The sequence below is a fragment of the Benincasa hispida genome, chromosome 11, assembly GCF_009727055.1.
Source record: "Benincasa hispida cultivar B227 chromosome 11, ASM972705v1, whole genome shotgun sequence".
NCBI classification, from domain to species: Eukaryota; Viridiplantae; Streptophyta; class Magnoliopsida; order Cucurbitales; family Cucurbitaceae; genus Benincasa; species Benincasa hispida.
Window position 1 is genome coordinate 69,390,878 of NC_052359.1, and position 53,563 is coordinate 69,444,440.

The following is a 53,563-nucleotide window of genomic DNA, read 5'->3' on the forward strand; positions in this document are numbered from 1 at the left end:
ACGCTGGGGGTACATGGAAGGAACAATGCTTAGCAGTTTCCTTGATAAGCGACAAAATGACTGCGAAAGTAGGGGAGGAACCCATCACGACCAACTTGAATGCGGTAACAGCCAAGGACCCATTAACTTATAATTCGGAAAAGCCCGAGAAAATGAACCCCAAAGTTGCGTCCACCCTCAAGCCTTCAAACATGAGACAGAAGAAGTCCAGCTACCATCGGTCTCGCAAAGATTGAAAGAAAAACAAAATGATGAAGAAAAGATCGCAATAGTGGCAGCAACGCAAAATGCTATGATCCCACCAAAACTGTGCGACCCCATAATCTTCACGATACCATGCTCCATTGGAGGGGTCTACAGTGGCCAAGCAATATGCGATCTTGGGGTAAGTATAAACGTAATGCAGCTATCAATCTTCAAACGATTGAATATTGGCAAACTCACGCCCACGACAGAGATTCTCCTGCTTACGGACAGATCCCGAATACATCCTGAAGGATAGTTGAAAGATGCCACAATATCAATTGATAAATTCATCTTGCCGGCAGACTTCATCATTTTGGATTGTAAAACGGACAAAGTTGCGCCCATCATATTAGGACGACCATTCCTCTCAACTGGTTGCGCTCAAATTGATGTACGAAAAGGGGAAATTGCAATGAACATTAACGGAGAAAAGCTCCGGATTAAGGTAGTCAAAATTCCAGAGGACAAAGAAAAGAAGAAAAAGTCGTCGTGGACATAAAAAGTCCAACTTCCACTGCAAAATAAGTAGTCTCTGAGTACCTCATCAGGGACGCAATCCTTTGGTATATCCTTTCTCTACATCAATACTTCATGAACTTTCATCACAATGTTGTTATCTGTTATCACATTTTTACTTCATTTTTTTTTTAAAAAAAAAAAACGATCTTGCTGAATGATTGTGGTGAAAGATTTTGTTAACTCTATTTTTTTAAATATCATTTGACCCTCTCAATGCTTTCTTTACAAACGATCAAGGTACACGATTGCGAAGGCTACACAAAGACGCAACTACCTTATTCAGTCACCGCAATCTAAAGACAAAACATCGCTGCAAAACAAGATGCGTCAACAAACAATGCGGGCGATAGCGCAAATTTGGGGGTTGTGTTCTTGCTTGACTTTATTCCAAATTCTGCACTATCGTATCACATTTTAATTTTGAAAGGTTTATCACCACACCCTCTTTGATTACCGTGATCATTTAACATTGATAAATTTAGTAAGTCACCACATGCTTTCTTTTTGCCAATTATGATTTCAATGATGAAACACATGCTTTTATTTTTTTCGTATATACTAGAGTCAAATTAATTGTAGGACAGTCACCTCATGAAATATTTCTAGAAGTTAGTGGTCTTCTAGCTTTCTTTCAAACCGACTCTTTACGTAGCTTTCTAAGAACATCGCATGACTTCTTTCACTTTATTGGCAATGAGGACATTCCTGCATTTTAAATTTGGGGGTGAGGTATTTATTTTCGACCTTGCTATTTTTAGCTTTATAAAAAAAAAAGGACAATTTTGAGAATAACAACTCCACTATCAACACAATGGGGAAACCCATGTTGATAAGAGTTAAGTTATGAATGGCACTTACCCATAGTTGGACGTCCACATGACACACGTGCGGGCAAGCCAAAACGAAAGTAAGTCGCCAGGATCAACGCATAAATAAATGACCACAACTCTACTGCCAAGTAGGTATGAGTCTAGTCTGAGAAAGAGCGCCTTGTTCATAGTTGGATGTCTACATGACACACGTGGGGGCAAGCCAAAACGAAGGCGAGGCACTTGGATCAGCGCAAGGTCAGAGAAAAATAATAATGTCAAAAATATGCAAGGATTAAAATCAATTAACACCCCAATGGAAAAGTGTTTTTTGACATAAATCATGCGATGTCATGGAATCCAGTAAAGTCCTTTTGAAGGTTAAACTTGCAGTCCCTAGGTCTTAGAAATATTTTAAAAAGAGACTTGAATAAGAATTAAGGAAATTTTGGTGTATAGGATTTGAATGAAGTATCATTGAGAAATCTAGGAAAAGATATTGCGGTCAACTTTCTAAAGGAAATCTTTAGATTATGCTTGAGGACAAGCATTGTTTAAATTTGGGGGTGTAATAACGGGCAGAAATGCACGTTATTACAGTGCTAAGTTATCAAACAATGAAGGTTTGCCTTGATTAAATATGTTAGATTGCGTCCAAAAAGCATTACGTTTGTAACATTGCGGTCGCATGCATTCATCGCATAAAAACAGTTAACTTTGGTATTTTTATGCAGAATATGCGCTGATGGAAGGCAGAAAGCGCGATCACAAGAAATCAATGGTCGAGCGCAGCATTACCGCAAGGCTTGTGGTGATTTGTGCTCGCACACATCTACTAAAAAAGGATTGCCACATAGAGCCGCCGCAACTTGGTGGGCGCATCTAGGTGAAAAGCATAATTAATCACGATGGGATAGAAAGTTGATGACGGTCGAGTCCGAATTAAGTTGAAAAGCCACTAATGGTCTACTGTAGCAAGTACACTAAGCTTTTCAGTGACAAATATTCGCCGCATCAATCAGAGAATTAAAGCCATCCCATCTGTGCAATCATAAGAAAGAAGCCGCCTTTCACCCCGAAGCTTTATAAATACTGAAGGTAACCTTTAACAAAGGAGTTCGGACAGTTGCGGATAGTTCGGATAGTTAGATAATTTTATCCATAGTTAGAATAGCCTTGTTCTTAGATTTTCTTTTATTTTAAGGTGAAAGCGAGAGAAGCGAGATTGTGCCGATAGATCGTTCCGGTGAACTTGGAAGAGTGTTGGACGTGTCGAGATTGGAGAGACGGGCCAACTCCTGCGGAAGCAGGAATATCTTTTGAACATAATAGAGTTGACAGTGTAAAAGCCTTGGGAAGCAAGGGATTGCTACCAGGCTCTCTATCCTTATCTTCCATTGTCATTTTGTATTCAAACTTATCTATGGAAATGGAATTTACTTCTTTATATCTGTTCACTTTCTGTTTATTACGCATGAGTAACTAAATATATCGAATGGGTTGATAAGCACTTAGCTAGTTTAACTGGGGATCTTCATTCTATGCGATTATCTTGTATTATGTATGCATCATTCGTCCATTAGAGATACTCGGGAGGGTAATCTAAGGACAGGATCTAGGCTTGGAAAAGTCAGTTAGAATCTAGGCTCAGGAGAGTCAGATTAGAACGCATAATCAAGAGATAGGAGCTTAGGAATAAGCACTTTTGCTATTAACGCATCGCATGCATCCTAGAGATAGGATATGATTGTGTGCAGTCACCTTGTCTTTGTGTGCATCTTGCATCATCGCATAGAAAAAGAGTAGAGACTTAGGAATAAGCTCTATGGACATTGTTGCATTAATCGCATGCGCCTTAGAAATAGGAGTACCGCATTTGCATTGGAAAATGATCTGTTGTCGCATCAGTGTAGCATGATCGCATAGTTTGACGCATTCCCGGGAAACGCTAGTGAAAGACCTTCTCAACCCGTTCCTTCGCATACTCAGTGTATGTACCGCATAATTGATTTTTTCTCAAATCCGCCACATACATTTATTTTACACCACAAACAACACCAAACAACTATTTGATTTATTTGGTTACCGTAAAGTCTTCTTAGAAATTATCACTGCATACTGTTTTCCCTAGTCCCTGAGTTTGACCCTGGACTTACCAGGAAACTCAGTGGGGTTTATACTTGGATTCTGCTGAGAAAATTTTTGCTCAACGCATTTCCATCACCACATTTCATTCAATTATTTCACCTCATAAAATAACGCATCATTTAGTCAGTCATTCACATACCATTGGAGCTTCAAACTATAGGTCCATAAGGTCCCCTTGTAGTTCAATGGATTCATGTTGAGAATAAATTCTTGGAGTTGATTTGCAGTGTTCAAATTAACATGTGGAAATTCAATTATATATGATATAATTTGTGTGATGTATCAGATACATCAAGTGGAGGATTAATGAAAATATGATTTACATTAAGTACCGTAAAATAGAAAGTGAACTATGGTTTATATGTTTCATGAGATGAAATATTAAAACTGTAGGTTATAAATATAATATGGTAAATTGGTTATCATATTTATTTATAATAATATTAATTATTTGATATTTATATCTTTTTCTCTAATAACCGATTGAGTGGGAGGTTATTGGTGGTTTCTCTAATAATCGATTGAGTGGGAGGTTATTTATAATAATATTAATTATTTGATAATTATATCTTTTTCTTAGATTTTGAATCCAACTTTTTCAATCATTGATGTCAATGTTTGATAATTAATTTAAAAAATTATGAAATAAAATTTTAATTTAATTAGAATCAACCTCAAAATTTAATTTGTAACATTTTAAAACTTAAAAACCAAATAGAAATTAGATCAAAATCTTGAAAGCAAAAATGTATTTTCCCCTATCTCTCTTCTCTCTCATTCTCTCCCTTTTTAGAAACTTCTTCTCTCTTTTCCATCTTTGTTTTTAATTTTTATCTCTTCGTCTCCTTTCTTTTTAGGTTCAATATTCTCTCTTCTTCATTCCTTCGTCTTTTCTCGTCTCTTCTTCCTTTTTTTTATTTTTTATTTTTTCTTTTTTAAGTTTGACGGTTTTATGAAAAACGGAAAAAACCATTGTTGACCGTGTCTTCGACTGCCGATGTTTGTGCCATGCCCGTAGTAGATGTAAACCCACCGATAAAATTCGAGTCATTGGCGGTCGACGGTGATTTTTATCCAAAATTGACTCCGCCAGAACAATGATCACTCATACTATTTTCACATCTTTAGCTTGCTCTACATCAAATTTAACCTTTTTTAGGATTATTTCTTTTATAAGCTCCACTTCAATTAGTCCGTTGTTAGCTCGGATTTGTTATTGCCTACAAACCCTCCTTAAGAAAATAATATTTATAATTTCACTGAATCTATAACATATACTACAACGTAGCACAAGTGGTAACCAGCACAAATGGTATGTACGGAGTCGAATCTTAGGGAAAATCGATAATTAGCGTATTTTGAATCTAAATGGTAACCAAGGGGAGCTTTTGTTGATTAATTTTTTTGCAATGAAATTTAAAAGCAAAATTGAAAAGTGGAATTTAACTCGATTTAACAGAATCTAGTCTAGGGATTAGGAATTCTGCCAATTTCTTGGTTATTCATTGACCCTTATTAAATGAAATGCTTGCTAATTATTATCTTAGCTCATAAACACTAAAAGCCTAGAAATGCATGCCCTAGTTCCATGATTAATTCATTAATCAACCTAGATGCTTCAATTAATTAGGTTCGATAGCGTCCATATCAATCATGCATCCGCATTACGAAAAGTTAATCTAGCTATGTTGATTTAAAAAGTCAGAAAACCTAGGTTATTAATTCAATTATTCTTGAAGTTGACTAATCATGCAATGTTATGTTATGAAAAGATTATCTTAATTAACATAAATCAGACACAAGCATGCTTTAGCCTTACTCTTTTGAGATTAAAAACACCTAACATATTAACAATCCCTAGCAATCAAAGAATTAGAGAAAATGGGCCAAAAACTCATAAATTCAAAGCATAGAAGTTTATTATTATTCAAGAACGAAAGTTATAGCAAACATTCATCAAATAATTGAAAATTAAAATCTCATAACCAAGAAATTAGGATACAATCCAAACCTAGACTGGAAGGACTTACCTTAGCCTTGCATTCTTACAAAAATCTTCAAGAATATTATAAGAAAATTGAATGAAAGAGGGTAAAAGATGAAGAACTAAGCCAGAGATCTGGAAATTTGGTGACAATCGAGCGAATACTTCCTCTTCTCCTTTTAGCTGAAAATTGGATTATTTTTGCTGAAAGATGAAAACTGCTATCAAAGCATAGACCTCAGACACTGTGTTGAACTGGGTAGGTGCGTGTAGAGCTTCATTTTTCTGTCAATGTTTGTAGTTTAGGTACAATGTTGTGTGGCAATGTGACGTTTCATGGAATTGCAACTATTTCCTTCATTGTAAGAGGATAGTTGCAACGCTCCAATACACAGCTACTAGTGTCCTCCAGCATAGAGATACGCTTTCTACAGGGTTGCAACGCTTGATTAGAGGGCATTTTGGTAATTTCTTCTCTTTGTTGGGATCGATGTCCTAATTCTCCCGGAGTCTCGTAGTTTGTAAGCATTGTACAAATTGTTATGAATAAAATAAGAGTTATTTTATTTGCATTTACTCATATCCAATAAAAAAAGATCCATGGTGATTGTATGTAAACTTAAACATGTATATGAGATATACAAGTGGATCATGCCTTAAGTATTAATCTAAACGGTTTGTAGTATAAGGATATAAGAGGGATACCTTATCCTGGTGACACTACGAATACGGCCCGCATTATAGAGGTTTGCAAGTTTTGTAAACTACTACAGATGGTCTGATTCTGACCATTCATCTGAAGACATGTGAGCGGAGGTGTCATATACAAAGATTTCGTATAAGACCGAACCACGAGATGATTAGTCTCTTTATAACGCCGTTGATACTTGAAACTTACATCTCCCTAAACGACCATAGGTGACATGAACTTAATCCTGAGAGTTTTGGGAACTCTTGTCTTTGAGGGCGGTCCTTTGATTAGTATGGGTGAGAGTGGCTAGATTTCCAACTCAACAAGTCTACCTTTTTGGGGATTTGGCTGATTTGGGAGCTGAAAACTCAGTTACACAAGACCGAATTCACTTCTTCCTCGAAGCAAAGGTAAGTAGATAGATTTCTCCCTCAAGGGCTAATTCTGGGTCTTGAACATAGTGGCCACATCCTCTCTTTGGAAGAGGGGATCTAGTCATAGTAGGACTATGACTTATTGTTCATTAGAGGAATCAATGGTACATAAGGAGTTAGATGTAACTACAGGGAAAAAATGATAAATTGGCCCAAATAGTGGATCCCGTGACTAAAGAGCTTAGCCAGTGAGAAGAGTGAGAAGAGTGCAATTGTTGGTCTTTAGTGGAGTATCCGGAAGTTAACGAATAGTGGATCCCGTGACTAAAGAACTTAGTCAGCTATTCAAGTACCGTTGAAGCTTCAAGCTACAGGTTCATATGGTCCCGTTGGTAGCTCAATGGATTCAAGTTGAAAATCAGTTCTTGGGGTTGATTTGCAGTGTTTAAATTAACATGTGGAAATTCAATTATATATGATATAATTGGTGTGATATATGCAATACATCAAGTAGAGGATTAATGTTAATATGATTTACATTAAATACCATAAAATAGAAAGTAAACTATGGTTTATATGTTTCATGAGATGAAATATTAAAACTATAGGTTATAAATATAATATGGTAAATTGGTTATCATATTTATTTATAATAATATTAATTATTTGATAATAATATTTTTTCCCTCTAATAACTGATTGAGTGGGAGGTTATTGGTGGTTTTGTGGTAACTATGAGATAAAAGGAAAAATATTTTCGTAAATTTAAGAGAGTTACTTGATTCGGAAATTCTCTCACGGAAAAGGCTATTAAGTGAAAGTGTTTCACTAAGCAGTAGCTTTAGAGAGACTAAACAATGGTGGATCTTGACTATTGATGACATGCTGAAATGCAAGACATCTTAGGTCTTTTACTTAGAATTATGAAGGTTGTTAGGCAGAATATGCATCGATCATGATAGGAATTCACAAGAATATGAGCTTGCGTCGATCAACATGTCAAATCTCAGCTAACCCATTATTTTGCGTTAATTATGCGTTCAATGTTCTATTTTTGTAGCCAATGCAGGAAATGAACGCAAATGCGAGAACCGGACCATCGCATAGATGACCGCATGCAGAGAAACACTCCATCACAAGGTAAACATATCGATCAATACATGGATGTTGCGGTAATCAGCCGTATGCGTCCATCGCATGGGAGTTGCGCTCGTCAAGCAATTGCGGTCATCATGTAGAGTTGCGGTGTTAAGCGAATACGGCCATTGAATAATTGCGGCTACATGACAACTCATTCTAATGGGATTAACGCAAGGTAAGTGGAATGAATGCATCAACGCATTTACCTCGAGAAAATCCAAAGCTGATGTTGACATTTCACCTACCACGCCATTAGCGGCAGAGCTTCAGAAAAGGACTAATGCATCGAACGTCAGACTCAGAGCAGTCCAATTAATGTTGTCGGCGATCTAAGCTCTATAAATAGAGGCCGAAGAGCTGAAATTTGATCATCTGGAGATTATCCATCAACCGGGGATTTTCCCTGCGATCCAGACAAATGTGTGAGAAGATGGCTGAGAGTTCTTCAACTCCTTCAGCCATTCTGAGTGACAACCGGAGCCTTCGACCGAAGTTAGATCTCGAGAGAGTTAGCTTCTCCACCCATTCATGGAACCACCAGCAACCTTGACGAGCATCCACTGGAAGCAATGTTTTGCTTCCAGCCGGTCATTCCTTTTTCCTTTCTTTTCCTATATTTTATTGTATGACATTTTGAATTAAGAAATTAATACAATGTGTTTTTCAATGCATTTCTCTATTCCTTCGACTTCATCTCCATCTTCTTGCTTAGCATCTTTACTTTCATTGCAACACTTAGTGGGATTGCTTGGGTATTGCATACTTAGTCATGTGGATTAGGGATATGAAACATGTAGCAACCCACCAAGAGGTGTGCGTTGTGCGAGTATGTGAGTAATCTTATGAGTAAAGTCAGAAACAATCAACTGCCCGAGAGGGTAAGTGGTTGGACGCATTAAGTAAGGTATGCATTGTTCACTAGGGATAGTAACAATCTTAGGTCAACAAAGTTTGTGCGATTGTCTTGTATTATGTATGCTTCATTCGTCCATTAGGGATACTCGGGAGGGTAGTCTAAGGACAGGATCTAGGCTTGGGAAGGTCAGGTCAGAATCTAGGCTTGAGAGAGCCAGATTAGAACACATAATGCAAGAGATAGGCACTTAGGAATGAACACTATTTGTTACTAACGCATCACATGCATCCTAGAGATAGGATACGATTAAATCCGATCACCTTGCTTTCATTCATTTTGCATCATCACATAGGACAAAAGTAGAGACTTAGGAATAAGCTCTATGGACACTTTTGCATTCAACACATGTGTCCTAGAATTAGGAGCACTGCATTTCCATTGAAAAATGACTTGTCGTGTATGGTTGTAGCCTGATTGCATTGATTGCGTTGACTAGGGTTGCCCTTGCGATCACTCTTAAGTTTTGCAATGAAAACATCTCCGCATTTTATCTATTTTTCCACACATTAATTTCATGTCAAGGTTTGTCGCATCTCTACCTTCCATGCATATTCTCATTGCATTGTCTGATAGATAGAAGTAGGAGTAGGATTAACTTAGCAACATCCCCTCCATTCTTTTATTTAAACCGTCGCATGCACATCACCATAAACATATAGTTACAAGTCCCTGTGTTCGACCTCAGATTACCTGAGAAACTTGCGTTCATGTTATACTTGGCATGAACGTAAGAAAACTTGTGGCAGAACGCATGGTCATCGCATACATTTATTAATGCATATTCATTCCAACGCATGACCATCGAAGCATGACTATCAACGCATATCTCAGGAACATACATCACATAACGCATCCAAAGGAAGTTGGCCGTCGAGTAAAATTGGTTTCCAATTTCCCATCATCAACTATATGATAGTTCATCAGCTGGTTATAGCTAAATGATCGTGTGGCATTTTCTATATGATAGGCTTTCATTTACAACACGATCGAGCATATCGTCTATACGATAGATAACTTCCTATCTCCCACTTGCTTGATCGTCTACACGATTGTTGTCCTCCAGTCTCTTCCTCTGACCAAGTCCATACAGAGCCCACAACTCCTAGATTCTCACATCGAGAATACCAAGGTAACCATTGTGGTGGTGTTCTCACTCAACTCGATTGATTTCGAGGATCTGAAGGTCGTTTGTTGGGTTCATGGTCATTGTGTTCATTATGTTCATGCTTGTGATCTTGTTGCACCGGTCGTTGCGTTCAAGGGCTGTGTTGTTGTGGACACTTGTAAATTGATCGGGGGAGTTTAAAGAATGGTTCTTCAAAGGTATGCATACTCTATCCTTTAATCCTCTTTGTAAGTATGTTGTAATTTCTTGTTATGCATGACCTATTAGTTTTCGTTCTTGGACTGTAATTGTTGTTGTTCAATTTTGAATGAAATTTGGAACAATTCTTCCGCTGCTCATGGAAATCCTCATGTCTGATTTCCTTCAATTGGTATCAGAGCCAGGTTTTTCAGATATTCCAAATCCCATTTCTATTTTGAACATCCTTTACAGTCGTGGTGGGTTTTCTACATTGCATTTAAGTGTTAAATGTGTTTGTGGATGGTTGTTGATGAATGTTTATGGGTTTAATTGCCTCTGTTTAAAGCTTTCTTTTCGATTACAAAGTGTTAATTTGCAAGGGCCCTAGCATTTTTGGGCATAATTAACAAGCAACCGAGTCTGTAATTCAAAGTGTTTGAGTTTGTTGAGTCGTTCGTGATGAAGTTTCGAAGCATGGAGATTTGTAACGGGCAAAAATGCACATTATTACAACGTAAAGATATAAAACAATGTGGGAATGCGACGGTAAAAATATGCAAAATCGTGTCCGATAGTTTTAAGTTGAGAATGTTGGGATCGCATGCACCCATCGCATTAAAGCAGCTAATTTACCTTTTTTGTGCAGAAAAATGCATTGGCGCAAAGAAAATTGCGGTCCAAGGAATTTGGCACCCGAGCACAATAGAAGATTGCAACCGCAAAGCTAAGCGATCGTATGCGCTCACGAAGATTTGTTCAAGAAGGTGGCCAAATAAGGATGATGCATCAAGGTGAAAGCATAATAAATCATGATGGGAGGGAAAGCTGGCGACGGTCGAATCCGAATTAAGTTGACAAGCTGTTAACGACACACTGTAGCAAGTACACTTAACTTTTCAGTGAACATTAATCGACGCATTAGATAGAAGACTTAATGACCTCCCATCATTGCAATCAATAGAGAGAAAAACTTCTTCACCTTGATGTCCATAAATACCAAAGGCCACCATCGATAAACAAGCTTAGCCATATAGAGAGTTCGCCATATAGAAGATAGTTAGCCGTTGTTCATAGTTTTCTTACACTTAGAAGAAGGCGGAGGCGAGTGAAGAGAAGAGGACGCCTAGAGATAACTCTTAGGAAGCTCGAAAGACTGCTGGGAGGCACTGTAAACGAAGAGAGGGTCTACACTTGTGGAAGCAAGAACATTCTTTTGGGCAGAGTAGAGTAAAAGACAGTGTAAAAGCCTCGGGAAGCAAGACATTGCTACCAGGCTTCTTATCCCTACTTTCCATTATTGTTTTGAATTTTGACTTTAGTTATAAAATGGAGTTTTCATCTCAACATCTGTTCAATCTCTTCACATTTCACATGAGTAACTAAATTTCTGAATAGGTTGAGAAATACTTAGCTAGCATGACCAGAGATCTTCACTTTATGTGATCATCTTATAATATGTATGCGTCATTCGTCCTTTAAAGATGCTCAGGAGGGTGGTCTAAGGATAGAATCTAGGCTTAGGAAAGTCATATTAGAATCTAGGTTCGGGAGAGAGATTAGAACCGTATAAGCAAGAGATAGAAACATAGGAATAAGTTTTGTTTGCTATTAACACATCGCATGCACCATAGAGATATGATATGATAGTATGTGGTCACCTTGTGTATGTGTGCATCATTCATCATCACATAGACAAGAATAGAGACTTAGGAATAAGTCATCATCGTATATATCGCATGCGTCCTAGAAATAATAACTATGGAATTTGTATTGGAAGATGATTTACTGTTGTGTGTGTGTAGCATGATCGCATAGCTTGAATGAAATCTTAGGAAGTGTTAGCTAAATCCCTTCTCAACCCGTTTCCTGCATACTTATTGTAACTTTTGCTGTCATCAACTCTTTACTCAATTTCGTTGCATAGAATTTATACTTAAAACAAAATACCAAACAAACTTATTTGATTTTCGCCACCGCAAAGGAATCAAAATTTACTAATGCATAGTGTCTCAGTAGTCTCTGTGTTCGACCCTGGGCTTACTAGGAAATCCAGTAGGATTTATACTTGGATTTTACTAGGAAAACTTGCATGTGCAATTCATAATTCACCACCGCAATTTCATACCATTATTTCATCGCGTTTACAGCCCATCAAGTTTTTGGCGCCGTTGCCGGAGACTACGGCAGTACATATTGTGCTAACGGTAACTTTTTTATTTTCTTTGCAGCTTTCCATCTCTGTGACTGTCTCTTCTTTGGTAAGGGAAGAAGTGGGTGTCATATGAGCAAAGGATAAGTTCCGGAGCCCAACTACGACCTAGAGATTGAGAGAAATTTCTGAAGAAGAAGAAGAGACAACCGCCGACATCAACAACAAGAGAGAAATCCCAACATAGTGGAACAATTAGAAGACAGAGCAGAAAATGCAAATAACATCATGACACACCCCATGCTCTTGGCGAACGACTGCAATAGGCCCATCCAGGATGCACCGGCTGTATGCGGCAACCTTCTTGAGTAGATAATCGCGAGCGTAAATGATCGCATAGCCTTGCGTTAACGCAATCTCTTGATGCGCTCGACCGTTGATTTCTTTAGATCGCATTTTCTTCCTTTCGTCAACGCATATTCTGCACAAAAATACACAAGTTAGTTGTTTTAATGCGATGAACGCATGCAACCGCAATATTATGAATTTAATGCTTTTTTGGACTCAATCTTGTATATTTTTATCATCGTAATCCTGCATTGTTTTATAACTTAGCACTGTAATAACGTGCATTTCTGCCAGTTATCACATACGCAATAGGCTGGTCTGCAATCTGCCTCAAAACGTTGTCTGTGACATTCAAGACAATGGTTCCATATGCGTTTACCTCAATTGTCTCTTTCTCTGCCTCAATGAGTGTTTCTGGGTACTTTGCAGGGTCCGTAATGGCCAGTAGAGCCTTCTGCTATCCCAAGATTGCTTTAATTTTCGCTTTCCATAATTCAAAGTTTGTCTTACCATTGAACTTCTCAATTTCATATATGGTAGTTTCCATTCTTGATCTTCAAGATTGACTATTAGGAAACGAAGTATGCAAGAATTCAAATCTTGGATCTATCTTAAACTATTCACTGAGCTCTGATACTACTTGGTGTCCCAAATGGCTATGATCTTCACGTTCACAATCACAAATTACTCAAAATTAACGGTAAAGAACAATCCAAATGTCAAGGGAGGCTATATGCTCGAGGCTTGAAATTCTTCTATCATTTAACAAATGACAGCTCAATCGTGTAGATGAAGCTCCAAGAACTAAACAATAGTTCAATTATGTAAACGATAGGATGAAGCACAAAATGATCATGTAGACAACAGTTGATTGGAGCTAGACGATTCTGTAGACAACAACTGATGAGCTAAACGATCGTATAGACGATTGGACGCGAAGCTAAACGATCGAGTACACGAAGCGATAGGAATTACATGATCATGTAAATGAGACTTTAGTAAATGCTAAACGATCGTAGAGTTAGAGAGAAAAGACATAGAAGTTTAAGTGGTTCGGCCAAACGCCTACATCCACTGTGCAAATCAGGAGGGTCCCTTTTATTACTTCTTCTTCAAAGTCATTATAGGACGAATGTCTTACTCTCTCGTTTTCTTATTCTCTCCTTTTCATTCATCTCACATTCGTTTTCTTTTTATATGCAGGCGTATAGTCAACGATGAAGCTCTGGTGATTACAACACATAACAGAAAGATGTCGACAACAGTTCAACTGCCTGCAACGATGTTCTTATTTTCGAGTCTTTCTGTAACAGCTTGTAATGTGTGTGACTAGATTGCCTCTCCTTAAAAATTAATAGTAAAAAAGGGAGTTTGTTAGAGATTTTATTTGATATTGGCTATATTTGTTTAAGAGTGTGGTGGTTGGTATTCTCTGTGACATTTGTCATTTTGTATATTGGTTTGTCCTTCAGGATGTCGTTACAATTGTTGTTCTAGGTAGTATGTTCTCCCTTAGATTATTGGTTCTCCCTAATATTTTTTTCATTGTCTAAAAAATCCTAGCTATTTATTCTTTCAATTTTCTTTCCTTTTTCTGAACATTGTCAAATCTATTTTAAGGTTCTCTCTTTGCATTTTTTTCATTGTGCATATGTAAGAAGGTATTGCTTCAGTTTTTAGTTGGTCGTTCAAAAGAATATTATAGTTATTATTTTTATGGTCATGTCAAAGGAAATCACAAGTGTGTCAATCTTGCAACTATGAAGGTTTTTCTATTGTAGATCTTGAGTGTCTCTCAAGTTCTTGCCGAGTCGTTCTACTACAACTTGAGAAGGGATCCTCAAACTTAGAAGGAGCCTAAGTTCATCAAATGAAGTGGTATTCATTTGAAGGTAGAAAGATAAAGTTTTGGTGAGAGGGGGTCTCATAGTTAGAGGGAGCTTAAGTAATCATTCACTAATATTCACATACTTAGAGGAGTCTAAATTTCATTGAGAGGGAGTCTCATACTCAGGGGGAGCTTATGAGATCATTAAAAGAGTTAAGCTTTTTCACTCGTTGTTGTAATTTTGATCTATTTACAAACATGTACAACGTCGTAATTGCTTGACATTATATTAGTGAAGTTATCTTTCCTTGGCACCCCTAAATTGTAGGTAAATTTGCACCGAACTGGGTTACCAAACTATGTGTTTTTGTTCTTATTTTATTCCTTCTTTGTTTATCTCTAATGTGTTTTGAATTGCTATAACATCCTGAATAAAAATTATCCACTACAAGAATTCTAGGCTTTAATGTCGGTTGAAGAGGGTGTACAATGTTGGTTTAAAACCGATATTAAAGGGCTTTAATAACACTATCTTTAATGTCGGTTTTAAACCAACATTAAAGCCCAAAATTAATGTCCATTTTTTTCAATTATTGTTCATTTTTTATAAATACCATGTCCGTTTTTTCAATTATTGTCCAGAATTATTGTCCGTGTATTCGATATAATTATTGTCCAATCCATTTTTAATATCGATCACAAAGTTAAAAATGACACGTCCCTAAAACCAAGGTAATCAACCTGTACATGCACAAAATAAATCCTTAATTGCTTTCACAAATCCATAATAATAAGTTATAAAAGAGGAATTGGAGATGATAATTTAACTCTAAAACCAAGGTAATTAACAAATTATCAAAACTCATAAGCGTTATATAAAAAAATTAAAATTTTGATCCAAACAAGAGCGAGAACTTACTTTTAAACTAGAAAATACAAACTAAAACTTGTAAATATCCCCCCCCCCCCCAAAAAAAAAAAAAAACAAAAACAAAAACAAAAACAAAAACAAAATAAAAAAACAAATGTGCACACACACTTGTTGTCATTATATAGTATTTTCCCAATAGTCTTTCAATTGCTCCTTCGTTATGTTCTCTCCACCATCCACCATAGATTCGGCCCAAATTGAAAGCATGACTTCCTGCAAGTAGAGAAAAATGGGCAAACAACATATAATAAGAACTTAAAAAACATATTAAAGAATGTTGAACATCAGGAAAATATACCATTTGTTCTTCAATGTTGCAGATCTTCACAAACTTAATATACAATTCCAACCTTTCAAAGTTTATATACAGAAGTTGCTCATAACACAAAATATACACTAATTATTTTCCCTTAGCTAGAATTGAGCTGAAACTAATAAGCCAAAAACTACTTAAACTAAGGTTATTTTCCTATTACATTATGTACATAGCCCACCCCAACTAATCCCAAAGTCCTTGAAGGGTATCTCCAAATGTCTCAAACTCTTTCCACCTTTGAAACTCTTGAGGTGCTTAAGATTATACCAAATCCAAGAAAGAACAAATTTTAAACATGGAATTTACAACAATTGAGCTTTCTTACCTTAGAACACCTTCTACTCATTCATCAATGAAAGTGAAAGATCTTGTTTGAAGACCATCTCCCCACATCTCAAACTTGTTTACAGAAGTGAGGGCCTTTCTATAGAATGCAGCAGGAGCATTTTCCCTTCCACCTATATGAATGAATCGATAGCATTTGATCTTACTCTATGAATTGTATAGAGATAACATAACCATTTCTTGCATTTGGATCTACCTTTCCATGTTACAAATGGACCATAAATATTGTGGAACCTCCCAATTCGGCACTCAATGCCGAAATTCTTAGTATAATGTGAAGGAAATCGAACATGAGGATTTCCATGAGCAGCAGAATGATCATTCCAAATTCCATTTTTATTTGAACATATACAATTACAATAATGAAATGGAAACTTACAAGTCATGCACAATACAAAATTACAGCATGCTTTACAATAAGATCAAGGGAAAGAATATCATACCTTTGAAGACTCATCTTTAATCTCCCTCAATCCCGAACGCTCGAACAATCTCCAAGACTGCAACACACGAACACTCTAACGTAGCGACCACAACACAACATGATTAATCAGCAAGCACTACATGAACACTACGAACTCAACGAACGGCCTCCAAAAACCTCGACATAGTCGAGTTGAGTAAGACACCACCACAATGGCTACCTTGGTATTCTCGGTGTGAGAATCCAGAAGTGTGGGCTTTGTGTGGACTCGGTTTAAGGAATAGACTGGAGGAATAACAATCATGTAAATGATTGAGCAAGTGAGAGATGACCGAAGTCTATCGTATAGACGATGCCCAATGTTTAACAAATGCTCCACGATCGTTTAGCTAATGGTTAGTTGAGTGAACTATCATGTAATGTCACTCCACGATCGTTTAATCTTTCTTCAGCTATCGTTTAGTGAATCCTATTCATTTGACATCCTTTCCGTGAGTTTTTTTCGAGAATAGAAACTCTCATAACATCTTCTAAATTTAGGAAAACATTTTTTCTTTTATCTTATGGTTATCATGAAACCAACAATAACCCCCCACTCAATTAGTTATTAGAAAAAAAGACATAATTATCCAATAATTAATATTATTATAAATATATATGATAACCAACCTACCATAATATATTTATAACCTATAATTTTAATATTTCATCTCATGAAACATATAAACCATAGTTCTTTTTCTATTTCATGGTACTTAATGTAAATCTCATTTACTTAATCCTCCACTTGATGTACCTCATACATCATATCGATCATATCATATATAATCGGATTTCCTCTTGTCAATTTGAACATTTCAAATCAACACCAAGAATTGATTCTCAACTTGAATCCATTGAGCTACCAAGGGGACCTTATGGACCTGTAGCTCGAAGCACCAACGGTACGTGAATAACTGACCAAACTCTTTAATCACGGGATCCACCATCCATTAACTGCCAGGCACTCCACTAAAGACCAACAAATGAACTCTCCTTACTACATATATATTATGTGTCCATATCAACCAATCAAAAGTACGATAACCTTTCACAGATCGCTCATAAGTACAGCTGGGCCAATAACCGTTATGCCCCTGTAGTTACATATAAGTCATTAAGTACCACTGATCCCTCTAATGAACATAAGTCATAGTCCTACTATGATTAAGTCTCCTCTTCGAAAGAGAAGCTATGGTCACTATGTTCAAGCCCTGAAATCAGCCCTTAAAAGAGCAATCTATCTACTTACCCCTGCTTCAGGGAAGGAGTGAATTTCATCTTGTGTAACTGAGTTCCCAGCTCCCAAATCAGACAAGTCCCTAAAAAGGTAGACATGTTGAGTTGGGAATTTGGCCACTCTCACCCATACTAATCAAAGGACTGCCCTTAAAGGCGGGAGTTCCCAAAACACTCAGGATTGAGCTCATGTCACCTATGGTCGTTTAGGTAAGATGTAAGTCTCAAGTATCAACGGCGTTATATATAGAGACGAATCATCTCATGGCCTGTTCTTATACAAACTCTTTGTATAGGACACCTCCGCTTGCATGTTTCCACATAAATGGTCAGGATCTACCATCTGTAGTAGTTCACAACACTTGCAAACCTCTACAAAGTAGGCCATATCCGTAGTGTCACCAGGATCAGGTATCCCTCCTTAATCCTTATACTACAGACCTATTTTGATTATCACTTAAGGCATGATCCACTTGTATATCACATATACATGCATAAGTTTACATACAATAACCATGGAGCTTTGTTTATTGGATATGAGTAAATGTCAAATAAAACAACTCTTACTTTATTGATAACAATGTGTACATATTACAAACTTCGAGACTCCGGGAGAATTAGGACACCAATCCTAATATAATGTTTGCACAACTTCCTTATAGCAAGCTTCTCCAAACCATAAGCATCTTGGGGCTACGAAACAAACGTTAACACGGTTTTATAAGCACATATCTAATAGTTATTTTGTTTCAAAATCATTAACACATAAGTATATATGAACCTTAGTAGGCCAAGCATCTGACTCTTTCAAGCTCACATTAGTTTCCAATTGCTTAAATTCAGCGTAGATGCAAGCATTAGAAGCATAGAAAAACCTGCACTCACATTATAGAAGATCAAATTATATGTTGGGTATTTCCTTTCCCATTGGTAGTCACAAAATCAACAACAAAGGAGGGAATAACTCAGATTAAAAATATTTAGAATTACAAAATATTTCTATTTAAAAAATTTCTAGCTCATTTCATAACCCCCCCCCCCCCCCCCCCCCCCGACAAACCATAACTATAATGCATAAAAACATTGACCAACCAACCTTGTACCCTTAAAGATCAAAAGCATGCCTAAACACCATGAATTGAGAAAAGTTTCCTTCAAAACTAACCTCTTAACTCCATTGATTCTTGTAGCTTGCATATTTAAGCTGATCATGGTGTTATTATACATAATAACAGAGTGATTGAATTGGATGAAGCCCATACCACCCATATTAGCAGCCAGATTATAGACATGGTCAACTTTCTCTGAGATCAACAAGATGAAATTCATGGTAGAACATATCCTCTATCATGTGTTCGTTCTTCTTCCAGTCAGAAGTAATGATGTAATGCTCTTTGCTCTTCAAACGCCTAGCAATGTGCAAAACCTTCACAACTTAATATGCAAAATACACACACAATCAGTACAAAGTCATAATGGTCAAAATCCAACGCATAACAAAAAAGAATTCCAAAGTTTATATCATAATTAAATAAGATTGAGCAATGGATCAAATAGGTAGAAACAAGCAAACAAGCTTTCATAATCACAAAGTAACCACGAAACTATAAACATGTCACACCCACAAACTATACATCCAAGTGTCTAAGAAAGAAGCCAAAACAATTAATATAGCCTCAAAACTTACAAATAAGTAACATATCATATTTATCTTAACTAGTAGCACAATTATAAATGTTACATTGTATAAACATGGGGTAGGAACTCATACCTTGTCTTTTATCCAATCTTTCAAATTAAATAATGCTCTTTGACCTATTTACATTACCAAAGTGACTGAGGCTTAAAATATGTCATGTTTAATTCTTAAGTTGATTAAAAAAAAAAAAGGAACAAACTTTCATAATCACAAAGTTACCACAAAACTATAAACTTGTCACACTGACAAACCATATACCCAAGTGCCTACGTGACACTTTAACATCTGGGTTGTAGGGTAAAATTTCCATTCCAAACATTAACCATCATAGGTCGAGCAGTACTTGCGAGAAACGAGAATCGATGCCTAATGGGAAAAAAAACTTCTACACATGGAAGAAAGATTGATATCTTGTTTATGAATAAAACCTCTCAACTTTGAAACTTTCACACTTACATTTGTAAAATCCACCCAACACCAATCATTTCATGATATCATCCAAATTCTTGAAGAGCTTCATTTACCATTTTATTACAAAATTGGACCAGCTACAAGAATTTTCTCAGCCAGTTTACTATCCCTCTCCACTTGGTAAGTATGGATCCCTTCATAATTCTTCTTGAACAGACCCCCCAGCTTCAGCAATGTCTGGTTATAGGCATCTTTGTCTGACCATTGTTGTTCATACAATCACAAACATCAAACGTTTCAGACAAAGGATTGAAAGTGAAAATGTGATTAGAATTTATATTCAACTAACAATGTTTATTGGGAATGTGCATATTGGTACATTCAAGGAAAAATTCTTGTATTGAATGTGTTGGATATAGAGTTCCCCAAGAAAAAGCATAAAGAGGTTGTGATACCAAATCTTTACTCCTTTGTTGCACCTGCAAAACAAGAAAACTCAATAGTTGAATAAATGAGAGAATCTTCTTTTTTAAGATCTTGAAGAAGAGAAGCTTGGTTACCTTGATATGAGCTATGAAGACGATGAAAAATTTTTGGTAGCATAACGATGCTACCACAACAAAACAAAAAAATTACCTTGAACCTGTTCAAAGAAACACACTCCCAATAATATTCCACAACCACTTGTTCTCAACAGAACTATCAGAATTCCCAAAAAATGAATATTCAAGAACACATACATCAATAAGCAAATTTAGCTCACAATGTACTTCAAATCTCAAAAGTTGTCACAAAAACAACAATGATTTACATAAACTCTCTTTGTAGGTTTCTTCAGATATTCAAACATAAACAATAATGATTTACAAAAACTCAGATCTGATTACTCACTTGACTTCAAATCTTAAAAGTTGTCACATGGGCATTCGATCTTATACCTCCAGATTCATGGACTCAGTTCCTATCAATGAAAAGAAAAGCCAAAAAACAAAAACTCAGCAAAGTTCAAAATTTCATCAATCCAAACAAATATCCTAATAAACCATCTACAGAAAGAAGTGATCTCAAAAGCCAACAAACATAAGTAGTTATCATAAGAAAGGAGAACTCTTAACAACCATCTATCAAATAAGAAACGAGAATTCTAAAGATTAATTTCAGATATATTTCGAGACTCGTGTCCTTAGAGTTAGACTCTTTCTATAAATACTTCAAGAAAAGCTAACAATGAATAAAATATCTAATAGATGGAAACATATCACAATTCTAACATGTAGTTCTATGGAATAATAACAAAATCTAAACATCCAACAATCAATCAATAGATCAGGATTTACACATAACTAAGTTAAGAAAATACCTCTCCGTTCTTGCATTTCTCATAAACATCAAAATGATGTTCTTGAAATTTGCTCTTCTCCAAGCGATGTTCTTCAAGACCTATAGTATTTGGAAAAATATATTTTCTCTAATACGAAATTAAATTTTGTTGCTTCTTCAAGTTCATAAATTATTATGAAACAATAATAGAAACAATTACATAACACTTCTATTTCTCAAAAATTGCTAAATGACTCCACAAATCCCTATACTACCCTATGTGAAGAATGTCTGAAGAAACTTAGAAGGAGAGTTTTGAAGTACTAAACTAGAACAAAAATCTTGAAGTAAACAAACCCAAATACCCATTTTACCTATTTCTTCTTCCACTTGTTCAAAGTGGCCACTATAGAAACATACCCATTTTGCCTCTTTCTTGATGTCTTTTCTCCACAATCAAACAACAAAGAAACTAAAAAAAAAATCCACAGACAAGTTTTAGGGATAGAAAACAAGAACAAAGAGACACTCCAATTGAACTCCACCAACTAAAGGAGTTGCACAACTGCACTTGGTACTGTTGGCTTACCTATAATCGTTTGGCTACTTGAGGGAAGCAAGAGAACATTATCCAATATCAACTGGAAAAGATAAATCCATAAAAGAATACTCATTAAAGCTTGCTCAAGATGAAAGACATAGAAGAACTATAGTCAATAACAGTACAGAAACTCACACAGATAATAAAAAACAAGTAGGCAAGGTATTAACAGCAAACATGAAAAATCAGCAAAACAATATTCAATTGTGACAAGACCAAAAGGCAATAGAAACTAACAATAAGAACTTGAATAAAAGCTACCAAATGATGGTATGTTTTACATTTTCTTTAGTTAGTCTGAAGCAATTGTTCTTACTAAATAAAATACATCACTATATATTTTAGCCTCATCTATGACAAGCTGAAAAGTGCTATATGTAAAACAGTTGCTTTTTTTAGGAGCTCTACAATATTTTGTCACACTATCATAAAAGACAAAGGAGCTCTTATATATTTATTCATCTAAAAACTTCTTTACAGCCCATCAAATTAATGTTAAAGTCGAATTAGGAATGAGAGTTTGAAGATTGCATGTAATATTAGAAATTTTGAAGGGGAACAATGGAAATATGCTTGTTGGAGCAAGGGATGAGAGGACCTGGTTTGCCGCTGATGGTGTGAGCGTTGGAGGTTTGGGTGCAAGTCCCAATTTGTTGGCTTGCAACTATCACAAAAATCTTTGATCTCATTTGTTAGAGCTCTATTTTCAAAAGTTAAAAGGTATTTATTAACTTTTTTCTTTCCGATGGATTCCTTTTCGGCCAAATTGAAAAATTGAAAAGTAGAGTAGTGAAAATTACGGGGATTTTTGGCCAAGAACGAACTTGGCGGCGCGTGCGACGGAGATATGCGAATAACGGCACATGGCTATGGCGCTTCGGTGAAACGAGCAGTAGATCCGAGCAGAATGAGCAATAGATCCGACAGAATGAGTAGCATATCCAGGCGATTGGGTGCGGCGGCGCAGGTTGCACGATGAACAGATCTACAAGGAGGCCATATCTGCACCATGACAGACTCTTCACCCACGATCGACGGACGAATGGCAAGGGTTTAGAAGAAAGAAGGGAGAAAAAAGAGGGTTGAGGAGGGAAGTATGAGAATGAGAGGAAAAAGAAAAAAGGGGGAGAGTGAATAGGGAAATGAAAAAAAATTGGGGGAAAATAGAAAGTGAGAGGATAAATTAAGTGGATTTTTAATGTCGGTTTAAAACCGACATTAAGGGTACCCCTACAATGTCCGTTGGTACCCTTACAGTGTCGGTTTAAAATTGACATTAAAGATCCGCTTTAAAAAAAAAAACCAACATTATACATCCGATTTCATTTTTTACGGCCAATATTAAAGTCCAAAATTCTTGTAGTGGTGGCTATGTGTTAGATAACTTTTATTTCAAAATAGATAAAAGAACAAAACTAAAGATATGTTTTTCTAAATATTTATTATCGAACAAATAATAGGCACCGATGAAGGGATGAAAACTGAAAAGTGCAATCAGCTCAAGCAAACCTATATTCTCAAATCATTCCCTTTAGTGAGGTTTGATGAGAATGAGATTGGGTTTCGTGAATAAAGTGAAATGATAGGAACGGAATGACAAAAAATAGTCTATTGTTCAATGTGATTTTATTTTTCTAATCGATGATCACATTTTACTTGTTAATAATATGAGAACAATTTTGACTTGTCTTCTCAATTATTGTCACACTAATGGACAAAATTTACTAAAATATAATTTTCTAAATCAATAATTTTCTCAGCCTAATAAACTAAGAGATAAGGCCTCAATAAAAAGCGAAAATAACATTAAAATAAAATGCACATGCATTGTCATGATCTAAAATTTGATCCGGATGTTACAAGTTTGATATGACAATTTATAACTTCTTGAATGGCCCACGAAGATGTTGATATCAAAAATTTTAGTTTATACATCTCGGTAGATACATTATAAAGATCGAAATTGATAGATGTTTTTGTACATATAACAAAATATTTTGAAAGTGTTTATACATAGCCTATTTTACTCAAATTTCATGAGAAACTCTATCGATATTTATAATAATATTTATTAAGCAAGTTTTTAGTTGCCATCTATTTTGATAAATATGTTTTGTTGTTCTAAGTCTGTCAACAGATTTTATGGTTATATATTGATGACATCCCATATCCTACGTTAGGTATTGTAATCTGTGGTGGGGTATGTCATTTCTAGATTCCTGATTTCCACCATTTTCAATTATGTAAGACAATAATAAAAAAAAAACGGTGTAATGCAATGTGAAGAAAACTTGGTCATAGAGTTTCTTGGTCGCTCTGAAAGTATATATATATATTTTTTTTTCCTTGAACCGCTTAAACGTTTAGGACAATGTTCAATTTTTAAGTTGAGGTGGAAATATTGCTTGAATGTTTTTTATATTTTTTTTATAGAAAAATGAGTCTTACTTAAATTTTTTTGTCCTATAATGATATATAAATGCATGTGCGGAACCCTTGAGCATCTGAGCTCGGGTTAGATTTAAATTTTGATTTTTTTCATTTTGATATTTTGTTATCTTGATGAAATTTTGAGACTCTGAATTGACGTATCCTGATATATTTGAGGCTTAGCTACATTTTGATAGCATAACTTTGATTCTCTGAAAACATAATCATTGGATTCTTAATGCTCCAAAAGACTATTTTGCTTTGAATGAATAAATGCGTGAATGATTGAATGCATGAAAACACACAATAAAAGAATCACATTAATTTTGTTTTACCGTCATTTGATTTATACAATCATTTCTTTTCCATCGATGAAATTTTGATGACGCACTGTTTTTAGTAAAGAAATAAACAAAATTTTAGACCTTTTGAACATTTTTAACAAAATTTTGGAACCATTTTTCAAAAAAAAAAAATTCTTTTCCTTTTAATTTCATAAAAAAACGAATACTTAGCTTTTAGATTTATTTAGAATCCTAGACTTTTAGAAATGTAATGTCTACTTAATTTTTTTGTTGTCATCCCGATAGGACAACTTTTGGTCTTGAGAACAGCCAACTTGTTTTAGAAGCAAGTCTCGACAAAGAGGAATAAAAGTGGCCTAGTGTTAACAAAAAGAAAAGGTTGCTAGTAATAAAAAAATTAAAGCAAGCTTGCAAAATAACATAACTTTCACTAACGCGTGTGTGTATGCATGGATAGAGGTGAAAAGAGCTGTCTCCATCGTGTCTTGTTAGGGCCCACAAGAAAAGAGTGATAGGTTCGCAACGGTGTGAATGTGAAAGCTATTCCTCTAAGTAAAATAAATGCCAATCAAGATTTGTGTTCGTGAGGTTATAAAAGGCACTCTTGTCTTGGAATTGTCTCTCTTTTTTTGCAAGTTTAGGTATATCTTAGACTGATAACTAAGTTAGAATTGAGAGTTATATAGAATCTTTCCACTAGCCTTAGACTATTAAATAAACTAAAACTTTGCACTCCTTTCTTTCATAATTTTGCTAGAAAAAAACTTTTTCTTTTCAAAAACAAGTTTCAACTCTTTGTTAGCAAAAGTTAAATTTCTAATTGCTTATTTGTATCATCACTTTCTTGATTGTTGAGAAAAGATATGAGAATAATATTTTTGTGTAAGTCAATTGAATGTATAGACAATTTGAATGAGTGAATGAAAGTTTGAACAAACAACGAACAAATAAACAAATTCACATTTTGCTTGAATAAATGCATATTTCTAGTTTTTAACTTGCTCGGGACGACCAAGAACTAAGTTGGGGATACTTTGATAAGTTTTAAAAAGAAATATTTTCTTAGTATTAAACTCCTCAATCCTGTGTTAATTGTTTGCTTAAAATATCTATTTTATAGGTAAAAATCCAATCCCAACACCATTGGAGTCATCACGAGAAATTTGGAGCTTAATAGAGTCAACAGGATCACTTAAGAAAATAAATTGGAAAATTACCATTCTACCTCTCAATTGAACCAATTCAACATGCTTCAGCACCACTCGGAGCGTCGCAATGCTCTCTCCATAACTATACCCAATACTAGCTCAACGCTATAAGACAGAATGCACCAACAAATGCTTGAGAACTTTTGTGTATTGTCTTGAATTTTCTAGTCTAGGGTAAAATTCTTGATAACTTTTGCGTATTTTCTTGGATTTTCTGCATCCTTGAATGTTGTTGAGTTGAATTTGAATATAAATTAATGACAAAAGTTGACGCCTTGATTCTATTAGTTTCTTATTAGCAAATCTTGTTTGGCACCGTGCATAATGGTAAGATAGGTTACAAAATTAAGTCTTCTTGATTTATTTCAGACTTCTATTCTGAAATTAATTCTTAAATCTCTTAAGTTGGAGCATTCAAACAATCGTTCTTGAAATTAACTCTGTAGTGTTTCTTGAATGCATAATCATGAGAACCCTAGTTTCCAAAGCAATCTAAGAAATTAACATGAATTTGCTTAATTGAAGTGTTTTTTACTTAGATTGGGGCTAATTGGTATGATACATGTTAATTAGCTAATAGGATCTTTAGAATTTTTACCCTATTCGATTATGGGATGTTGAATTTTCATGTATTTATTCAAGATTAATGATAGAATTAACCTAGCTAATAAAGATTTCCCAAGAATCTCTTTCTATTGAATCTTTACTAAAAAGAAAAAAGAAAGTTTGTGTTATAATTGCTTTTATTTTGATTTTACTTAGTTTTTTTAAAACCAACAATCCCCCCTCCCCCATTTGTTACAATTTGGAATTCAAAAGTCAAATCTTGTTAATTAATAGAAGTTTCTTGTAGATCGACCTCTTAGTTCCGCTATAACTACATGTTAGTTTTAGTTGTTGTTTAAGTATTATAAATTTCATTTGCCTTTGGTTAAATTGAATTAATGATACTGATTTCATCTCGAATATCATGGTGAAATGTAAGTCTCAATTATCAATGACGTTATATAATGAGACTAGTCATTTCGTAGTCTGGTCTTATACAAACTCCTTTGTATAAAATACCCCGGTCACATGTCTCCACATGAATTATCAGGATCAGATCATTTGTAGCACTTTACAACAATTGTAACATCTACAAAGCAGACCATATTCGTAGTGTCACCAAGATAAGGTACCCAACCATATCCATCTACTACGATCATTTAAGTTATCACTTAAACATGATCCACATGTATGTTTAAGCTATAGATGATAACCTTGGAGGTTAATTTATTCGTTTGTGGGTTTAATGCTACTAAATGTCAAATAAAATATCTCATATTTTATTAAGTAAATAAAATGTTTGTACAATACAATTACAAACTACAGGATCCTGTGAGATTTAAAGAAATCGTGAAGAAGTGTTTCTTCACGGGTTAGCATTAGATCTTCTTGTCGCGATTCTGCTTCAGAAATTCAACCCCTTCAATATATATATAATATTATATTACATGTTAGTTAATTTTTTTAAAAAAACGTGCACACATGAGAGGATGGAAAATTGACAATCATGTAAAGATATATCTCATTAATGCTCAACACCATGCACTATTAGTGGTTTTTCAAAAAAAAAAAAAAAAAAAATCACTTTGAATTTATAAAACAATTAATTAATTACATTCTCTCTCTATTTTATCCTCTCCCAACTCCGAAGAAAACCCTCTCAATTTTTTTACACTCTCTGGGTAACCTACCAAATTCTTTCTTTTCTTTTTTCTCTTTTTTTACTACACCATTTCTCTTCTTGTCCTCCCTCTTTTTTCATCTTTTTTTTTTTCTCAATCTCCATTGTTTCTTTTTCTTTCTTCTATCTCTCTTATTTTTCTTTCCATCTCTCAGGATAATCTACCAAATTCTTATTTTTCTTATTTGATTACTACGTGATTGTCACACCTGTAATTACAAAAAGTTGAACTCATGGCTTTGGATTTTAAAAATGTATTTACCATACATTTCCCTTAAATTTATTCTAATTTATTTTTATTTTTTATTTTTAGTAAAATTATTGATAGGTATCAATATATAAAGTACATTATCTTTCTTCTATCTCTCTTATTTTTCTTTCATGTTTTTTCTTTGTCAATTTTTCTCTATCTTCATTATTTTTTATTTTCTTCTCTATTCTCTTTTTTCACTTTTTTTCTCATTTCATCGGAAATATGGAACCGACAAAATCGCCAACGCGGCCGGCCGACGTCTTCAACGTCTCCGTAAACTGTCGGACCTAACCGATAAAAATAGGATTTGTCAGTGGTCGACGACAGTTTTTGTCCAAAACCACTTCGGCCGGATGATCACCCCTAAAATTATTATATGTTATTAAACTTAAATTACTAAGAACCAGAAATAATCTTTTCTGTTTTCCTTTTTCTTTTTCTTTTTTTTTTTTAAGCAAACTAAAAGCAATATTAAAAACCTAACACGTTTTAATTTTTTTAATGAAAGGGTCGAATTGAGAGGATTATTATAAAAAAGAGAATAACTTTCAGATCTCATTTTGTAGATTCAAGAAGCCATTTATTTATATATCCTTCATTGGGTTGCATTTGAAGCAAATAATTCAAAATATTCCGACTTGCAGAAACCAAAAAACAGAGCCAAAGCGAATGGAATCACCTTCCAAAACTGCACTCGGGATGTTAATCAGTTTTCTCTTGTTTCTCTATGCTCTCTTCTGGGTTTTATCTAGAAGATTACTATCCAATTCCCAACAACGGAAGAAACTTCACCCACCGGAAGTCGGTGGCGCCTGGCCGGTGATCGGCCATCTTCATCTCTTAGGTGGCTCTGAACCAACATACAAAATCTTGGAGAAAATGGCGGATGCTTACGGACCAATTTTTACGCTGAAAATGGGAAGCCATAGAGCTGTGGTTGTAAGCAATTGGGAAATAGCGAAAGAGTGTTTTACAACAAACGACAGAGTATTTGCCTCTCGCCCCAAGGTTGTAGCCGCAAAGCATATGGGCTACGATAATACCATGTTTGCATTCTCCCAATATGGTCCATTATGGCGCCATATCCGCAAAATAACCACCCATGAAATTCTCTCTAACCACCGCCTTGACCTTTTACAACACATCCGCAGATCGGAGGTTCAAAGCTCCATTAACAAACTTCATGAGTTATGGGTGGTCAAGGGAGGCGAGAAAGTGTTGGTGGAGATGAAGAATTGGTTTGGAGAATTAACTTTGAACATCATTTTTAGAATGGTGGTTGGAAAGCCATTTTCAACTGCTTATGAAGGGAGCGGCGACGATGGTGCTGAGGGAGTGCAGTTTCAAGTGGCGCTAAGGGATTTTCTCGAATTGTTTATGGCTTTTGTTCCGTCAGATTCGTTTCCGTTTTTGAGTTGGTTGGATTTGGGAGGCTATGAAAAGGCTATGAAAAAGACTGCCAAAGTTTTGGACAAGACACTTGATAAATGGCTTAGAGAACATGAGGAAAGGAGAGATTATAATAATTGTGGCGAAGGAGAGCACAAGGAAGAGGACTTCATGGATGTGATGTTGTCCAGAGTTCGGGATGTTGAAGAACTTGCTGGCTATGATGTTGGTACTCTAACCAAATCTACATGTTTGGTAAGCATTCTTATTTTAAACATTTAAAGTTTTAATTATACTTTTAAGCATGTTGGGATAGGATGATTCTATCAGCGATCATTGAATGTTTTGGAACTTGTTGTGTAGAATTTAATATTGGGTGGAGCAGACACTACACAAGTAACCATGACATGGGCTCTTTCTTTACTTCTCAATAATGAAGATACACTAAAGAAGGCCCAACTTGAACTAGATGAACAAGTAGGTAGAGAGAGGTTGGTAGTAGAGTCGGATGTAAAAAATTTATTGTATCTTCAAGCTATTGTGAAGGAAACAATGCGTTTGTACCCTGCTGCACCACTTGCTGCCTTCCATGAGGCCATGGAAGATTGTAATGTTTCTGGTTACCACATTCCTAGAAGAACACGTCTAATAGTGAATCTCAAAAAGCTTCAAAAAGACCCGCTTGTATGGGAGAATCCTGATAAATTTCAACCAGAGAGATTTCTTACAACACATAAGGATTTCGATGTTACAGGACAAAGTCCCCAGTTGATACCATTTGGGAGAGGCCGAAGGATGTGCCCAGGAGTTTCGTTTTCCAACCAAGTTATTCATCTAACGCTTGCAAATTTGCTTCATGGGTTTGAAATTGGAAGGCCATCTCAGGAGCTAATCAATATGGAAGAGAGTGTTGGAATAACAAGTATGAAAACAACCCCACTTGAAGTTGTTTTAACTCCGCGTCTTTCTGCTCGAGTTTATCTATGATTAAGCTTCAAAAATGATTACAGACAAAATGAAATAGTGCAGTACGAGCTTGTGTTGGGTTTGGGTCGGTCCAATATATTAGACCATTAAAGGTTAATCATTTAATTATTAAAATATATATATCTATATTTTTTTCTTAATCAAATATTATTAATTTTTTTCTATTAAATTTAGGGGCAATTGCAACTTTCATAAAAAAAAATTAAAAATTGGGCGTGCGTCCCTAAGTTTTACTTTTTTGCAAACATGTCAAATAATTTTCGCCTGAAAATTTTATTGTTATCTGATTTTTATATGATTGTTATATGATTGTTATCTGATTTTTATGTAATTGTTATGTGATTGTCACACCTGTAATTACAAAAAAGTTTGAAGTCATGACTTTGGTTTTTAAAAATGTATTTACCCCTTCAATTTATTCTAATTTATTTTTATTTTTTATTTTTAGTATTTCCCTTAAATTTATTCTAATTTATTTTTATTTTTTATTTTTAGTAAAATTAATGATAGGTATCAATATATAAAGTACATTATTTAATTATGCAACTCGTGTATCATGATTTTAATTAATTGTATCAGGGTGAAAGTTGTTTTTGTATTTTGTTTTGTTCTTATATTATGGAGTTGTTTTCATTTGATTAATTTGATTTTGATGGTTTGATTCATGCTCCGACATTAATTTTTTTGTATTTTAAAATTTGTTTATCTAATTTTGATTGTATATCTTAATTGTATTAATTTTGTCAACTAATATGCAATATATAAAGTATATCAATTAATTTGTTTTATTTCCAAAATTTTTATATGATTTTGACAACATGTAAATTTCATTTGATTTAATAAGTAAATTGTAAAATGTATGTATCTAATATTTCGTGTATATTGACCGATTGATATACTATATTTAGAGAAGAAAAAACATATATATTAATGATATTGTTGATATATCAAATAAGAAGTATTATTCAAAATGATATGCTTAAAGAATAACATTTGGTATCAGTACTAGTTCAAAAATGCATCTCAAGTAGATCATTAGTGTACCACTAGCATATCATCATTCGTTAAAAATACAATACTAAGTGTTACATCAGTGCATCAGCAATTTATCGATATTCATTTAAAAATAATTTAGAATTTAATTGTGACGTATCAATAGTATATTAGTAATCATCAATCAATCATCTTAAGTATATCAACAAACGCTCATTCTAAATTCATTTCAAGTTTGATATCGATATATCAATAATATATCAATTACCTTATAAAAATAAAGTAGTATTTCACTTACATTCATTCTCAATTAAATTTCAAGTATAACATTGGGATATTAATTAGTAAATCAACATCAATTCAAAAATCATCTCAAGCATGACATTGTTGTATCATTAATATATCACTGTCTCTTAAAAGTATATTTATTATAGTATATCAATTGTAAATAACCAGTCATTCGAAATTTACTTTCAAGTGTAACATTAGTGTATCAAGAGTTTATCAACATATGTTATTCCAAATAGCATGACAAATTGAACCGTTGTAATTGGATGATGACGTTGTTGAGATTTATGTCCTACAAATATTGTCGTCTGTAAATGTAGACAAATTATTGAATAAATAAAATGTCATTTATCTACTAATAAATAAAGTGTTATTTATTTTCATGCATAATCCAAGTTCAATAAACTAAGATTCAAGGATATTTAATATAACTTGAATGATATGTGGTTAAAATACAAGCGGATCGCATTCAGGAAATAACCTAAAAAGTTTATAGTATATAAAAAAGGTTGGGTGCCTTATCCTGGTAATACAATAGATGTGACCCACTTTGTATGTATTACAAATGTTATAAATGTTACAAACGATTTGATCCAAATCATTCATGTGGAGACATGTAAATAGAAGTATCCTATTCAATGAGTTTGTGTAAGACCGGACTACGAAATATATAATCTCTCTTTGTAATACCGTTAACTAAAGAGATTAATATTTTAAACGATAACCATGTAACTCCATCTCAATCCTGAATAAGTTATGTGAAGGAACTCTAAAACTAGAGCATCTGTGGGCGGAAGCGGATCGTTCCAAACTCCATTGTGAAAGAATTCAAACATTTACAATTAAACAGAAACGATTATGCATTAAAAATAAATTACAGCATACTTCTTAAATTAAATACAAGGGATCGAGGAAACAATACCTTTGAAGAACTCTTTCTTCACGCATTTCCCTCGATCAGTCACGAACGCAACGAACAGCACGAATGCAACGAGCAACTGGAAATTCCTTGATCACAGCGAGTAAAACTCGATCCTCGAACAGATAGACACCACCACAAGATTATTTTGGTATTCTCGGTGTGAGAATCCAAGTGTTGTGGGCTCGGTATGATTTTGGATTGAGGGAAGGAGGAATGGAGGAGGAGGAGACGATCTAGTATTGGACAGAAGGATCGTATGGCAAACGGAAGTCTATCACATAGACTCGCCATTCGATGGTGTAGTAAACGAGTACTATCGTATAGTGAACTCGATTCTATCATTTAGTCTCTCGATTAATTATCTGATAACTCGTTGCGCGTAGAATGAATAGAAAAACTATTTTTCATCTTTATCCCACAATTGCCACAAACCGTTTAAAACCACTCACTAAGGTCGGTTATTGAGAAAAAGAATTATCAATTATCACATAATTAATAAATTATAAATAAATACAATAACTAACTTATCATATTATATTTAGAACCTATAGTTTTAATATTGCACCATATGAAACATATACCCCATAGTTTTTTTCTTTATATAACATTTAATATAAATCATATTTATATTAATTCCTCCAATCAAATAATGTATCAAATATATCATATCAATTATATCATATATAATTGAATCAATTTAATTGTATCATATATAATCAAATTCCCTCTTGTTAATTTGAACATTTCAAATTAACCCAAAAACTGATTCTCAACTTAAATCCATTGAGCTACTAAGGGGACCTTATGGATATGTAGCTTAAAGCTCCAACGGTACGTGAATAACTATCTAAACTCTTTAATCACGATATCCACCATTCGTTAACTGTTGGGCACTCCACTAAAGACTGACAGCTACACTCTTCATACTACAGATATATTTCTGTGTCCATTGGATATAACCGATCAATAGTACGATGACCCTTCACAAATTGCTCGTAAGTATAGTTGGGCCAATATACCATTTTGCCCCTATGGTTACATCTAACTCCTTAAGTACGATTGATTCCTCTAATGAACAATAGATCATAGTCCTACTATGACTAAACCCTTCTCGGGCCAAGAAGAGGTGTGGCACCAAATTGTTCAAGCCCCAAAATCAACCTTTAAGGGAGCAATTTATCTACTTACCCCTGCTTTGGAGAAGGAGTGAATTCCATATTGTGTAGCTGAGTTCCTAGTTCCCCAATCAGACGAATCCCTAAAATGATAGGCTTGTTAACTTGGCGATCTGCCCACTTTCACCCATGCAAATCAAAGGACCGCCCTCATAGGCAGATGTTCACAACTCACTCAGGATTAAGGTCATGTTACCTATGGTTATCCTAGTGAAATGAAAATCTCAATTATGAATGGCGTTGCATAACGAGACTAAACATTCGTGGTCCGATCATATACAAACTCCTTTGTACAGAGTATCCCCGCTTGCATGTCTAATACATAAATGATTAGGATCAGATCATTTGTAGCACTTTACAAATAACACCTACAAAATGGGCCACACTCGTAGTGTCACCAGGATAAGGTATCCCTCCTTTATCCATATACTACAAATCATTTAGGTTATCACTTAAAGCACGATCCACTTATATGTCTCCACATACATGCTTAAGTTACAACGATAACCATGGATCTTAGTTTATTGGTTTATGGTTAATGCAACTAAAATATCACATATTTCATAGACTGAAGTGAATAAATTATCATATATTATAAATCACAAAATGTTTGTTCATACTAGTGTTTACAAACTACAGAACTCTACGAGATTTAGGACATCAACCCCAACAATCTCCCACTTGTCCTAAAGCTAGTGGGATGTACAAGATAATCTAATTACAAGTACACAAAATAATAAACTAGGGCACAAACGCCTAGTACAAGAACTCCCACTTGCCCTCGTCCAACCGTGGTCTGTCCCATAGACCCATACTCTACAGGTGACCTTCAAACACTATAGTCACGAGGGCCTTCATAAACAGATCAACAACGTTGTGCTCTGAAGCTATCTTCGTGATAATCACGTCCCCTCGATGCACAATCTCTCAGATGAGATGGTATTTCAACTTAATGTGTTTGTCGCATTTATGACTCCGAGGCTCAAAGGAATTCACCAAAGTACCATTATTATCACAATAAAGGGTGATAGGCCTAGACATGTCTAGAACATTTCCAAATCAGTCATAAACTTTCTGAGCCAAATGGCCTCCTTAGCAGCTTTACAAGCCATTACATACTCGACCTCCATGGTGAAGTCAGGGATGCACCCCTACTTGGCACTTCGTCATACTACAACCCCTCCGTTAAAAGTGAACAATGATCCAGAGGTGGATTTCCTAGAATCCTTACCAGTATAAAAATCATAATTCGTATATCCTATAAGGATCAAATTCATACAATCATACACAAGCATGTAGTCCCTCGTTCTCCAAAGATACTTGAGGATGTTCTTGAAGCCTGTCTAGTGACCCTGTACTAGATTAGACTGATATCTATTGACTATCCCCATAACATCGCGTACATCAAACTGCCTACAACAGATGCATAAAGGACCCGTCTCATTTTTTCGACCTCTTGAGGTGTCTTCGGACACTGTTCCTTAGACAATGTAACTCCATGCCAAAAAGGCAATAGGCCCATCTTGGAGTCCTGCATCGAGTACTTGATCAACATCTTGTCAATGTACGATGCTTGAGACAGTGCTAGTAATTTGTTTGTTTGATCCCTAAAGATCTTAATCCCAAGAATAAACTGAGCCTCTCCTAATCTATTCATTTCCCATCCAAAAGGATCCCAAATCTATCCTTGTCTAAGAGAATAACATAGAAGACTTTTTTGTGGTCTCCAGGGTTTTGGTACGTGCTATATTTTTTAGAAGATCGGGAGAAGACATTGAATATTTTTCTTCAAAAGTTTATTTGCTATTGTCCCTTATCAATCTCACATAGAAGCATGCTTAATTTACTGTTTTTTCTTAAATTTTATAATTTAATCCCTATAATAAAATTGAGGCAAAACAATCACACGCTTCTGCAAAGAAATTCGATTCCTTCAGACATACTAGAAAATTAATACTCTAGAACAAAGGAATAAAGATTCAAATTACGTCCATGAATTATAAGAAGGCCATGAGCACTTATTGATTGGTAAATTTGGCATATGAATTATATAACTAATACATATACTAAATATAAATACTACTACAAAATTGGGCCTTAATGTCAGTTTAAAACTGATATTATAAGGATACAATGTCGATTGAAAACCGACATTGAAGATCATGTTATAAAAAGTCTTCAATGTCGGTTGTCTTTAATGTCGGTTTAAAACCAACATTATAGATGTCCAAGATTTCAATGTCAATTACCTTCAATATTAGTTTTCAACCGATATTGAATACTATCTTCAATGTCGGTTGAACATCATCTTTAATGTTGGTTTTCACCTACTTTTTATCAATAACTGTCTGTTATTAAATGTCAATCATGGTTTTGTTATTGAAAAAATAAAAGTACATATACACTTTTTTTTTTTTTTTTTTTTTGCTTACCTACATGCAAATCAATAATATTTTTCTTTTATTTGTATATGCACAAAATAAAATCTTAATTGCCATTATATATACAACTCAACTTTAAGCAAATACAAAAATTAACTAATACACAACAAAAAGAGTGAGAAGTTATACAATCAAGTAATCTATCAACAAGTTACGTTGACTAGTATATATATAAAATTCAAAAGCATAAAGATCAGAGAGTTGGTTGTCTACTTTGGAGGGCCATATAAATACATAGAAAAACAAGAAAAAAACTAAAATAATCGTACAATTGAATCTCATCATACCAACAAAATTCTACCAATCTAGAGTTTTACTTGAGACAAAAAAAAAAACATGCCTTAGCTTATAGAAAACTGCAGTTAAAAATTAAACATCAATACAAAAATTTAGATTATTCAACGTGATGTTTTCATTAACTGATATATTGTAAAATTTCATCTTCATGGAAAAGGGAAGTGAGAAACATAAGTTAGCATAAATATTTTTGTACTTATTATAAATGAATAGAACAAAGGTTGATTTTTTTCTTTGATAAGAGACAAAAAAAAAAAAAAAAAAAAAAAAAAAAAAAAAAAAAAAAACTCACTCCTCTATTAGCTAGGGTAATAGCCATTATAGTTGTAGCTTCCATGATTTATGAGAGAGGGTTCAATATAAATCCCAAGAACTTCAAAATCTTACTCTTCTAAACAGAACGAACCACAAAATCAACATAAATGTCATAAGAGCTAAATTTTAAAGGAGAATTCAAATATTGATAGAATTTGTTCCCTCATTCTTTCTCTTTTCAGTTAAAATTATTGCAGTATATCATAAAATTTAAACTAGAATCTTAAGAATGATGATAGAATTCAAAATTGTCTTAGAAATTAACTTGAATACTCCTAATTAGTTTCAAACTACAAATAAGGGATTTTCCAAGGTTTGTAAAGTAATATGCAGTGCCTTAATTGATTTTATAGACAAAGTTTAAAACATAAAACTTACCGAAAATGTTGTGTACTTCATTCCCATAAATATTGGTCAGAACCCTCAAATCTGTCTCGAGTTTTCTCTAAGAACTCAAGATCTATCTCATCATGGTTTTTGGGAAACAAAGCAAAGCAACCGCCATAAATGATTAAAAAAATGAAAGAATATACAAAGACACAGCAAAGCAACCACCTAAATGATTTACAACATAAATTTTTAAAAAATTTGTATTAAGTAAAAGAAATGAAAGAATATACAAGGACATATTAAAGAACCTTACCCACAAAAGAAGGAACCCCAGCTCCAACTCTAAAAAATAGAGGTTAGCAATGGTACCTAGGCTGCCACTGCAAGCACAAGAAAAAGAAACAAGAAGATAGCAAGCTAAGAAAAATGACATTTGTTGTCTGCTTCTAACGATGAACATGAGGAATGAACGTTCTTAAATCCATTCCAGATTCTAGTAGTGTTGGTTCTAAGTATTGCTATTGATATTTCATTGATTCTAGTAGTGTTGGTTCTTACTATTGCTATAATTTATAAACGTAATATAGTACTGTGGTCATCAAACATGCCTACACGATCCAATCTAGCATTTAAATAAATAATCTCTACATATATTTAACATGTGCAACAACAGTCTTTGACTCTTTATTGTTTATTCAAAATGCAGTAAGAATACCATAGATAATCCATTATTTATAGACTACTTTCAGAAGTGATTTATTAGTGCTGTTAGAAAAAGTAAAGGGCACTCAAACGTGTGTTTTGATAAAGTATCAGAAGAGTGTTTTAATAATTCTTATAACATAAAATTAAATATTAAATAGATATATCACTAAGCATTTTCAATATAAGTGCTTAGTAAAGTTTTTTTTCCCTCTAAAATCACTCAATTTGAAGGTCGTCCCTAACAAAATCACGAGTAAGCAACTATTAACAAAATAACAACTAAAAACCAGAAATAAATGCAACACCACAAGATTAATCCTAATTGCATTTCATCACTGCACAACTTGACTTACTGACCTCTTTATGTAAAATACACAATTACCTTCCCTTACCCTCTCATGTCATGTATCTTAGTTTCTGTGGGTTCACTTCTTAATCTAATCACAAGAAGAGAGAACAGAAAAAAGAGGGGAAAAAACATAATGATGGTGACAGAGTTGGAAAGGGGGGTTAAATTCCGCAATCTTCTCTCGAAAGGTATATATTTGATGAGATTGTGATAGCTCTCAACTGCCATTTGTACAAAAATCCACACTAAAGAGGAGTGAACAGGAAAAAAGAACAATGAAATGAAGATAAAAGTCTATTTTGTAATTTCTCAAAAAAAAAAAAATAATAATGTAGGTAAAGTAGAAAAACATTGTTGTTGTTCCAATAAAAATGTCCAGGCAACATCTTCACATCAATCAAAAAACATAAAAGAATGTAAAAGAATCGACACACTAATATACGTAGTTCACTAACGGTGTGTTAGCTACGTCCATAGGATAGAGAGAAAACAATATTATTAGAGATAATGTTTTCTGAATACCATATGGTGCCTCCAAGAAAGATGGTTTTCAAGACTATCGCGCGTAATAAATTCATATACAAGAAGCCTTTGATAATCTTCAATACAGTATCCAATAAGTTTAACAAGATTGGGATGGTAAAAGCTCTCCGAGAAAGCTAACCTCAGCCTGCAATACATTCATGGAGATTTCAGCTATTAAATACCTATCCATTCTACATATTCATTACTAAAATATCTTCTTTTACAATAAAATATATTAAAATCAATCATTTGATCCCAAATTTATAGACCCTTTTGAAAAATCAAGAGTTGAGTTACTATTCATTACTTTAATTAATTTCCCAACTGACCAGTCGTTTCCATTCTTATCTTTGGACTATCTCTAAGTGTCTGCCACCAAATCCTCCATTCTTGATTTTTTCAATGATATTTTCTTCAAATCAAATGACATTAAAGTAATAAAGATAAAGTTAAATGATATAGAATGCCCTCTAACGCCTCTTTATGTGCCTATCATTTTACACAGTTAATTTTTAAATTATCTAAAAATCCCTATGTTGATCATGTTTAGGATTTGAGAGAAGAAAGAAAAAGATGAGCACTAGAGGCAAATGTTTTCTTTAGTTTCTCTCCTCACTGAGCCTTCCTCTCTCAACCAACAAATAAAAGAATTGTATGATTAAAATGCATATAGTTGAGTTCAAACAAATTTTTTTTTATAGAATCGAAAGACGAAACTGAAGAAGAAAACACTAAAATTGAAATGCAAACCTCCCATTCTCTGTGTCCTTGAAGACCATCCGAGCTGGCCTTGGCCATCAATGTTGCACATCAAATGATCATTAACATATGTTTGCCACGACATTTTGGTATAGAAATTAAATGGATGTTAGGGTTTATTCTTCAAACATTATTGAGTTTCTTCTTGTTGTTGTTATTGAGGCAAAGGATGAAGCTGGTTTTGTTCTTCGAAGATCAAATAGATCGTGGATAGATCTGAGCAGTGGTCGAAATTGGAAGAACGATGGAGCTCGGCGGAACCCTTGGCATGATCTGGTGAATGGCGTGTGAAATGAGCTGATAGACCTTGAAGAATGGCAGATCGAGAACAGATTTGAGTGGTGGAGCAAACGGTGGAATGCACGGGGAGCTAGAGTGACGAAACACATGGGGAACGAACAGATCTAAACCCACGACAAATCTGATGAACAGGAACATAGATCGTCTAAACCCACACCTACAATGTCAGTTTAAAACCAATATTAAAGACCCATTTTTTCTTTTCTTTTTTTTTTTTTTTTTGTTAAGAAACCGACATTGTACATCCATATTTAGTTTTTCAACCGACATAAAAACTCAAATTTCTTGTAGTGAAAATAAATCAGTTGATTGATACACCACATATAAAATATATAAACTAATTAATAGACCAAACATAAAGTATATCAAATATATATACTATTGTTATGCAGATGATGCACTAAAAAGGGTAAAAATGGAATAATAAAAAACGTAAATCAAATCTAGTACTTTTTTTCACTATATTTGTAAATTTCAAAAAAATTGTTGCTAAATTTACCATTTTATAGTAACTTTTTGTCATTCTTGCAATTGCCCACATGAAAACCTATACATTTACATATATCCATCATAAGCCTACTAGGTCGATGTGATGATCAATCCAAATACGGACCAAATCTGGGGTTATTTAGATTTGGGGGTGCTTTTGAAATTTAATTAGGAAAAATGGAGTATTTTGAAGTTATTTAGGTGGAAGGGGTTCTTTTTTTGTCCCCATCCGAATGCGGACAAAATATTGGCGATTGCATCTCTTCAAGAGACGCATTCCTAAAAAAAATAATAATAAAATAATCTGAAGACGCATTCCTAAAAAAAATAATAATAAAATAATCTGAAATCCAACTTTTTAATTAATAAAATAATAAAATATTTTTGCTTTTATTTTTATCATTCTTTTAACAACCCAAAACTCAACTCTTTCGTTACTATTTTTTTACAGTTAATAATATCTCATTTGTTTAATTCTAAATCATTGTTACCTAAAATCAACTATCTCACTACTCTCATTTTTTTTTTTTTTGATAGTAGTATTACTAGTTTTTTTAACAATATAAACAATAATGTTATTTTGAGATTAAGAAATTTCTATGATTGATTTGATATACTCAATATTAATTTTTAATTTCATATTATTGTTTTGTTTAAAGTTGTTAGAAATTTATGCAAAAACATAGATATTAACTTTCAACTATTGTAAATAATATTCAAGGTTCTTTAGGATATGTTGTAGACTGCAAGTGCATTTTCGTAATTGAATTTCATTAATAAATTTAATCATATGTACAATGTTCTTTATTCACGACTGGAAGAAGATCTTCTATTATGCTTAGATCGATCATGTTGAGTCACATAGTGTCCATGATTGCCACGCCCTCTTACACTTGATGGTTGACTTTCCTCTATAAAGTGTATCATATACTGGTCATGGACATTTGGATGGACATGTAAAGTTTGTCCTTCTTCCATACTTAGCGTACTGAGGGTTATTGGAAAAAACTCAAATGTTGAGGGAGAGGACTGTTGGGATTGGTGTCCTAATTCTCCCGGAGTCTCGTTGTTTTGTAAAGATATACATTGTTTAATGAATAAAATAAGTGTTATTTAATTTTGGCATTTATTCATATTAAATAAACAAAGCTCCTTGGTTATCTTATGTCAACTTAAGCATGTATATGTGATATACAAGTGGATCATGCCTTAAGTGTGAAAGAAATCGGATTCGAGATTTTCATGAGCAGCAGAAACAAGATTATTCCAAATCACAATCATGAATGAACAATACATTTACAATCGACTTCAAACAAGCGGTTATACAATTAATACAGAAATTACAACATGAAAAACACTACAAATGCACAAAGGGAAAACTGTACGAACAATGGCAGATGCATCTCCACGCTCCTTTGTGCACGACCGCTCAAACAACAGTAACCTCGAATGCTCAATCTACACGACCGCAACACAGTACGAACACTTCGCGCTAGTCCTCAACGATCACCTCGGCCACAAACTCCTTACCAACAGTACGAACGACCTTCAGAAAATCTCGACGGTATCGAGTTGAGTCTGACACCACCAACAGGCTTACCCCTGTATTCTTGGTATGAGAATCTAGAGGGTGGGCTCTGTTCGGACTTGGTATGAGGCAGACGAAGGAGGAAAACACCGATCGTGTACGCGACTGGGCAAGTGGGAGATGACGAAGACCTATCTATAGGTCGATGCCTAATCATTTAGATAAAGCTAAGCGATCGTCTAGCAAAAGCTATGCAATCGTTTAGCTCATCGTTTAGCTCGGTCTGTTGCACTACAGATACAACACGACCGTTTACTTTGAACAAGCGATCGCACTACAAGAAAAAGGAGTTCTCCCGACGCCTAAATAGAGTATCGGAGAGTAAATGCCCGTCGGGAGTTCATGTTGAACTCCCAATGCCATAAAGACTCGTCAGAGTTCCCGGGAAACTCCCGACGGATCTTCCGACTCCCGTCGAGCGACGTCGGGAGAGGGGTTTGGTTTAAACCAGACCCCTTCTTCTTCCCCACTCCCCAATTTTTTCCCCCATTTTCATAAAACCCTAACCCCAATCTCCCTCCCCCCCCCCCCCCCCCCCCCCCCTCCCAACTGGCGCCGCCCCCATTTTCTTCCTCTCCCTCTCAAATTTTTTCCCTCTCTCTCCCCATTTTCCCATCCTTTTACACTTTACCTCCCATTTTCTCCATTTTTCCCATCTAATTTTTCTTCCATTTTCCCCATCCCATATTTCTCCCATTTCTCCCTTTATAATATAAAAAGTGTTTTTCCACCAACTCCTTTCCCTCCCTTTCCCATTTTTCTCCCATTTTCCCCCCATTTTTCGTCTGCCGCCGCCGCTCCTCCCTTCGGTCAGCAGCTGCAATCAACTGCCCGCCGCTGCCGTCGTCTCCTCGCCAGTAATTTTCTCATTATATTTTATCTTGTATATTTATTTAAATCATATGTGAAATGCCCATTAAAATGTGTTTCAATATTGTACTTGCTTTTGTTAATTCTCTGAAATTGTTGTACAAATCATGCCCATTAAAATGTGTTTCAATATTGTATTCGCCTTTGGTAATTCTCTGAAATCGTTGTACAAATCATGTCCATTAAAATCATGCCCATTAAAATCTTCTCTGAAATTTTTTTGTACAAATCATGCCCATTAATATTCAATATCTCGTCAATTTTGCAGAATATATTTGTTTTACAATTCTCTTAAATTGTTAAGAGTAATTTTATAACGAACATGTCATATGATGTTGGTTATTTGGAGCCTAAGCATGCATGATTTAACATTTCGAAGATGTTGAATAAATGAAAGGCCTATATTAATCTAAAAAAGATAAAATAAATCTTTAAACCTCCAATTTGGTACTTAACGCATTTAATATTTTAAAAAAGTTTAAAGAATCTACTAGACATAAAACTAAATTTTGTGTCTAATAGAAAATTTAACTTTAAATTTTGTGTCCAATAGGCTTGTAAACGTTAGAAGATGTTGAATAGATGAAAAGCCTATATTAGACACAAAATTGAAAGCTTGGAGACGTATTAAATAAAACATTTGAAAGTTGTTAAGACAATTTAAACGGTCTAGGGACCTATGTGTTTATTTTGCTTTAAAAAATGAAAATTATGGAACTCAATGCTTAATAATACTTTGTACTTTGTCCTCTAATCCAGGTTTTGTTTTGGATTATACGTTGGTCAAAAAATATTTATTTTTAAGGATGAATAAAGAATGGATTAAACTAAGGAATAAGTTATCAGTGGATTATAGAGAAAGAGTATCACAATTCTTAGATATGGCAAGGTTTCATGTTAATGATTCCGGACGAATAAGATGTCCATGCAAGAATTGTATGAATTCAATTTGAGAAAAGATAGATATTGTGGAACGACATCTTTTAACATATGGAATATCTCCCTCATATTGTGAATGGATATATCATGGAGAGCCAGTAAACTTATCTAGAAGTCATACAAGTCATTCAATATAGGATGTTGAAGTAGACAGTATAGAGAGTAATGCTGTCGAAGAAAATGAGATGTTGAATCTTATAAACAATTTACAAGTTCCAATTGAAAACGAAAATGCAAAATGAAGGATAGAGAATGAAATTCCCTTTAATGGTCAAGAAAGAGATACCACGAACTTATTCGAGGATTTAATGACCGAAGCCCGTAATGAATTATACCCTGGGTGTCGCAATTTTCGTCCTTGAACTTTTTAGTGAAGTTGATGCATATCAAGGTTCTGTAGGGCTGGAGTAACAAATCGTTTGACATGTTGCTGGAATTGTTAAAAGCAGCGTTTCCAGCTGGCACCTCTATACCTACTTCCTTTTATGAAGCTAAGCGAAAATTGTGTGATTTAGGCCTAGGTTATGAGTCTATTCATGCGTGCAAATATGATTGTGTATTGTATTGGAAAGAGTTTGCAGATTTACAACAATGCCCTGTTTGTAGTGAGTCTCGGTACAAAGTTAATGATGGCAAGGGTAAAAAAATACCACATAAGGTATTGTGTCATTTTCCATTGATACGAGATTAAAATGATTGTTTGCATCAAAAGAAGGCGCTTCTGACATGAGATGACATAAAGATAAGAGAGTTGAAACGGAGGATGTATTACGAGAAACGGAGGATGTATTACGACATCCATCTGATGTAGAGGGGTGGATACATTTTGATCGTGAATTCCCTCATTTCGCTTTAGATCCTCGAAATGTTCGTTTGGGATTAGCTTCAGATAGCTTCAATCTGTTTGAAAATATGAGCACTTCTTATAGTATGTGGCATGTGGTGATAATTTCTTATAATTTGCCCCATTGGAAATGCATGAAGGAAATAAACTTCTTCATGTCTTTGCTCATACCTGGTCCAAAATCTCCTGGAAAGGAAATTAATGTTTACTTGCAACCGTTGATTGAAGAGTTGAAAGACTTGTGGACAATTGTTGTGCAAACTTATGATTCTGTTGCTGGTGAGTTTTTTCAACTATATGCTACCTTATTATGGACGATTAATGACTTTCCTGCATATGGTAACTTCATTTTCGTTTTTTAGTTATGTGAATCTTTATTTGGTTTAATATGTTTTACAAGTTTTCAGATCAAATTTTAAAAAATTACAAACGAATATTAAATTTTAATACTCCCCACGCATATAGGATCTCCCGACGCACTTTAAAACGACGTTGGGAGTTATTGTAAAACTCCCAACGCACATACAGCGTCGGGGGTTATGGGGGAACTCCCAACACCGTCTGGGCATCGGGAGTTAGGAGAACTCCCGATGCACTACATGTGCGTCGGGAGTTCCTCCATAACTCCCAACGCCGTTTAATAGTGCGTCGGGAGATCCTCTCCTGAAAGGTTTCTCCCGACCAAACTCCCGACGACTGTTTATGCGTTAGGAGAGGCTCTCCCAACGAATTTTCCACACTTTCCCAACGAAATGTGACGCCGGGAGAAGTTAGATTTCTTATAGTGTCGTCTAGCAAAACTATGCGATCATTTGGTAAGTACTGCACGATCGTTTAGCTCGCAGTCGTCATTTAGTAAATCTGTATTTACTTGACGACTACATGAGTTTCTTTTGTGTGAAAGAGAAAACAAAAAACTTTTTTACAAAAAAATTTTCAATAGTTTGTAAATCATCTTTTTGAAAATAGGAAAACCATTTTCCTTTTAAACTCACGTTTACAATGAATCCAATAACCACCCACTCATTTGGTTATTTGAAGAAAAAGAATTAATTATCCAATAATTAATATTATTATAAATATAAATGATAACCAACTTATCATACTATATTTATAACCTATAGTTTTAATATTTCATCTCGTGAAACATTTAACCATAGTTTCTTTTCTATTTCATTGTTACTTAATGTAAATCTCATTTACATCAATCCTCCACTAGATGTATCTCATACATCATACCGATTATATCATATATAATCAAAATACCTCTTGTCAATTTGAACATTTCAAATTAATACCAAGAACTTATCCTCAACTGAATCCATTGAGCTACCAAGGGGACCTTATGGACCTGTAGCTCGAAGCTCTAACGATACGTGAATAACTAACTAAACTCTTTAGTTATGAGATCCACCATCCGTTAATTGCCAGGAACTCCACTAAAGACTGACACCTGAACTTTCCTTACCACAGCTATATTATGTGTCCATCCTAACCAATCAACAGTGCGACAACCTTTCACAGATTGCTCATAAGTTTAGCTGGGCCAATAACCGTTATGCCCCTGTAGTTACATCTGTCTCCTTAAGTACCACTAATTCTTCTAATGAACATAAGTTGTAGTCCCACTATGACTGAGTCTTCTCTTCGAAAGAGAAGCTGTGACCACTATGTTCAAGCCCTAGAATCAGCCTTTAAGGGAGCAATCTCTCTACTTATCCCTACTTCGGAAAGAAGTGAATTCCATCTTGTAGATTGAGTTTCCAGGTCCCAGATCAGACAAGTCCCCAAAAAGGTAAGCATGTTGAGTTGGCAACTTGGCCACTCTCACCCATACTAATCAAAGGACCGTCCTCAAAGGCAGGAGTTCCCAAAACACTTAAGATTGAGGTCGTGTCAGCTATGGTTGTTTAGGTGAGATGTAAGTCTCTAGTATCAATGGCGTTATATACAAAAGTCTAGTCATCTCGTGGTCTAGGTCTTATACAAACTCTTTGTATAGGACACCCCCGCTCGCACGTCTCAATATGAATAGTCAGGATCTACCATCTGTAGTAGTTTACAACACTTGCAAACCTCTACAAAGTGGGCCGTATCCGTAGTGTCACCAGGATTAGGTATCCCACCTTAATCCTTATACTACAAACCTATTTAGCTTATCACTTTAGGCATGATCCATTTGTATATCACATATACATGCGTAAGTTCACATAAGATAACCAAGGAGCTTTGTTTATTGGATATGAGTAAATGCTAAAATTAAATAACATTTATTTTATTCAATAAACAATGTGTATCTTTACAAAACAACGAGACTCCGGGAGAATTAGGACACCAATCCCAACAATCTCCCACTTGTCCTAATGACTCGGGAGACTAATGTGCAATACAATATGAAAATGTACAATATACAATAAACTAGGGCAAGGGCATACCCTAGTATCATCTCCCACTTGCCCTAGACAAGATGTTGCATGTCCCGCAAATCCAGACTCTCCAGGTGACCCTCGAACACTTTAGTCGTGAGGGCCTTTGTAAAGGGATCAGCAATGTTGTGCTCCGATGTGATCTTCGTGACTATCACATCATATCGATGCACAATCTCCCTGATCAGGTGATATTTCCGTTCTATGTGCTTACCCCGACGATGACTCCAAGGTTTCTTCGAATTTGCCACAGCCTGTTGTTATCACAATAAAGAGTGATACGCAGATCCATATTTGGAACAACTTTCAAATCTAAAAGGAACTTCCTCAGCTAAATAGCCTTCTTAGCTACTTCACAAGCCACTACGTATTCGGCTTCCATAGTGGAATCTGTGATGCATCCTTGTTTGATGCTTTGCCAAACTACAACCCCTCCATTCAAAGTAAACACTGACCCGAATGTCGATTTGCGAGAATCTCTATCGGTCTGAAAATCAGAGTTTGTGTTTTCTATAAGGATCAGATCCTTATCTCCATACACAAGCATGTAGTCCCTCGTTTTCCGAATATACTTGAAGATTGTCTTGATCGCCGTCTAGTGATCAAATCCTGGATTGGACTGATACCGACTGACAATCCCTACTGCAAAGCAAATGTCGGGTCGAGTACACAATATTTCATACACCAAGCTTCCTACAGCAGAAGCATAGGGAATCCGTCTCATCTCCTCAACCTCTTGAGGTGTCTTAGGACATTGATCCTTAGACAGAACGATTCCATGCCTGAAGGGTAACAAACCCCTCTTGGAATCCTGCATCTTGTACCTGATCAATATTTGATCAATGTACAATGCCTGAGACAGGGCTAACCGTTTGTTCTTGCGATCCCGAATAATCTGGATCCCTAGAACATAATGTGTCTCACCCAAATCTTTTATTTGGAACTAGGTAGCTAGCTAACTCTTAATGTCAATCAGATATCCTACATCATTCCCAATGAGTAGGATATCATCCACATACAGTACCAGAAAAGCTACTGAGCTGTTGATGATCTTCTTGAGACACAAGGTTCATCAACATTCTGATCAAAGCCAAACAACTTGACAGCAGTGTGAAATCTGATGTTCCACGATCGAGATGCTTGTTTCAGCCCATAAATGGACCTATTAAGCTTGGAAACTCTTTGCTCTTGATCTGGAACTATGAACCCCTTTGGTTGAGTCATATAGATGGTCTCCTCAAGATTACCATTAAGAAATGCAGTCATGATGTCCATTTTCCATATTTCATAATCAGAAAATGTGGCTATGGACAGGAGAATCCTGATAGACTTAAGCATGACAACAGGTGAGAAAGTTTCCTCATAATCAACTCCCTCAACCTGGATATATCCCTTTAAAGGTTTACACCTTTCCATCTACACCTCTCTTTCGCTTATAGATCCACTTACACCCAATACATCTTACCCCATCAGGTGGATCAACAAGCTCCCAGACGTTATTGAAGTACATAGACTCAATTTCCTAGTTCATGGCTTTAACCCATTCATCTTTGTCAACATCCTCCATTGCTTTCTTAAAAGACAACGGATCCTCGACCCCATCATTCGTAATGACGTTTTGGGCTTCATTAAAACCCATATAGAAATCTGGTGGGTTCATAACCCTTCCATTACATCGAGGCAATCTCAACTCTTGAGCTGGTTGACTAGACGTTTCAACCTCAACAACTCTTGTTGATCTGTCGACCTGTTCAACAACTCTTGTTGAACCCTCAGCAGTCTCAGTCTCACTAGAGATCCCACGTAAAATGAGCTTACTTCGTGGCTTATGATCCCTCATGTGGTCTTCTTCCAAAAAGATAGCATTAATGGAAACAAACACATTGTTCTCACTCGGATCATAGAAGTATCCTCGTCTCATTTCCTTGGGGTAGCCTACAAAGAGGCAAACCTTCGAACACGGTTCCAACTTCTTTACGTTTATCACAAGCATATGTGCCAGACAGCCCCAAATCTTGAAGTGGTGTAAACTACCTTTATAGTCTCTCCATAACTCAAAAGGTGTTTCAGAAACACTTTTCGAGAGAACGTTGTTCAGGATATAACATGTAGTTTGCACTGCATAACCCCAAAACGAGTCTGGAAGATGAGCATAACTCATCATAGATCGAACCATGTCTAACAACGTTTTGTTTCTCCTTTCTGATACACCATTCTGCTGAGGTGTACCAGGGGCCAAGAGTTGGGACACAATCCCATGTTCTATCATATAGTTCTGGAATTTGAGGTCCATATACTCTCCACCATGATCTAATCGTAGCGTTTTCATCTTCTTACCAAACAAGTTTTCAACTTCAGCCTTATACGCCTTGAACTTGTCAAAGGCTTCCGACTTACGTTGCATTAGGAAGAGATACCCAAACCTTGAATAATCATCTATGAAAGAGATTAAATATTCATACCCACCTTGAGTTCTAACATTCATCTGACCACAGAGGTCTAAATGTACAAGCTCCAAGGCTTCCTTGGCTTTGTAACCTTTTCCAGTAAACGGTCATTTGGTCATCTTGCCTTCGAGGCATGATTCACATACCGACAAGGGGTTTTCTTCTAAACTCTTTAGAAGTCTACTTTTCACCAACTTCTCAATCCTATTGAGGTTGATGTGACCTAACCTAAGATGCCAAAGATGGGCGTTTTCCCTTGGAGAAACCTTTGGTCTTTTAGCTGTTGTTACCGTACTGAACATTTCAGTGTTAAACGAGGCTTTTTATGACTAACAGCCTTAATACATATAAGTTATTTTCCATTGAACCATAACCAATCTCCATTCCATTCTTGAAAATAAACACTTTATTCTCAGAAAAAGAGACAGTGTAACTTTGGTCAATGAGACAAGAAACTGAGATCAAGTTCCTCTTAATATGAGGAACTACAAAAATATTATCTAGCAACAGATAACGTTTCTTGTCAACAAATAACTTCAGCCTGCCTACAGCAACAACTAAAACAACCTCACCAGTTCTGACTCGAAGAATCATCTCTCCCAGTGGCAACGTTTGCCAGGAACTGAATCCTTGGTAAAAAGAACTGACATGATTGGTAGCACATGAATCGAGAATCCAGGCAGAATCATCGTTCTCTACCAGACATGTCTCCAAGACCAATAAATCATATTTATTGTTTTGTCTCCTCTTTTGGAGAGTAGTAGGATGGAGGTCGTTTGCCACGAAATTTGTTTCACACAATTCATTCCACTATAAATAATCGGTCATTTTAAAAAGCTTTAAAAGGAAATACTAACGAGTTGCTGAAAAGAAAAACACATTGACCTATGTTAGGTTTTAAGTAAATACCTGTTGTAAAACAAAACAACATCCAATAAGGTTTTAGCAAAACTAACATGAACCCCATGTGACATCTAGTTTCGCAGTGACGCTTCAAAGGTTTAGGACAAAAGCCGCTGAAGGGAGGTCAGTTATCCCTCCTCTTAATTGAGAAGTTCTCAACTAGTCATTAATACCATAACAACTCTTGCTTCGATAATGACTAGCCATCATTGATTTGGCCAAGAGATCATTAACTTACTTAACAATCTCCTGTAAGTGTGACTCACCATTTTAAGCCCTAGAGGTTCATCCCAAAAGGCCAATCCGAAGGGAAAAATCCGATTGGGGCAAAACTTAAAGCGACCCTATCCATTTATGGAGTTCACCTTGATATTGACCAACTGCACAAAACTTATCCGAAGGGGGACATTCCAAAGGTGACATGAGGGCATATATAATGATCTCACGGTGTGAACCAATGACAGAGACGATAGGACATGTTGACATACACCCTTCACCCACTTATTATAAATTCTTTCTCCATTCACCTTGATACTGACTCATGCAAACACCATCCGAAGGGGGATGCATCATGGGCACCACGAAGCCAAGCATGAATCTCACGGTGTGAACATACAAGGAAAAATGTGAGTGGAATCATAGACATATCTGATACGCCTCTTCCTCCTACTGAGTATTTTATAACCTAGGGTTTAGCTTACTTAGAAAAAACACGGCTAAGGAATTTAACTAAGTGACTTTTAGGTTTGCCCAAGAGTAACTTTTACCTTGGATAATTGAATAACTTTTGATCATCATCAATTAAACTCTTTAACGGAATCTTTGACCAAAACGTCACATTGTTGAAAATCTATATAATTCGCCTTTCCAGGTAGGGGTATTACGTTTCCGTCAACTTAAGAACTCCAGCCTAACTAGAACCCGCCTTAAACAAAAGGTCCCTTATAGATAAGTTTACAACAAATTTAATCTTTTATGCCAACTAATTTAATCCTATTAAACTGATTTTAAAGATTGATCTAGGTTACTAAACTCTTTAGAACCACTTGAACTTAGGTCTATCTCAATCCAATTTTAAAACCCTTTTAAAAACTTGAGTTCACCCTAAGTCCGCAAGCAACTTTGAATTATTGATTTTAGGTCTAATTTCCTTTATAACACTTATAAACGGAAACAACCATCACAATGCGAAGCTAACACATGCAATGTATTCATAACGCTTATAAATAGCCTAAGTGTCATGCTCAATGCATTGTCCATTCATTGCTACTTCTTTTATATAACACTTATACAAAACAGCAATGAAACAAGCAAAACATGCTTCCATTCACCCTTAGACTATAATACTTATAATAAAAGGATGATGTATGATAATGCTCATTGCATGCAAAATATAACTCTTATTTTCATGATGCATGCACATGTTTTCAAGTAATTTCTTCATGCTCAATTATAACATTTATAACACATGATGCATGAGTAATTATACAACCTAAGGTGGGTTTTGAACTATATGACAAATACTTTGGCATATAAGTACCATACATCACATGTATAAACAACCAAAGTTGATAAACTAGGTAAAACTGCCTTAAAAACAAAAAATAAAAGCTAACTATTTTAAAGACAAGGAGTCACCAGTTCAAACAGGTGAACCGAGTCTTGAACCGCTTGGGCAAAGCATCGCTTCTCCAACCATCGTGTACTGAGCACCCTGCGATTGTCTACACGATAAAACAAATGCTTTGCTCTATCGTAAACCAGCACTCCCAGAGCTAAAAAATCGTTTAGCATTTACTATACGATCATCCAGAAAAATCCAAACAATCATTTAGCTTTACTACACGATCATGTACCTTTACTAAGCAATGAAGCCTGGAGTACACGATCGTTTAGCGCGCTCCGGTTAACGCCTGCCTTTCACGATCGTCTAAGCGACTACGATGCCGCGAAGCACCATCGCCTAAGCGATCGCTTAGCTAGCACCTCTGTATCGCATACGTGCGATCGCATAGGTAGTAACTAAGCGATGAAGATTGCTAACTACACGATCGTCTAGGGCACACCTTATACTAAACGAAGAGCATCGCATGCTCCCACTACGATCATCTACCTCCAGCGCCTACGCAATCGGGCAACCAACGCTACGCGATATGATAAACGATTTACCCCATCGCTTAGCATTAGTTAAACGATCGTTTAGAAAATAATACATGATCGTCTAGAAAAATATCTAAACGATCACTTAGTTAAATCCCAAAGATCGTTTACCTGAGGCTACACAATCCGACCAATGTTTGGTCTTCTTCTTCGTTGAGAACCACATCACCATGCGCCGAAGCTTCATCATGAACGACTCGACAAACTCAAAACTTTTGAATTATAGACTCAATTGCGATGTTAATTTCGCTAAAAAACACAGGGGCCCTTACAATTAACACTTTGTAAAAAATAAAGCAGTTATACAATTAATATAGAAATTAACCACAAATGCAGAAACCCACTGCGATTCTAAAATGCGTTCAATTCAAATCTGTAATTTGGAATATTAGAGAACCTAGCTCTGATGCCAATTGAAGGAAACCGGATTCGAGAATTCCATGAGCAGTGGAAACAAGATTATTCCAAATCACAATCTTCAATGAACAATACATTTACAGTCGACTTCAAACAAGCGGTTATACAATTAATATAGAAATTACAGCATGAAAAAAACTACAAATGCACAAAGGGAAAACTATACGAACAATGGCAGATGCGTCTCCACGCTTCTTTGTGCATGACCGCTCGAACAACAGCAACCTCGAACGCTCGATCTACATGACCACAACATAGCCCAAACACTTCACGCTCGTCCTCAACGATCGCCTCGGCCACAAACTCCTCAGCAACAGCATGAATGGCATCCAGAAAACCTCGACGGTGTCGAGTTGAGTCTGACACCACCAACAAGGCTACCTTGGTATTCTCGGTGTGAGAATCCAGAGGGTGGGCTTTGTTTGGACTTCGTATGAGGCAGACAAAGGAGGAAAACACCAATCGTGTACGCAACTGGGCAAGTGGGAGATGACGGAGACCTATCGTATAGGTTGATGCCCAATCTTTTAGACAAAGCTATGTGATCGTCTAGTAAAAGGTATGCTACCGTTTAGCTCATCGTTTAGCTTGGTCTGTTGCCTACAAACACTACACGATCTTTTACTTTGGGCAAGCGATCGTCTAGCAAAACTATGAGATCGTTTGGTAAATATTTTACATTGTTTAGCACGCAACTGCATGATCGTTTAGCTCGCCCTAGCGTCGTTTAATAAATCCGTATTTACTTGATGACTACGTGAGTTTAACTCAAAAAACTTTTTTAGGAAAAAACTTTCAATAGTTTGAAAATCATCTTTTTGAAAATAGGAAAACCATTTTCCTTTTAAACTCACGTTTACAATGAATCCAATAACCACCCACTCATTTGGTTATTTGAAGAAAAAGAATTAATTATCCAATAATTAATATTATTATAAATATAAATGATAACCAACTTATCATACTATATTTATAACCTATAGTTTTAATATTTCATCTC

The 53,563-nt window shown here is 35.3% G+C and overlaps 1 protein-coding gene, 1 long non-coding RNA gene and 1 pseudogene across 2 annotated transcripts; 1 reads left to right on the top strand and 2 right to left on the bottom strand.

Moving 5' to 3' along the window:
• Nucleotides 1–16,026: 16,026 nt before the first annotated feature.
• LOC120090831 lies at nucleotides 16,027–21,606 on the bottom strand (annotated as a pseudogene).
• A 6,248-nt stretch (nucleotides 21,607–27,854) lies between these two features.
• On the top strand, nucleotides 27,855–30,159 carry LOC120091593 (cytochrome P450 CYP82D47-like). Its single transcript, XM_039049691.1, has 2 exons — nucleotides 27,855–29,349; nucleotides 29,458–30,159. The coding sequence occupies exons 1-2, from the start codon at nucleotides 28,375–28,377 to the stop codon at nucleotides 30,079–30,081; spliced, it is 1,599 nt and encodes a 532-aa protein (XP_038905619.1). The 5' UTR covers nucleotides 27,855–28,374; the 3' UTR covers nucleotides 30,082–30,159.
• A 6,335-nt stretch (nucleotides 30,160–36,494) lies between these two features.
• On the bottom strand, nucleotides 36,495–39,699 carry LOC120091615. Its single transcript, XR_005485753.1, has 3 exons — nucleotides 39,172–39,699; nucleotides 38,419–38,566; nucleotides 36,495–37,222 (listed from the first exon to the last, which is right to left on the bottom strand). It is a non-coding gene; the product is annotated as an uncharacterized LOC120091615 (long non-coding RNA).
• Nucleotides 39,700–53,563: the final 13,864 nt, after the last annotated feature.

Coding starts and splice junctions, on each gene's coding strand:
- LOC120091593 (XM_039049691.1), top strand. CDS start 28,375: ATGGAATCACCTTCCAAAACTGCACTCGGGATGTTAATCAGTTTTCTC. Junction 29,350..29,457: donor TAACCAAATCTACATGTTTG/GTAAGCATTCTT, acceptor CTTGTTGTGTAG/AATTTAATATTGGGTGGAGC.